Consider the following 72,089-nt stretch of genomic DNA (forward strand, 5'->3'; position numbering starts at 1 on the left):
GTGGTTTTCAGTATCCTTAAGTATTTCATTTTCTCATATTTTTGTTATTGTAAACAGTATTTTTATTTCAATTTCTAGTTGATTATCACCAGCACTGAGAAATATAATTGATTTTTCTGTACTGATCATACCTTATGCAACCTTGCTAAATGCAGCAATTATTTCTAGTAGCTTTTTTGTAGACAGGATTTTCTACATAGAGGAACACGTTGTCTGCAAATAAACACAATTTTACTTCTTTCGTTCCAATCTGAATGCCTTTGCTTTCCTTGCCTATTACATTGCCTAGAACCTTCAGTACAATCAATGTTGAATCAAAGTGGTAAAAGTGAAAGTCCTTGTTTTGTTCCTAATCTTTAAGAGAACATTCAGTGTTCTATCATAAGTATGACTTTGCCTGTAGGATGTTTAAAGATGAAGGTTTCTGTCAATCATTGAAACCTCTCACTATATTTATGAATTTATCTATTTCTCTCTGTAGGTCTATCAGTTTTTACTTTATATAATTTGAAACTCTGTCAGTAAGTGCACCAATACTTAAAATTTTGTATCCTCTTGATTAATTGCCTCCTTTACCATTATGAATTGACCTTTTACATTTTCATTCTTTCCTCTGAAGTTTACTTTTTCTGATATTCATATAGTTATTCCAACTTTTTTCTGATTCATCTTAGCATTGAATGCCTTTTTCTGTTAGTCTACTTTTAACCTGTTTGTGTCTTTATATTAAAAATAGGCTTCTTGTAGGCAAAATATAGGTGGGGCCTGCTTTTTCATTTGTTTGAACATCTCTGTCTTTTAATTAAGGTATTTATACCATTTACATTTGATGTGTTTATTGTTATATTGGGATTTAGTTTCATATTCTTTATTTGTTTTCTGTTTGTCTTATCTATTCTTTGTTCTCTCTTTCTCTCTCTCTGACTTCTTTTGAATAAATTTGGTACTTTTTATGATTTCATTTTATCTCTTTTGGTTTTTTCCTCCTGTTTTTGTAATTGGGGTTTCTTGCACTTCTTCTATTTCTATTTACCATTTTTGTCAAATTAGAAAACATTTTAGCTAGTATTTTTTCTAATATTTTTCTGCCCCCCTTCTTCTTTACAGGAGACTAAAGTTACATATATATTAGCCTCTTTCAACTTTTCTCATTGACTATTGATCTTCCATTTACTTTTTCTCCAGGCTTTGTTCTTTGCATTTTATCTTAATAGTTTCTACTGCTTTGCCTTCAGGTTCACCAAGTTACACTCTTACACATTTGCTAGTGGCTATATTAGTGATTCTATTAAGCATGGTTGACTTAGCTAACTCTAATATAATTGGCATTTTTACAATTCTTTCTAGACAATGCGGTTATCTTGAAACATTTTAACTCTATCATTTCTACAACTAATGTGGCATTATTATCGTGTATCTTAATACTATATATAGTTTAATATTCACAGGAGAGTATTATTATTTTAATCAATCAATATTGGATATATCCTCACATTTGCTCATCTTTTTAAAAATCCTTTTATTTCTCACCAAATTCCTGACCTTTACTCTAGAATCATTTCTATCTTCTTGGAAAATAATCTTTAGTGTATGCATACTACTGTTCTACTGATGATGAATTATCTCTGTTTTTGTCTGAAAATACGTTTCATTCCTGAAGGATATTTTCACTGGGTATAGATGTTTGCATTGCCAGTTATTTTTCATTTTTCCCCAGAATTTTAAATATGTTATTCTATTGTTTCCTGATTTATTTTCCTATTGAGAACTCAGTAGCCAGTCTAACAGTTATTCCTTTAAAAGCAATTTGTTTCCCACCCCCACCCCCTCGGCTGCAGTGTGTGATTTCTAAGGGTGATTTTCTTATTAATTATTGGAATTTTTAGGGCTTCTTGAATCTGCAACATGATCTTTCTTTTCTCAGCTATATCTTATCCACTATTTAATCGAAATATAATTTTCTATTAAAATCATATATGATAACTCTCTAGAGTTTTTATTTTAATTCTTGTCACACTTTCCAGTTCTCTAACAAAGTTCTCAATTATCTTTCACCTCTTTAAACATAAAAAGTAGACCTACTTTAAGGTCTGTATTTGAATATTCCAATATCTGGAGTTCTTATAGGTGTATTTTTGTGATCTGATACTTCTGCTGGTTTTCCTTCATGTTGTTTTGACTTTTCATGTTCAAATTATTCTAGAAATAATTTAAGACCAAAATCAATGTTATCTTTCTTGAGAAGGGATCTATTTGGTTGAGTCTGAAAGGGACCTGGAAGTAGTAATACCCCAGGAAACTCTAAACCTAATATTATGGATTGAGATGGTATAAAGCTGGGCTTTTCTGTTTATAGGACCTATTCCTGATTCATCCATATTCCCAGGATGCAGCCCTCAGGATCTTAACTAGAGTTAGAGTTGTTTACAAATGTTCATAGCTTGAGTCTTGTTCTTCACTACCTCTTACTTAGCTCTGCAAGACTGTGAAAAATGGAACTTACTCTTTCCACAATTAGGAGAGAAAGAAGGAAAAAAAGGAGGGTTAAAAACAGCCCCAAATATTGAGGTTATTACCGTAAGCCTGCATCTTCTCCCAAATCCTGGTTCCATTACTTATCCCTTATTTGTCTTCTCTCCAGTGCATTTAAATAGACTTTTAAAACTTTTCTTTTTCCAACTAGTCTATTTTTTCTCAGCAGGGAAGCTGGTTTGAAATATTTAATTTATCATTATCAGAAGAAGTAACTATTTTTCCATTTGCCTTTGTTTTGTTTTGTTTTGTTTTCAATTGTTACTATGGCAGTGGGGGATATTGGCAAACTAAATTGTGCCTGGTGGTGAACAATTGTAGGAATATAAGTGTCATTTATAATTTGAGTGCATGCTGTTATGTAATCTTCCTAAATAAATGAGGCCATAGGTGCTTCTTGCTTCATCCTTAATTTAAATAAAGTAGATAAATCCAATCTGAACATTGCTCTCTGAACTCCCAGTAACTCTCCTCTGAGAGACTTATTTGGTCCTTACTTAAACTACTTCATTATAAGTTAATTGTTTTGTGTCTGTTAAGTCTTCATTCTCTGAGTAGTTTGCAAGGTACTTTAGGAGTAAGATTTTATCCTAAATTTTTTTTCTATCTCCTTCTGATACTTAAGGCCATCCACATTATTAAAATGATGGGTACTCGAGAAAAAAAAATAGCTGAATGAGGTTCAGATGCCCTCAGTTGCACTCAAGAAGAATCCCAAGGTTATTTTGTTGCCATTCAGGATCTTCATGGTCTGCCACTGCCATACTCCCCAGCCGTATATTACAATCCTGCTTCCCCAATGCCTAGACTCAGAAAGTCAATGCTCTAATCCCACTGCTTACATGCCATACATCCCCACACTCACTGCATTCTGAGAGTGTAACCTGTAAATTTTAGTACTTCTGCCCAGACTCCCTTCCTCTCTGCTGTACTCTAACACCTACTAACTCCTGCTTAGCTGTGAGAACTAAGTTTAGACATCACCTCCTCCAGGAAGCTTTCCTGATTTATTGCAGTAAATGCTGATTATAGGCGTTCCATCTTAACCCCATTCCAATGCCTTCAGGACTATATTATAATCATCTCTTTATCTGTATGTCTTCTGCACTTGATTATAAATTTCTCAAGAGGCTTATGAATTCATTGTCTATATACCTATTGCTTTTTCAAATCCTAGATTCTTAATAAATACTGAATAAGTGACTAAATACAGAGCTGAATTAATAGTCAATTGCTGAAAATTACACAAATGATGGGTTGAAATAATACGCAAATGAATGTTTTGGATTATGTCATCAGACCTCCAGGAGCTATGCTACAAAAAATTAAACATGTCAAGGAAAATCCTTAAAGAAGGAAAAAAGGTAACTGTAGAGTCCATCTTTAAAAGAAGGAAAAAAGAAATATTGGTCAGCCCAAAACACAGTGCCTGGGAAGTTACTAAGATAAATCATCAAAATGATCAATTTGCAATCACCTAGAAGAGCGTAACAGCCTGGGTAGCAACCAACATGGCTTTTAGAGAAACAAATCATGCCAGACCAATTTAATTTCCTTCTATGATAGAGTGACAGGCCTTGTAGATAAAAAGGATGCAATAGATGTAATCTCTCTAGACTTCTGTAAGCCTTTGATTCTGTCCTACCTGACATTCTCATCAACAAACTGGGGAGATCTAATCTAAACCACACAGCTATTCAGTGGGTGCACAGCTGACTGGGCAGAGGCATCCAGAAAGCAGTTGTCAATGGTTTAACATCAACCCAGGAGAACAGAATTGGCAAGAAGCCTTGTGGTGGGGCCTAGGATCATTTGAAATTTTTACAGTTAAAATGAAAGGTAAAATTATTTTTTTTAAAAAGGACACATATGTAATAAAGGATATGTTTACACAGGAACTGCTGCAAATATATTTGGAATCAAAAGAGTGTCTCTGCTTGGGATTACTTGGCATAAGACAAATGAATCAGCAAGCACATAAATACTTTGTGAGTGACCTCTCTTCATATTAAAGAGATTGTGTTACGTATGAAAGTGCCAAGTCTATAGGGGTACCCCCAGAAGGGTTATCACTTCCATCCCTACCACCACTGCCTAGATTGTCTTCCCGAGTGAAATCTCTGCTAATCAATACCCTCACATCTGCTTCTATCATCTGTTTGTTCTGTGTCGTTGTGGACTGCCAGCTCCATCCTTGCTATTTCCTTGTCCCAGCTTCCTCAGCTGGCGACACAAACATTTCAACCCAAACTTCTTTCTTCTTATTCTGTCTCATGAAATCTCCTTGCACTCACAGTACCGGCCCACCTGTTCTCACCCATGTTTTCTCCCCTTGCTCAATATCTGGAAGGTGCAGGCGAATGAGATAGATTGAATGTAAACTCGAAGTAATAAAGAAGTTTGGGAACAACATTTAGAGATAAGCTGATCATCAGGACCATGTAAGATTTTTTTTTTAAAAAAAAAAGGACAATTTCAGGGGTGCCTGGATGGCTCAGTTGGTTAAACATCTGACTCTTGACTTTAGCTCAGGTCATGATCTCAGGGTCCCGGGATCAAGCCTCATGTTGGGCTCTGTACTCAGCACTCAGTGTGGAGTCTGCTGGAGATTCTCTCTCTCTCTCCCTCTGCCCCTTCCCCTGTGCATGCTCTCTCTCTCAAATAAATAAATAAATAAATATTTTTTAAAAAATAAATAAAAGGACAATTTCAGTAGGTTTGGAGGTAGGGCCTGGAAAGTAAAAGATGGGAGAGATTGTTTGATGGAGTGGGCAACTAAAAAGAATGAGATATCAGAGAATGACGTTAGAAATCAGGTTTGGGATTCAGATGAGAACTGGCCATCAACCATCACCAAAAAGACAAGAGATAACAAACGTTGGTGTTGATGTGGAGAACAGAGAAAGTTAGGCACTGTTGGTGGGAACATGAGCTGGGACAGTCACTGTGGAAAAGAGTATGGAGGTTCCTAAAAAATTAAACATAGAGCTACCCTATGATCCAGCAATTCCCCTTCTGGGTATTTACCCCAAGAAAATGAAAAGCCTAACTCTAAAAAAATATCTGCACCCCCGTGTTTATAGCAGCATTATTTACAATAACCAAGACACAGAAATAACCTGTATCTATCAATGGATTAACAGATAAAGAAGTTGCAGTACATATATAATTCAGCCATGAAAAAGGGAAATCCCACCATTTGTGACAACATTGATAGACCTTGAAGGCATTATGCTAAGTGAAATAAATCAGACAGAGAAAGATAAATACTGTATGATCTCAGTTATATAGGGAATCCAAAAAAGAACATCATCTCCAAACTCATAGAAAGAAAGGACAGACTTGTGGTTACAAAAAATGGGGGTTGAAGGAAGGTGGTCAAAAGGTACAGACTTCCAGTTATAAGATAAATGAGTCCTGGGGATGGAATATACAGCATGGCGACTACAGCTAATATTGTGTGAAATACAGGGAAGGCATGAACAGAGTAGATCCTAAGTGTTCTCATCACAAGGAGAACATTTTTTTTCTTCTTTTCTTTTTCTTTTTATTATCTCTTTAGGAGATGATGGATGTTAACTAAAGTTATCGTGGTAATCATTCACAATCTATCTAAGTCAAGCCTTCATGCTGTATGCCTTAAACTTATACAGTGCTGTGTGTCAATTATTTCTCAATAAAACTGGAAAAAAAATTGGCAGTTGAGACAATGGCCCAAACATAAGGTACAAGAGTCCAGAACAGCAGAGTGGTAGGAAAAGTACTTAATTTGAAATCATAAGATCTACCACATATTAACTCTTTGACATTCAGAAAGTTACTCAGATTTTCCAAGTCTGATCTGTCAACTGTAAAATAAGGTTATTACCTAACCAATCAACACAAGAAAATCAAACCAAATAATATACATGAAAGAACAGAAGAGTATAAAGCAGTATACAACAGTAAAATTATTAGTAGTAGTAGTAATAGTATACCATATACCAATATACCAGATGATACCTGCTGGTTATATAAGCTTTACACCAAGGAGGTCACTTCTAAAAGAAGGACAGGAATTTTTATTAAATGTCAGGAATACCTTTAAGACTCAATGGAACATCTTTGTGTAAAAGGAGATGAAGAGTCTTCTCTTTGGCTGGTAACCTTGGAAATACACAACTGAATGCCTTACTTATTTTTTTAAGATTTATTTCTTTGAGAGAGAGAGAGCGTGCAGATGAGTTGGGAGAGGGGCAGAAGGAGAGAATCTCCATCAGACTCCTCACTGTGTGTGGAGCAGACATGGGACTTGAAATCATGACCTGAGCCAAAATCAAGGGTTAGATGCTTAACCAACTGAGCCACCCAGATGCCCCTGAATTCCTTAATTAAGTATCCCTCCTCAGTGGTCATTTATGTTACCAAACTCAGCAGTGAAAGTCTAAGAACTCAAGTCACTATCTAGAAACATAATGTCAACCAGAATAATAACAGTAACATGAAAATCACCTTACCTCCCTCATCTAGGTATTTCAGGTGAAATGTTTTGGGGGACAGTATGATTCATATAATTGCTTTAATACCCCAATCTGCATATATGGGCAGGATAAAAGGAGCCCAGGAGGAAGTGATGCATTCAATACCATGAATTACACTCATCATCCTTTAAATTTCTCAGTTCTTCCTGGCTGGGAAGATTGTCCATCTTCTCAAACCAGCTGTACTTATTTCCACCTTTTCTGTTGATTAGCGTGAGGTCACCTGTCCCCAAATGCACGTTCAGTGAATATAAATTAAAATTATCTTGTCAAAACTGATTTTACTGAATTCAATGAGTCTTGTCCTCTCTACTTCCCTACCACCCTCCTTAAAAAAAAAAATTGCTTAAGCAAAAAACATGACTTTTACACCTTCTCATGGCTGATGTAACTATCTAGTTTGTCTCCAATACCCATCATAAGAATACGTTTTTAAAAAGTGAAGCAGGAACATAGCTAAGATCCTTCCTGTCCTGGTACAAGACTCTCTGGGATCAAAGTTTCCAAAATCTTGGATATCAACAGATTTCCTGAGTATCGAGTTTCCACTGCATGTCCCCTGGTGGTCTTTCTGTCTGGATGAGAGACTCTATGCCAACACTCAGACAGAGATGGCTATCCTTCAGGGGTGCACGTGAAAAGCCACCCCAGCAGCTGGACTGCTGCTATTTTTATGCAAACTTGTGTTCTAGAGATAACGAGAGGTCTGCTCTGCTCTCTGGGGAGGAATCTTAACTCTAAAATGGCCAATTAGATTAAATGTCCCTTCTGGAAAGAACAAACTAACAACCAAATGGAATTTGTATTATGTAAAGATGGGTGAGTTAGATTTTGTTTGAGATAACCTTGGAATTCACTTATAGGACTCTCTCTTCGCAGGAACAATTAAGCAAGAATCCAGCAGTAACGATCTCAGGAACATTCAAATCTTGTTCATTTGCTTGCTATATTCAGATTACAGCAGGGCATCCCAGTAATACTTATCATGGGCTTACAGATTTGTGGGTTGGGGGAGTCCCCCAACACATATATACACACACATTTATGTTCTTGGATTGTCATACTATCTGGGTAAAGTTATTGGAAGCAATATCATTCTCCCCATTTCACAGGTGAGGGGACTGGAACACAAGCTCTCGTAATTGGATATTGGTTGAACTGTACCTAAACCAAGACCTTTGCTTCCCAAGAGAGAACCCTGCTACCTCATAATTTTTTTATAGATACTGATGTATTTTGAATATAAGTTGTCAGTGAAGGTTGTAAGTATCCCTCTCACGAGGCTGCTTGTCAATTTTAACTGTTCATTTGTAATAGATTTGATCATTTATGTTCTTTATAATACAAATTTGCAGGTGTGGGAAAAGTGGCTCCCCGTCATTCAATTAGGTGACTCGACAAGCCCGTCGTGGTAAAGTCTGAGCAGATGAGGCCTTGGGGGTGGTGAGGAGGTGAGGCAAGGATGGAGCCAGAGGAGATCCCCAATTAAAGCCAGTGATCTGGAATAAAGCTGTGAATTAGGCTCCTTTGGAGGCAGAATTACGTTTCGAGTTGTAAAATATGGTAACGGTTTTACTCAAAGTAGCTTTTTTACGTAGTCCACATGAGTCTAATGTACTTTACAGATCTGAATTAATTCATTTTAATCACATTCCACAACAAAGTGTTATTGTACCATTTTACTAGGAAAACTGAGTAAGTAGCCTAAAATAGAGTGTAATGGTTGCATTTTTTAATTTGTTACTTTATGAATTGTTGATTAGAACAGTATTTAAGAGACAGAAATAAACTTAACTCTTGGCTTAAATCTTGGTTAAATACATAAAGAAATGTCAACCTCAAAATATAATTCAGGAAATTATCTAATAAGGTTTCCTTTTTTTCTTTTTCACTTTATAAATGGAGGAGGGGACTTAACTTGAAGAAGAGAAAGAAATTGCAGATATGATGAGGAAAGAGGTGGTGAACCAATGTGAGTGGTCACCATTGTATTTCATGCATCCAAAAGTGAACAGAAAATCTGTTAAAGGCAGGAAGCCAAATACCTACCATCATCTACGAATGTACTTGGATATTTTGAATTCCTTCTCCTGCACCCAATTTCCATCCTTTGCATCCTCGCTAGTGCTTTCCTGGAATGCTGGCCACACTAGTGAAGCTCAGAGGCACTTACTGATCACAAAGTCATGTCCTTGTTTGGACCCAAAGAGAAAACAGAATGGTGGAAGGTGCCAGAAAAGTGTGCTATAAAGATACAGGTGGAATTCCCTGACAGCAGGCAGAAGGTGGAGGGGAGGGAGGGAAACAGTGAAAGGAAAAAGTGAACAGAGCTTGGGTCTAGATAGAAAGGAGAAAAAAACGTTAAGCATGATACCGCATGCAGAATATTATTGATATGTGAAGATTAAAGAAAAATAAACATTAAGGGTGCAAATTTGCAACTAGTAGGTAAGTTCTGAAGATCCAGGGTACGGCAATATAATACTGTATCATAAACTTCAGAGTTGCTAAGCAAGTAGATCCTAATTATTCTCACCACAAAGAGATATGCGATGTGATAGCGGTGTTAGCTAATGCTATGGTAGTGATCATATTGCAATATGTAAATGTATTCAATCAATACATTGTGCAATTTACACTTGCACAATGCTCTATGTCAAAGATCTCACAAAAATAAGAAGAAACATCATTATTTCCTCAAGAATCACTGAAGATGCAGGAATGGGGGAGGCCTTCCGTAATAGCACTCATAATCCTCGACGAGAGTTGACTCCGTGTCCAGGGCCATGCTGAGCCTTTTCCATGCTCTACTTCAATTCATCTTTACCGCCTTCCTCTATCATCACTGTTTCAGTGATGAAGGAAAAGGGGTCCAGAGAGATCAAATAGCTATCCCAAAGGCACACAGCCACTGAAAAGAAAGTCCTTTCTGAAGAAAAAGGAGTAAAAATTAAGCAGAGCCAACATTTATCGAATGCTACTCTGTGCCAAGCATTGTTCTAAGCCTTTCACATGTATTGTCTCATTTAGTACAACATCTGAGGCAGCCGCTATTTTATCAATGAGGAAACTGACGCACAGAGGGCTTCAATTGTCCATGGCATCCCAGCTAATACATGGCCAAACCAGGATCCAAACCCCAACCGAAGAATCCTGGCCCTTAAAATAGTGTTAACAGTTATGCCAACCTCACTAAGTTGTTCTATCAAATGAGTTGACATCTGTAAAAGGCTTAGAACTGCGCCTTGTACATAATAATAAGCATTTAAGAAATATTATTTAATTGTATTATTACTAATAAGATCATAGCCCACTGCTTCTCAAAATGTAGACCATGAAGCTACTGAAAAGTAAAACTGGAAAGATCGACATTCTAGGGCAAATTTATTACAAGAGAATGAGCAGCATCTATAAAAACAGGGGTTTTTCAAGGATAGCTCAACTTGAATTTGAACACCAGAGTTTTAATGCTCAGGGGAAATACATCCAGGATACTGGGCATGAAGTTAAGGAGAATGACTGGCCGGGAGGAACCTGAACCAAAAGTTGGCCTGGGATAGAGCCTGTAGCTGGAAATCCAACACAGAAGGAAAATCAGCTTATCCCAGCAGGTTGTGTTTTTTGAGGAAAAGAAAGTAGTGTAACACATTTCTAGAGCTCCATCTCCATCATGGCCCAGGGTCCTTACCTTGTCTTCAAGTGCCCAGAAAAGAGAGAAACAACTTTTTTTTTACCCTATTACTATCAATGAGGAAAAATTCATGCCACAGGGACAGAGAACCAAGACGATGGACGGGAGGGTCAAATCTGTGCGTGCACTTCCAGCTGGTCTTTTGTTCAAGTTCATGCTAATAAATGTGGGGCAACGATTTATCCTTCCTTTTGAATAATCAGGTTGTATTCCTGGTTTGGACTTCTGCAAGATGAAGGATAGTTGGTCTCTCAGCCTGAGTCAAAGAGCAGAGAATTTCTGTTTGATCTTTTGACCTTGCTTTGTTGTCTAAGATGAAATTGTGTTGACAGCAAAGCCAGTTTCATGGGCCAGCAACCTGTGCAATCAGCCCAGACCGTGTGCTCCGAAGGACCCTGGGCTTGATTTAATGCTCTGCTGTTACTGTCTTGCAACCCTTTAAGAATTTTATCTTTGGACAGATGTTTTGTAAGTGAAATCCAATGAGGCAATGGGGAATATGTGTGAGCAGAGGAAATACTCAGATTGTTCCTCCATTCCCTGTCACCCCCATTCATGTCTAGCATCTGTGATGCCCCATGACCCTGGATGTATGGAACGCACAGAATTTCAAGGAGAGCAAGAAGTAAGCATGTTGCATTGCTAGAAGGTGCATGTATCAAGAAGGGAAATAAAAACAGTTGAGTGCGTTTTCTGCAGCATTTCCACTGTTCTGATGAGAACAAACTACATATGCATATATAAGTGCTGAAATAAGCATTGTGTGATTTCTGTGCATACAAATTAAATGCTCTTAAATTTGCTTTGAAAACTGGCATCCCACACTATAAAGATGAGTGGTACAATCTGTGATAATAGTTTAAATTTTCAGATTTTCTTTACCTACGATGACATTAAATAGCAAATAACAGTATGACTGGTCAAGAGACAGAGAGTCTCTGGAAGAAGAGAAAAAGAGTTTTATATTTTAATGCCTTTGATGGCCCTTTTTTTTCCTGCTTTTTAAGCAAGAGGCCTCCAGTTTTGTTTTGCAGAGTCTGCAAGTGATGTAGCCAGCCCTCGTTGACATGTTCCCTGTGCCCGAGAGCCACGGTGTTTCTGAGGCACCCCTTTCTTGTTTGAATTCGTCCCACATGTCCTGAGTCACGACTTAGCCTAGGAAACTCTTGGTGTATTTGGGGAAGGAAGACAAGTGAAATTCCTACTGCTCTGGAGCAACTGGATCCATCACACCCGTTCCCTCATTCGCTACACCTCCCTTGCCTCAACTGGACTAAATCACCTTCTTCCGTATTCCCGGAGTCCTCAGCAAGCTTCACTAGATCACTTCTTATTCTGCATTGGCTTGGCTTTCATGTTTTTTTCTTCCCTAGTGGACTGTTAAGTAATTCTTGGATGGTGAAGACAAGGAACCTGTGTCATTTCTCTTGTCAAGTCCAGACCTTGAACACCAGTCACTCACAAACATTGTTACACTAAATTACATCTCCTCCCCCCAGTGTGCACCTCCCCAGCCCCCCTCATACGCCTCCTCACACATACATAACAAAACCCTTTCTCCCCTAGTCCCTGATGATAGAGGAGAGAACTGTTTTCTTGTCTTTTCATTATCCCATTGAACTAAATACAGGGGCAAATAGTCTGATTCTCCATAAGAAACACTCCCTAGCGGGGCGCCTGGGTGGCTCAGTCGTTAAGCGTCTGCCTTCAGCTCAGGTCATGGTCCCAGGGTCCTGGGATCGAGCCCCACATTGGGCTCCCTGCTCCGCGGGAAGCCTGCTTCTCCCTCTCCCAGTCCCCCTGCTTGTGTTCCCTCTCTCACTGTCTCTCTCTGTCAAATAAATAAATAAAATCTTAAAAAAAAAAAAAAAAAGAAACACTCCCTAGCAACCGATGACCAATCCCTTCCTCCATCTTGTGGTATCTCTCGGTCTATCATGCCCCCTACCTCAGAGGGAAATGGAAGACATAAATAACCACATCGTGTTCTACTGACCAGAGTTGGACTCCCAGATTGGCTTCTAGCACATGTCTCTGGCCAAACCAGTCAAGTTTTCCGAGCTTCAATTTCCTCATTTTATTAAATAGGTATAATAATAGTGTCCCCAGAGAGGATGGTTGTGATATATGCATGTCATTCCTACAGTATTTGCTGTATATTTTGTAGATCCATACTACATAACTGATGCTAATATTACTATTCCAATCTTCAGGAAGTTTCTATTGTTAGATTTCAAATCCGTGTTACATCCTCTGAATGTTTAGGGAAGAGCAGACAAAGATTGAGAAGGCTATATAGCACCTGTTCCCTGAGGTGGTCAATACATGTATGCACGATGGGACTACGCACCCTGCTTCTTTTATTAAGAAAATTGCGTGGATGAGCTGGAGCCTGAAATAAACAGTTCTGGTCTATGATGATAAGTAAAGAGTAGGCATGCCAGGTTGGGAAAAAAATATAAGCAACGTATGCACATGACTCTGTTCTTATTCCTGGTTATACCAATCTGTGTACACAGAGTAGGCAGGGGGCAAAGGGATGAGTAACCCAAGAACATTTCGGTTTGAATGCTGGGCTAGAATGCTCTAGGCTCCTATTCCATTGAAGTTGTATGAGCCAGTCACTACTAAAGCTTGGCCAGTGAATTCTATTAAATGTGTGTATGTGTCAATCAAGAATGTGGCATATATTACTTAGACCCTGGAGTCTGAATCTGAACATAAGATACTTAGAGATAGGGACTGTATTCCTTTATTTTAGGTCTCCCTTCTTCTAGCAGGCCAAGAGTTGCTTGCTTGATTACAGTAAGAATAATAAGCATCAATGTCCAGAGGCAGCCTCGGACCTCTGATGGCCAGGGGATCCTCTGACTCACCTTCTCAGAAGAAAGTATTTTTTTTTGGAAGAATCTTTTATTTCTTAATATTTAGTGAGCACCTACTTTGAGAACAGGAGATTAACAAGTTGCTTGCCCCGCCCCTAAGAAAACTCACAGTCTTTCACAGAATATCAGAAAAAGGTACCAGTCTATTTCACCAAAGACAGAGTGGACTTCTTAAACTCAACATTTGGACTCGTTGCAAATGGTAAAATTACTATTTAAAGCCACAGGCTGTGTGTGTGTGTGTGTGTGTGTGCGTGCACGCACCACATGACAGCTGACGAGGGAAAAGTAAGCCGAGATTGAGAGATAAGGTGACTATGGCAGTTAATGAGTCAGCAGCTGCTGGTGGCAATGACTTCAAGAACTGGACACAGAAGCAAAAACTATTTATAGGTTCTACTTTCTGCTCCTGCCAACTCTTTGCAGAAGAGCGTAGATCTTCTTTACAAATTGTGGGCCTCCTTTTCTGTACTTTTCTCATTCTTACCTGTAAGTAATCTTTAGAACAACAAATACGTTAAGACCCATCTCGAGATTTTTTCCAGGATCTGACTTGACCGCGATTGGTCTCGCTCACAAACAAAAGAAAACTTCTTAATTCACTAGTCCTTTATTCGGTTTCTGTCTTAGTCCTCTCTGGAATGGCTCTAACAAGGACGGCGTCTTCTCGAAGGCCCTTTTTGGACACAGGGAGAGAAACTTCTCCACAGACTCTGTTCTGTGTACGCTCACCATTCCTATAATGGAATGCCAGCAATGTTGCCTCAAGCAACCTGACACACACAACAATATGTGTATTCATTGGAATATTAAACAGTGAAACAATTCTACAGCGCAGGCTTTGTGATCCGTTGATCGCCAACCCTTAGATTCTCGCTTTGTCCTTCTGCACACATCACCCTGTGCCCCCAGAACACGCATTTTATTGCACATTTTGTGGCAAGATTTATGACAATTATCCCCCAAATCCATAATTAGCAAGTGGTAACAGATAGGCAGATAGATCCACTTAAGAGTGACATCTCTGACAGATTGATACCCCCCCCCCTTAAAAATACCTGCAAGGCTTCTCATATGAAATGTGGCTATACTCAAACACAATATTGGCAAGCCTAGTCTCGTGCTCACGGAGGGGGAGGGGGCTATAAAAGCAACATGTTCCCACAAGCATGGCAGAGCCCATGCATAAACCATTTGGCTTTGCAATTAAAAACAGGTTTGGCTTCCCTCTGCAACAGTTAGACAACGTCAAAGCAACATTCATCCCGAAAATTTTCCCTTGTGAATTCAAATGAACTGTGAGTCTTGGGTTTCTCTTTGTTTGCATGTGCATGCCTTGAGAGTGAATTTTTGGAAGGGGTCTGCGTTTTTCTTTCCGGGGTAATGCATTGATATGTATGTTTTGAATCACTGCTACCAGCTTGGTCTCTGTGACACTCTCCATTCTGTATTCCTTGGATACATGGTTAGCATTTTGGATTCGTTCCGTCAGGCTTATGACTACAGGTAAATTAACCCTCCGAGTCTGATCCTTTTGCCCTAGGAAATGAGCACTCATTCTAAAGATCTGCCTGAGCAATTGACTCGCACAGACTAGAACTGAGTTTCAAAGATACTGAAAAACATAAATGCATTGGCTCCTAGGAAGTAGAGTAAACTTGCCTACAATGATGGCTAATCGTATCTTTACCATTTTCATTCTTGGATGGTGCACTCAACTATTAGATCCCATAATATTTGGAGAAATCACTCCTTCCCCTTGCCTTACAATGAAGAGCCTAGAAGATACACCGCATAAGCCAATCCCAGTTCCAGTGAAATCACCTATTTTGTACAAGGTAGTTCGCTTCCGTGTTTTTTCTCTTCTTCTTTTTCCCATTCGATTAAGCAGAAAGAAACCAAAGAGATATTGCCCTTGACTGTTTACTGTTAAATGACAGGTTTGGAAGTTCTGCCACAGAAGAAATTGCAAAGTAGCAAAACCTAAGCCAAGATTCAAAAACTGTCAGAGCACAGCCACCCGGCCTTGTGAAGAGGTCTCAGCAATAGAACAGGCCACCAGCACTCAGGGCCATTCACTGATGTGCAGAGAAAGTTCTGTGAAAAGACAATATATTAGGAATGTACATTTTTCAATAACAATAGTGATGATCAACATTAATTAAAAGAGAGAGACAGACAAAAAAGAGCAATTAATCTCAGTGCCATATACTTGATCTAAAAGTTAACCTGGACCGGGGCGCCTGGGTGGCTCAGTTGGTTGAGCGACTGCCTTCGGCTCAGGTCATGATCCTGGAGTCCCAGGATTGAGTCCCGCATCGGGCTCCCTGCTCGGCGGGGAGTCTGCTTCTCCCTCTGACCCTCCCCCCATCTCGTGCTCTCTCTCTTTCATTCTCTCTCTCTCAAATAAATAAATAAAATCTTTAAAAAAATAAATAAATAAATAAAAGTTAACCTGGACCGACTCGGCCCCTATTTAATTTGCAAGTCTCACCAAACCCCACTTAAGAAATTTTAGTCTATTCAATGTTTCTTTGGGTGAAATTATCTTATCTCACACTACTCCTCCAAAAGTTGTTCAATAGAATAATTGTTAACATATAGATTGCCTTTTTGTTGCATCATTTGGAAATGCATAATTTGAGACAAATATAAAACATTTTTATAATGTATGAAGTAAAAACATTAGCAGAAGAAAGTAAATAAAAATATGCGAATACACATAGTAGTATGTGTAGTTGCACTGAAAAACTTAAAAATTGTTTAACCTATTTTGTCATACATTTTACCTTTCAGTGCTTGCACATAATTTCATATTTCTCAAAAATATATGTTTTACCTGTTCTAAGTCTGTGGATTCACAGTGAATAGAAAAAGAGAAAATAAATTTTCCTAAATACAAATTCTTATTTTTGTCTTCATAAAGGAAATCAATTCCCTCAATTAACAAAGTATTAACTATAAAGAAGTATTTTCCATTTTCATTAATTCCACATATCGGAGATTTTTCATTAATTTGGGTTCCCATTTAGTGGACTGTGTGTTTTATAACCTTGTACATAAAAGGTAAAGCGTAAGAAGCAACTTTAATTATAGTCCCGCTAAGGCAGAGAGATAAATTCAGCTTTTAGTATCATGAAAATCACATTATAACTTTGTAAAGAAAATTATGTACATAAAATAAAATAGAAACACATCTGTATGAAAATAAAATAATTTCACAAATCTTTATGTAGCTTAAGTCTCCCCTCCATTTGTCAAAATATTGCTTATTATTGGAACATTTTTTAATGAGCAAGGAACTGCTATCAATTCATTTCAGTATCAACAAGAGGGAAGAGAAAAACTATGCTTTTTATAAGCTTATAAGTTTTACTAGAGAAGTTACTTTACGTGAGCATAGTCTTTATTAATTCAGTGCTAACAGGTTCATTTCCTCCCGGTTATAGATCTGAAGTGTAGTAGGAGGAAAAAAGGAATAAAGGGGGTTATTAGGTCTTTAAGCTCACGTTTTCAAACCTAATAAATGACGTGATTAAGCGATTAGAGAAAGTTATTGAGCTAGAGAAGGGTTAAATAAAGGAATGTTCAGAAGTCATTTGGAATTGTGATAATTAACTTTTTTGCGAGAGCTCCAGCAGCCCAAGTGTAAAGGGCTGCTTCCAAGAGCGGGCTGGAGAATCGGGAAGTTATTAAAGAAAATTCCTAGATCTTAATCACGAGCTTACATTTCTGTAAATTAAACGCCCTCCCTGGAAAAGAAAAGGTGTACACGTGTCATTATATCATTATACTAAACGTGTCACACATCTGAACTGAAAAGTCCCATTGCCAAAGTGATTCTCGGCAACTAGAGTGACCGAGCAGTGTTTAAAAAGCGTGTGGGTGTTCTAGTTCTGTTTTTAAGCCACGCATCCAACCTTACAAGCTGGAGACTTTGCTTTCCCAAACTGACCATAAGTCCTATTTCTGAGGAGGCTTTCTTGATGGAAACGAAATGAAATGAAAGCACCTGTAAGTTGGAACCACATCACTTATAATATATGATGCTGAACATGAATTGAATCGCAAGTCCTCCCTTTTCCCCTGTGGTTGAGAACCAGGGACGAAGCTTAAAAGTGAACTTCTGCCTCTCTTCTTTTTTATTTTTGGTCACACACATCCTGTAAAAACATGGCTGAAGCACCAACTTACCACACAGGTGTGTTTTGGAAGTCGCTAGTAAAAAATGATCTTAAAACATTCAGAAACTGCCAGGCTCTGAGAAAATGCTTATTAAAGACTCATAAACTTGTGAAAACTGAGGAGAAAACATCCAGTAAACTTTTTTGTGTGTGTGCGCGCGCTTTAAGGAAGTTGGTGTAGTCTCCACACACGTGGGCTTGGCTTGTGAACTTGGGCAAGAAAAACAAGCTTGGCCATTATTTCTCAATAGAGCACTACGGAGAGTGAAAAAGAGCAGCTCAGACTGCACGAGGTCAGCCCGGAAGGCAGGGTCAATTCTGGTCTTGGCTATTATAATTCTGCACTTTCCGGAGTGAGCAAAACTCCCGCATGCATCCCTGAGCACTCCCAGAGAGGGCCCATGCTCTCGATGGTAAACCAAGTATGAACATTGTCCCATGAAATGGACGGTGGTCACTGAGTCTGTTTCTGCCAGAGACCTGGAGCGGGAGGTGGGTGACTGAGTGAACCGGTGGGTGCTTTTCACAACGGGTCTGGGATTCTTTCATTGATGGGTGACTGTAATGAGAATCAGATTCACATGGTCTCAAAGCTCCCGACGCCGTCCATTGACAATCTTCTAAGAACTTAGGGTTTCGTGAAGACCAGAGGGAAGGAATTTATTTCTCCAATTTTATGACACATGTAGAATGTTTATTTTTTCATTTAAAAATTATTTTAAGCGTAAAAAGTAAAAATAAATAAAAATAAAAATTATTTTAAGCGAAAAAAATTTTTATTTCAAGCTAACTCAATCGACTAAATTCTACATGGCTACTTCATTTCTGAGAATGTAGTGACTCTGGTCTTTATTCAGCAGCACGATTTTCAAACCTGCTTAAGCCTAAGAATCTCCTAGGATGCTTGCTAAAAATACACATTCCTGACCACTGTCTTAGACCCAAGGAATCAAAATCTCCAAAAAAAAGAGTCCTGAACATAAGAAATTTTTTAAGCGGGGCGCCTGGGTGGCTCAGTCGTTAAGCGTCTGCCTTCGGCTCAGGTCATGATCTCAGGGTCCTGGGATCAAGCCCCGCATCAGGCTCCCTGCTCAGCGGGAAGCCTGCTTCTCCCTCTCCCACTCCCCCTTACTTGTGCTCCGTCTCTTGCTGTGTCTCTCTCTCTCTCTGTCAAAAATTAAATAAAATCTTTAAAAAAAAAAAAAGAAATTTTTTAAGCATTTTAAGTATTGCTTATGATCAAGCAAGTTTGGGAAATCCAGTTTAATTTGAATAGATTCCATGTTGGAAATAACTAAATGTCCAAGAAGAAGAGAAAGAGAGCAGTCTCTATTATATAGCTCCAAGAAGCATGGTGATCTCTTTCCTTGGAGACTTTCTGAGGTCTGCTATATAGATTGAGAGATAGCACGATCCACCAGTAGTTGGTGTTCACTTCCAACATGCATAAACACGCATACAGAAATATTTTTTAAACGCTGTCTCACAAGCTTTAGGGAAGTATATAGGGTAAAAATTATAAGTAAAGAATCTCAAACATAATGGTCAAAAAATTGTTAAATAATGTTAAATGAAACAGAAAACTATCCAGCCACGTAATAATATCTAATTATCCAGTAGCTACTTGGCATCTCATGAGATTCTATTCCAACGTAGTGAATTTAATAAATCATACAGATGTGAGCCTAAGCCGTGGGTGCATCTGTGTAGAGATTCGCATAGACCTCCAAGAACACAGCTTCCAAAGATGAAAGCTGGTAACAGTATATTGCTTTGACTGAGATGGAATAGCACAATCACAAAAAAATATATAGTGCTTTCTTTTCAGTATCATTACTTCTGTACTGAAAATAATATTCATTGCAAAGCCAAGAAATGCCAATAAATACGTCATTTGAAAATTATTATTTTTGTTTCACCTTTTGGTTAACAAAACTGTAGCCAGCTACACCAGACTACAATGGTTAATAACTCTGATTTTTTTTTTTAATAGAGAATACAAAGCTATCCAGACTGCCTAATGTAGGAGTTTACATAACAAACAAGTAAAAAAGAAAAAAAAATATGGTTTCAGTTGGGCCAATTCATACTCAGTGTAATACAATCTCCTCTAAAGTAATACCTCTTATAGGTCAAATATCTCTTCCTACCCGCCCCCGCTCCGTCTTCCCCCAAAACACACAAAGTTCAAGTGCTGGGGTGTAGATAAACACTCTTTCCTCTCATCGTTGCAATTCATATTCTAGGTATTTTTCCCAGAGAATTCTTCTGAATAAATTGCTCCTGCCGCAGATCGTAGTAATACTCTGTTTTTGTGTATCAGAAACATAGTAACAGTTAGCAAACCAATAGCAAACCTTATTACAAAGACAGAAACTGAGGTACAGTTGGCTGACTTGCCTGTGCTCACAGGGGTTGGAAGGGGCTTTTAGATCAGCGAGGCTGGTCAATATCCCAGAAAGATCCGGGCAGCAAGCAGGGAGTGAACGTAATTACTGTCATCATTAGTGTTATCTGTATATCCAATTAAATAATTGTCATTTCCCTAAAACTTCACAAGGGAAAAACCGTAAAGAATAATTTAATGCAAAAGTAACAAAATGAAATTTCCACCTCCAGAAATGGTAGTGACAGGCCACAGTGGCAAATCTGTGCCACAGATCATCGCTTGCCCTTTCGCTTAGCTTAAATGCCTCCAGGGGATCCTAATAGCTAGATGATATGTTTGCTTTGGAATCAGATACCTGGAACGGTTAGCAGATGACCTGAACACTCAGTGATAAATTCGGCCTTGTCTGTTTGCTTATTTGTTACCTGTATGTTGTGATTGAACATTCCCACTCAAAGATTGGCTTTAAAATTAAAAGCAAGAGTCTGGAAAATTGTTCAGATGATATTCGTAGGCTGAGGTCAACGGCAGTACCTTAAGTCTATTTCCAAATGGAGATAAAAAGGAGATGTACCTGCCTCTCCATTTTTTTTTCCTTTACCTCTAGACAGAGAGCACACTTTGCAACCTCCAGAGAACCCCATCCATTGTGAAAATAAAGTTTAACCTCCAAGCTATGCCTGGATTTGGCTGCAGGAAAGGTGGGAAGTGAGACTGGACAGCGACCCAAGGAGCCTCTTCATCTGTTCTCATCTCTCTATCCCCACCCTCACCAGGCCACCAGTGGGAGCAAAGCAATGTTGTAAATCCAGGGAGAGTTTATAGGCAAACACGTAATGTCTCCTGGACTCCCAAGTAGAACAAACTTGGAATTGCTCCAGCTGTAAATAGTCCTATGGGTGGGGACATCAAATATTAAGAGAGGGGAGAGTTGAACCAGAGGACCCAGCATCTCGTGCTCCTCTTGTGGACAGAAAAATCCTGTCAATGGCAACCACACAGCCCCCGGAAAAGAGACATCCAGCTTGCTGTTCCTGCATACAAACCCACATGCAAAAGAGGACCTAAGCATATTATCACTCGGGCATCCAATATCTATTGAGAACCTACTCTTTATTATGTGTAAGAGACTACCACAAGGATACAAATCAGCCTAAGATATGGTGCAGCCCTCCAGGAGTTTATCCGTGAGCAGAGGAGATTTAAACATGAGGACCCCTTTGCCAATAAAGTGACACATGAAAGGTATACAACTTAAGTATTACTATAGCAATAAATACATCTTATGGGATTTCCAAAAAAGTGAGATCACAGGCTCCTAACGTGTCCAGGAAAGGAAGAAATGACAAGAGTTTGGGCAGTTGCAGATCTAAGGGAGTCTCGAGGTAGGACAATAATTATTTCTGATGTTCAGGATTTACCTGAACATGTCGTTGTTCCTGATTGAAGACACTCTTACAGAGGAAGTGGCCACAGAAACAAATGTTAAAAAGTGCTTTTCCTTTGGGTAGGTTTTCAGTTTGTTTGATTTTATTTATTCCTTCCCTGTAGAAGTGTTTGAGGCTGGATTCGCTGAGTTCTATCGGAAGGACAAGGCAGGGGTGTTGAAGAAAGCTCTGCACACACTGAATAATTATGCTCTGTTTTTCTTTTGTATGCCCTTCTGATATCACAGTCATGGCAGCTCTAGCAAGTCAGAGCAGATTCGCGAAAACAAAGTTAATGAAGAAGTGAGGACTACATTCAGCTCATCGTATTTTTTTTAAGTACCTTTGTTATGTCTAGCCATTCTAGCCCAAACTTTCTCCACAATTCCATACTTGTTTCTAACACTGACTTAATGCGTTCAGACAATTTCTCCACCATACATTTTTCACAACTCAGTGCTGACGGGAACGTCTCTTGAGCCCTGTGGCAAATAGAAACCTCCACTTTCGCTGCTGCCCACAGTGCATGTGGGTTACCAAGGTCATTTTAATGACTATCGCGAATGTGGAAGCGTTGAGTCTCCATTATAAAAATAAAAATAAAGGAAGGAGGGAGAAAGGAAGGGAAGTATGGGAAGAGAGAGATTGAGAGGGAGAAGGAAGGGAAGAAAGAAAAGAGAAGAAAAGAAAAGAGAAAAGAAAGGGGAAAAATGGAAAGAGAAAGAACAGAACCGTGAGCATGCATGGCTTCAGAGCCCTGTCTTGGCTTGTCACAGATATTTCCCTTGACTGAAATAATAGTGCAATAAAGTTAGAGCATCAGTTACTTCAACAGCAAGCCTCCCAGCCACACAATCCTGCCATTCAAATGTCTTGCTCGTTTTTCTTGTTACATTATTATGATCAGTCTCTTAGTCAAGTCTCAGTTTGACTAACCTATTGCTATAGGTATACCCCGTCGACCTTCATCCCATTTAACAAAAGCAAGGTGGTGGCCCAGAACACTCCTGCTGTCTCCACTACTCTCAAGGCTCCAACCAGATGATCTGGCTCATCAGCTGTGTCTGAGACGGGGAGCTTTAGGACCACAGACTCTTTTTCTTTAGTCCTTCCTTTTATAACGAAGGTGTTGCTTGGGGTCAGTTCTCAACTCAGCGTTCAATCCATCGAGACAAGTATTAAGGAATATGTCTTTTGCCCTTCTTCACATTTACCTGTGGAGGAGGGACATTCCAGTAACGTGTAAGGAAAAGAGGAACCAAAACTGTGACTAGAAATAAAAATGATAGTAATCATTGACACTGACATGTTGTTTCTCAGGTGCCAAGCAGTTCTGAGAAGTTTACCCAGGCCTACTCGTGTACTCCTCATCACAGTTCAGGGACGTGGGTGCTGTGATAACCCTCATGTTAGAGACTAGAACCCTGAGATGCAGAAAACGGATTGTTTTGCCCAGGGCCACACAGTTGGTAAAAGGTACAGTCAGAACTGAAATCCAGGCAGCTCGATTCCAGATGTACACTCTTACCTCCTCCTGGTCCTCTGAAAACAATTCAGGAGCATTGCTTAGTAGAGTTTTTTGGCAGTCAGCACACTTATCAAATCTGATCCAGGTCAAAATTCTACATATGAAAAAGTCATGAGAAAAAATGGCATATGGGGTTGAGAGGTGATTTCCCCACATCAATCGTTAAATCCCGAGACTCTGAATTCACGTATTGAATTTTCTCTGTCTCAAGCCACATATGGATAAATATGTTTTGTATCCAAGAAGCACTGAGCCAGGCTTCCTCATCCTTGTAATGGAAGTAACACTACTCAACCTTGTAAGGTTGTTGTGGGGATAAAGGTAATGCAAGCAGAGCCCCAGGCATAGTGGACGATACATGGTAGATGATCAATACGCGGTAGTTACTATTTATAACTATTTATTGGATTTCTTCCCTGTCGTTCTCGCTATCAGATCTACCTTGCACTTAGGTGTCTATTCTCACTTCAGAAAGCAAATAAATGTTCCCACTCACCCAACAAAACAAACCGCAATGCTATGAAATGATATCCTCGACAGAACCCCTATTGGGAAATAGTGAATACACAAGCCAGTATTTCCTGGACTTCATAATCGGCTTTCAAAAGGAACACTTACATATGATGGTGAAAGTTGTTTTAGAAAGATCTATTAGAGCAGATACAACTATGGGAACTTGGATAGATGTGCTAACTGAAGGAAGAAAGTTACGGCCATGTAGTTATAATTAGATAAGGTGCATCCAAATACAGTTATGATCTGGTAATGGAGCTCCGTGTGTTTGGGGAGCCATCAGAGCATCTTTCTACTGTACCTTCGTCTCTGCCTTTCCCTCCCCATCAGAGAAGGAGAGCAGGTGTCAAATTACGTGAAGGAGCGTGGCTCCTTTTGCCCCATTGTCCTGCCCATGGCTTTCTCGTTCTGCTTCAGAAACAGAATTGGAGTCTTCCTTCCAGTGGTCACAGAGGCACTGGGTTCCAGGAGCAACCCAAGAGGGTGTTTCTCATACCTTGATACAGAGAAGGTAAAGTTAATTGTTGCGCAAATGCTCGAGGCTGGGACCTAACCTAATTCATATATCCTGACTTCTGGCTAGGACTTACATGTCCCACGCTGAGAGAGATCAAACTTTCATGCAAGTAGATATGACCAACTTAGGTTTCATAGGGAGGGCAGAGACATGCATGTATCTTTGCCTTTATTTGTATATTTGTGTGCCTGAATTTGTATGTGTCTGTGTAGGCATGTGTCCTAATATACGTGTGTCCATCCATGTGTCTGTGTGTGTCTTTGGGTGTATCTGCCTATATGCATATGTCTGTGCATTTCTGTGTATCTTTCTATCAGTTGTGTCTGTATGATGTGCCTTGGGGTCTGTAGGTCGGTGTGTTTGTAGGCTGTGCATATCTACACATGTGTCTGGATGCACATGCACGTGTGTGGGGAATGCACAGCATTTATGCAGAGAGAAACGCAAATGTGTCCTAGAGCACAATGTTCCTGTTTAAGACACCAGCCCCTAATGCACGTTTGATCCACACTTGGCCTGAGCAAGGGGAGAAGAAGAGGGGGAAAAGAATGGTTAGGCCATAACTGCAAGAGCCAAGGACCCATTCTCTAATGCTTTCGTGGCTGTGCCTGATTTCTGTTACTACCAGCCACACTGAATGGATCGCATTCTCACCCAGTTTTGAAATGATGTGTGAGAGTATGTCCCTGGGGCCACAGGAGGTCCCACTTCAGGAGGGCAACACTCAAGGAGGACAGAAGAAAACTTTTTCCTCTCCCCCCCTAGAACACATAGATGAGCCCATGAGCCCAAGAGAGTAACGGTAATCATTAGTTCACTAGGTGATTTCAGAAAAGGTGTCATGACCTTTTCTTCCAAAGCCTGCCTTATTTCCTTAATTGAGCTAGCATTTTCTAATAGAAACATTATCATTCGACATCAGAAATACCAAATACAGGAATCCTGTACACATCCTAACCTTGACCAAAAAAAAAATACTTTACTGGAAATGTTTGCAAAATGACAACACTATTAAATGGAAGATAAAGAAACAGGCATGACCACAGAGAGGAGAAATAAGGGAACACCTCGAGAGACCTCTAATCACGAAGCTCTGGGAAAGACTGGAATGGCTTAATTAGCCACTGATTAATTTCTGGTTAGAGATATCCTCTTTAAAAATATTTTAATTCACTAGCTTGATAAAAAAAACTTTTACACACCAATTGTGGTCTCTCGTTATGAAGCTAATACCCAGGATGATTTCTCCAGATGCTTTTCTTCTCGAACATTCACTGATCATTATCCTTAGGATAATTCTGCAAAAGAGCAGAATTCTAAACAGCCCAAATCCCCATCCCTACACTTGTATTAAAAATTATTTTGGGGTGGTGTGAAGAGGGGATGAGGAAAAAGAACAAAGTTGAACTGAAAAACAACTTTGGAAAATTTGTAAGCCAGAATGACGTGTGTGTGTGTGTGTGTGTGTGTAAGTACAGGAATTGATATCCGGGCACATTTTTTTACAATGTCCTGAGCTGATAATCAGAAGACCTGAATTCTAATCTTTACCCTTCACTGATTTCTTGATTGACCTTTGTCAAGTCACTTCAAACCGCCCTGTAGTGGTTTCAAGGGCCCCTCCTGGCCAAGTTGTGTTGACTCAAATTCTTTCTCAACCACTTAATAGTTGCATAACTTTAGGCAAGTTACTTAACCTCGTTTGCCTCTCTATTCTTATAAGAGTTGGAAGATAATTGCTTCCAGTTCATAGAGTGGTGGTGAAGGGCAAATGAGATAGTAGGTATAAAACACTGTCTGGGGGCACCTGGGTAGCTCAGTCAGTTTAGGGTCTGCCTTTGGCTCAGGTCATGATCCCAGGGTCCTAGGATCGAGCCCTGCATCAGGATCCCTGATCAGGGAAGAGTCTGCTTCTCCCTCTGCGCGCTGCTCCCCCTGCCTGTGCATGCTCTTATTCTCTCTCTCTCTCTCTCTCTTTCTCTCAAATAAATAAATAAAATCTTTTAAAATTAATTAATTAATTAAAAAAATAAAATACTATCTGGAGCATCAAAAGTTCTCAATAAATATTAGTCATTGTTATTAGCTCTGAATCAGTGTCCTCAGGTAGAGCAGGAGAGGGCCAGAGTAGATGACCTAATGAATTCTTTCAGTCTTCAGGAAAACCATCATAGAGAATACAGCTAATAACCCAGAACCCCCAGTCCCTGTGGCCACAAGGAGCCCTCCTCAGATCTTATTTATCAGAGGTCATGTTCATGTTGTCGATCGGTCACACAGGCCCTATTGATTCATCTTCTACATGCAGTTCTGATGACCATGTTCATCTGATTTCTCAGACTACAGCAAATTAGAAGCTGAGGAAGGAGAAAGGATGTTGGAAGAAAAACACCTTGGAGGCAAGAATGATTGCAGATGACCTGATGTTAACAGAGTAAACAGTGGTGATCACAGAATGAAGTATTGTGCATCACCATGACTTCAAGTCATTAAAAAATTCTTGGGCAGCTCTTAACTCTCAAACTATTTCTATTAAAAATTATTAAAAATTATTCACATTTTATAGGCTAGGGATTATCAGCTTCTGATAATTCCCTTTACTGGCAAGATGTAACTGGTTATTGTTTAAACCTCTTCCCAGTTTTGCTGGCCCTCTTTCATCTCTCCTGGCTCGGCATCTCTAGCACCATGATGCAGGTGGTAGCACTGTCCAGATCTTCTTTTGTCTCCCAGTGGGGAGATGGATAGAACATGAGAGAATATCAGGTGAGGTAATCAGCACCGACTACACCAAAGCCTCCCTATATAAGCCTGATTCATCTTCTAGCACCATTCGAATATCTGTTATGATATTTTCAGCACAGATAATAGAAAGCCCCATCACAAAATGGCTTCGATAACAAAAACATTATTGTTTCACATAATTGCAAGACCAGAGAGTGAAAGAAAGTTTCCAGGCAAAGTCTGATCACCAGCACAAGAATGTCAACAACGTCTATGTTTTTTTCTCTTTCCTCCCTGCCGCCCTCAATACCAACTTCATCTTAAGGGTGGCCCTAGACTCATCAGATAGTGTCAGTGAAATTGGAGCTGTGCGCTCCCTTGTTCATGTCTAGCAAGACGAAGAGACAAGGCTCTACCTCAGGCACTGAGTATAGGTCCTTCCCTCCGTTTGTTGGGTGGACTCCAATTACAGACCTACCCCTGGCTCAGTAAGAGAAGCCAGAGGAATGCCCACACTTATCGCCCCAGATCAGGCATGATCTACTCCTACAGTAGAGAATGAAGTCGTCTGCTCCTTTGTCATCGGAGGGAGGGGTAAACACATACATAATTAGGATCTTTATGAAGGAATACAGGGGAATAGGTGTTGGGTGGGTAACCAAGAGTTTCCACTCCACAAAGTAATAATAAACTTCACTGTTGAATTATTAAAATGGCATTTCCATGTTTAATCTACCTGGACTCCCTTTAATCAAAGCATTCATGTCAGGTGATTATTAGAATAAAAATTGTGAAGACAGTAGGCAAAGACGTTTTCCCATAATTGTTTTTATTTCTCTTAGGACTGCATTATTTTAATTTAAAATCAACACCAAGATCTTTCAACTTTTTATACAAAACATATGAAAGATGATAGGAGTTCCCACAAAACCTAGTTTTATTAAGAGAAAGCAATTTAGAACATGGACGTATTTCATTCTCCTAAGAGGAAAAAAAAAAATTTAATGTAGTAGATTCATCTGATAGGGAAGAAATATATAGAATAAAATTGAGAGCATGATACAGTGGGAAAAGGCTCAAGCTAGAAATTGACCCACCCAACCACTAAAATACTGTGTCTGTGTAAGTCACTTAAGAATATAAATGACTTGAAGGCTGCAGATTAGCATCCCACAAGCCAAATCTGGCCCTATGGTGAATTTTTTGAGGGAGAAGTGGATAGCATCCACTGTCTAGCCGTATCTGACATAATCCTACTGTTGGGAGCATAGTAACAGAGCTCCCAAGAGTAAGCACAACCAATCACCAAATTTCAGGAATTATATACAATTGTTCAGAGTCATATACAATGAAAATATGCTTAGAAGTTATCCCCAGAGCCTATAAAGATCCATTATATTATTAACATATCAAAAAATACATGTCTTCATTCAGAATTATTGTTTGCCAGGAATAGTTGCAAGATAGTTTATATAACTCAAGTCAAAAATCTTCTTATTATCCTATATTATATGACCCAGAGGGTAGTGTTTTAAAAGGACAATCCCTCAAAATGGTTACTGTCATGTTTTAATTTCACAAAGTCCATCCATCTTTTCTTTTTTTAAAGATTTATTTATTTATTTGAGAGAGAGAGAGCACAAGTGGGAGGGGCAGGGGGAGAGGGAGAGAGAGAATCTCAAGCAGACTCTGCACTGAGCAAAGAGCCCAATGTGGGGCTCAGTCCCACCACCCTGAGATTACAACCTGAGCTGAAACCAAGAGTTCGATGCTTCACTGACTGAGACACCCAGGTGCCCCCAAAGTCCATCCTCTTAAGAATCTACATATGTTCTAGAAGTGGAAATTACCTCTTCCATGGAATCGGAAGGATTGGCCATTTATACACATAGATGCCACTTTAACTCAGTTTACTTGCAAAATAGCACCCGCTTCAGTTTCATTGAGTGGCAGTGAAACCTTTGTCTAGCTGGAAAGCGTTGTCCTTTCAAAAAAGTGCTCCCACCAGAGAGCTCCCCTTGGCCCATGAAATGTCCTTCCTGATGCATGTGTCAGAGCCTATGCAAAAGTGCACAGAACGCATTTCCTATTCACCACTCAGAACTCATTCATCAGCATTAAAAGTTTTTGGCACATGCTGAACATTACATAATCATATGTCAGTACAGAAGCTTTAGCATTTGTCACTGTTCATGGTGAGCCATCCTCAACGTTGTAATATCATTGATATCTCCAGAAGATAACCCAAAGGTGTCTACTGGCTATATAATTTGTCAGACATTAATAAAGATTGGAACCATCAGAAAACATACAGTATTGATCCTGATAGCGGTTTTGATAAAATTTAAAAGTAGCCTCAGGTGTAGCTCCCTTAGATACGGGTGCTTGTTTGCTTGCTTGCTTGTTTGTTTGTTTTGGACAAGTGACTGAAACTGCCCCACGTGCTCATCTTTTTTAACTATATGCCAAAGACTTGTTAAACTTTCTGACTTCATGGCCAGCTTCTGACAGTTGCTTTCTCTTGTTGGAAAAACTTACTGTCTTCAGTGTGTTAATCCTTGATCCCAGTGAGGGTAACAAAAAACCTCAAGGAAATTTTCAGGAAAGTCCCGAGAAAACTTTGAAGAGTGTGTCTCCATTAGCAGATAACAGTGTCCGAAGATCCTCAGTCAATTGGTTTCTGAAGACCCTGGCAACTTAATTAAAAAACAGCGAAGAAATCCTGCATTAAACTTTTGTTACTTAAATGCAGTTGCTCCCTGCCAGAGCCTGAGGGTTTTCCCAAACAATGATTAGGAAAGTGAACAAAAGTGATCCTTTTGACCACATTAATTGATCTGTAGAGTGGAATTTCAGAAATCTTTTACTGAGCTAATTATCTAATTTTAAAACTAATCTGATGAAATAATTCAGGGAAAACCCCACAACTTTACTGGGTCCTTCAGATTAATATTTCAAAGCTCTCAAACATCTGGCTTACTTGCCCTTTACAGGATTTTCAACACGGCATTGTTGCGTAATGCATCCCTTCCAGCCAACTGGGTCTACCATCAGCCACATGTATCCTCACCTTCCCTTCTCTTCACCTTTGTCCACCATGTGTCTTGGCCTGACATGCTTTCATTTTTCTCCATGCTCTTCTTGGCTAAACTCAAGTCATGCTTCACCTTCCCCCATGAAGTTTTGGCAAATAACTTCCTCTCTGAACCCCTGTTGTTCTTATCATCCATTCCCCACATCGTACAATCTCTTAGATTATTGCTAGCACTTCATATATCTATTCCTCTTCTTTAATTGACCTCACATAGATTTTCCATGCCCAGACATGTTGTGTTATTTGTCTTTATGTCTGTCTAGAGCCTTATGAAATGCCTGGTGTGTGGCCGATGTCAATTATACCAATCTGAAGGGTTGAGCTGATGTAGTTAAATCATTTAATCTGAATACAAAGATAGAAAAATGGACTGTCAGGTAATAGTTGTAAGATAAGTAATGCATATCTGGGGTCCAGGAACCTAAAATAGATTTCTAAATCTGACACTAAGGAGACAGTGACTTATATTGGACAAGTCATTTCATCTACCCAGCTTCATGTTTCTCATCTGTCAAATTGGAAGAATAATAATGACTCTCAGATAAAAAGCTTCTGCACAGCAAAGAAAACAATCAACAAAAGTAAAAGGCAACCTTCGGAATAGGAGAAGATACTTGCAAATGACATATCTGATAAAGGGTTAGTATCTACAATATATAAAGAACTGATACAACTCAGCACCTAAAAAACAAATAATCCAATTAAAAAATAGGCAGAAGATATGAACACACATTTCTCCAAAGAAGACATCCAGATGTCCAACAGACACATGAAAAGATGTTCATCATCGCTTACCATCAGGAAAATGCAAATCAGAACTACAATGAGATATCACTCACACCTGTCAGAATGGCTAAAATCAACAACACAAGAAACAAGAGGTGTTGGCGAGAATGTGGAGAAAGGGAAACCTTCGTGCACTGTTGGTGGGAATGCAAACTGGTGCAGCCACTGTGGAAAACAGAGCTTCCTCAAAAAGTTAAAAATAGAACCCAACAATCCAGCAATTGCACTACTGGGCATTTACACCCAAAATATAAAACACTAATTCCAAGGGATACACCCACCCTTATGTTTATAGCAGCATTATTTACAACAGTTAAGATATGAAAGCAACTCAAGTGTCCATCAATAGATGAATGGGTAAAGAAGATGTGAGATATATAGATCTAATGGAATATTATTCAGCCATTAAAAAGAATGAAATCTTGCCATTTGCAATGACATGGGTGGAACTAGAGTATAATTCTAAGTGAAATAAGTCAGAGAAAGATAAATATCATATGATTTCACTCATATGTGGAATTTAAGAAAAAAAAAAACAAATAAGCAAAGAGGAAAGAGAGAGAGACAAACCAAGAAAGATCCTTAATTATAGGGAACAAACCGAGAGGAAAAGTATGGTGGGGGGGGGTGAAATAGGTGATGGGGATTAAGGAGTGTACTTGTTGTGATGAGCACCAGGGGATTAAAATAAAAACTTAAAAAAAATGCCTTCCTTACCTATTTCATTAGATCACTGTGAGAGTCAAATGATAGAATGTTTTTAAAAGTATACAAAGTTAATTACCTTACAAATATGAATGTTCATTGTTAGGCAAAAGAAACACTACCTTTAGAAATCCCATATCAAATGTAGTGAAGAGCTCCTAAAATTATCGACGCTGCTGTTAGTTTTAAGGTATATTATGATCAACTTTACATAGTGCTGTAGATCAGGTTGTTCTTCTTATTTTACAAATGAAAGTTTGAAGTTTTCTAGAAGCTAGTGATTGATGTAAAATGAATGACAGCACCAAAATGAGATACCTTCCTTGTTCTAGTCAGTTGCTTTGAGCCCAGTGGCCACCATGACTTCTTTCTAAATTTTTCCTGAAGCACTATTAAAGGTCTGATTCTTAGGGATATATATAAAGCAACACTCTGAAAAGACCAATCTCTCCTCTCTAAAGTTCCTAGCACCCTACATCAGTATACATAACGTCCTTGGATCCATGATTGGGCTCCATAACTCTTCTGTCTTCTGGCTTTCTTCTCTGGACTTTTTTTTTTTAAGGATTTTTATTTATTTATTTTGACAGAGAAAGAGAGCAGGAGATCACAGGCAGGGTGAGCAGCAGAGGGAGAAGGAGAAGAAGCAGGCCCCCTGCTGAGCAGGGAGCCTGATGTGGGGCTCGATCCCAGGACCCTGGGATCATGACCTGAGCCGAAGGCAGTCGCTTAACCCAACTGAGTCAGGTTGAGCCACCCAGGCACCCCGTCTGGCCTTTTTCTAAAGTCCAGATACTTATCATTTCTTAATCACTAACTTCCTCTGAGACAGTTCCATTTGGATATCCCACAAGAATGTCACACTGAAGAAAACCAAACCTGACTTGCCATCTCTTCCCTCTCACCCTTCCCATCCTGAAAATGGCAACTCTTTCTATGTTGTCTATCTCGGACATGTACAACCATCCACACGGTGGCCAAACCCAAAAACTGAGAAGTCATCCTTGGCCTCACTCTTACTGAAGACTTACTAATTCCTGCTCATTCTGTCTTCTTCCCATCTCATCATGGATCTGCATGTCCAAGAGCTGGGGTTCTCTGTCCATTGCTTTAGATTACCACCATAGTCTTCTAACTCATCGTCCATTCTATGACCAGAAAAATCCCTTTAAGATACAAACCAAATCCTATCAATCCCTTTCGACCCAGTGACAATTTCATTGTGCCTCCATTTCCATCCAGCAGGGGGATGAAGATGAACCATGTGTCCAACTCCTTCATATGCACGCAGGGCCTCCCTCACCCAGATCATATTCCTTCTTCCTTCAAGTTTCACCATAGATGCCAATGTCCCCTGGAAGATCTCCCTATTAACTCTCTTCTGAAAATGGACTGGGGAGTACCCTACACTTAACACAACTGAGCATTCTCCCACTGCCTTATAATCACCTTCTATTTGCCTGCACAACCCAGTAGCTTAAAACCTCCTTCAGAGCAGGACCAATCTTTCACCAAGTTGTTTCAGTTACTCTTATCCCCAGAGCCTATCCATGGTATCTTGTGTATAACACGCTTTCAATAAAGAAGAAGACAAACAAACAAACAACAACAAAAACAAGTTACTCTCCCTTCCTCTCTGCTTACTTTTCTTCAACAAACAAACAACAACAAAAACAAGTTACTCTCCCTTCCTCTCTGCTTACTTTTCTTCATCCTGAAATATTCTACCTCTTCTGCTCTGTTGGATATTATGAATCAAGTTTATTTCAGGACATCTTCTTAAGTGAATCTGCTCTTGTCAGTCCTTACTCTACATCCCTTCTCAGTGTGTCTATTAAATGAACGTGTGTCGTGTTTCTACTTTTTGGAACGTTGTAGATAAATTGTGAGGTTGAAGCTCCTGTATATAGCGTCTCCCAGCATCAACTTTGAACTCCTTGGGTAAGCACTGCTGTTCTTAAATCTTCAGTTCCTTGTGACTTCCTATGTTCACCAGCACTCAGTTGCTGCTCATTAAGGACTGTGTGGATGCGCCATCTTCCCATCCAGTCTTCACAACCCAAGCTCCTGTCATTCCTGCATCACTGTGCATTTTTCTGCATTAATTCTCTCACAACCTTGACAGACTCTTTGTTATGTTTCCATCTAACAAGGAACTGGAGCGTTCACTGACAGGGAGGCAGAGTGTAATGTGCCCAACTAAGAGCCAAGCAGGACTTAAAGATCAAAGACGTCCTTTCTCCCTAATCCAGGGCTCCCCCTTTTAGGTTGGACAAACCATTTTCAATACTTTAGGTTTTTCACCTATTAGGAGAAGGATTTGTAAGATTCCTACTAGCTCTATACAAGGGTATATTACAAAAGTAATAATAACCCAAACAAATGACAGATCTGATAACCAATGATAGTCAAAACTGACTATACCCTCATAGATAAAAATCTCTTTAAGATGTTTGCAACACGTTTTGAAAGAAGGAGGGTAAAAAGGATAGAGCTAGATCATCAAGTATTTCAGTTTTACATTAGCATGATTTTCTTAAGTCATGTCATTCCAGTGCTGCCCATGTAGGAGAAATTTGAAAGGCACTCACTGAACTAGCAGTCTTCCAAGGAGGAAGAACTAGAATCAAATAGAAAACAAATATTTAAACAAACCTCAAACCTTTCAAAGAAGGTATACTACATTGATCCCATTTTCCTATTTGTTTATTTTTTATGAAAATGCCTATTTAATTTGGTTAAACTATGCTAGGCAAAATGCCCAGTAACTGAGGTAGACACGTACATGAGAAAAGGGGTAGTAAGCAGATAAGGAGGCTGACCTGAAAAATCCGTGAAGTTAACTCTATTTTTTTTTTTATTTTTTATAGTCACTGACTTCACCACAAAATCAGATGGTGCGGTTTGTGCTCCAAAGGTTCTTTTGTTCCAACATAGCTATCTACATTAACATCAGAATTATCACTGCCACAAGGAGATTTTTTTTTATCTTACTTTAGTAATAATATTTCAGTGAGAATGCAGCTGGTAAAAATGTGTGTGTGCATATGTGTATATGAGTATATATATGTATATATATATATATATATATATGAATATAAAAATATGTTTTAAACTACAAGATGAAGGGGCGCCTGGGTGGCTCAGTCGGTTCAGCGTCTGCCTTTGGCTCAGGTCATGATCCCAGGGTCCTGGGGTGGAGCCTCACATCGGGCTCCCTGCTCAGCGGGGATCCTGCTTCTCCCTCTGCCACTCCCCCTGCTTGTGCTCTCTCTCTTTGTCAAGTAAATAAATAAAATCTTAAAAAAAATACTAAAATAAGATAAATCACAAGATGAAGTATTTAGCTACTTAAAAAATTACTAAAGCTTATTAATCCTAAATCATATTGATTTCCCTTATTTTCATATGTGGGGCTATAACAATGGTCATATTATTTTCATTTTTAATCTACATAGTATTCATTTATGCTATATTATTGTCATTAGCTTACATATTTCCTAATTTGGAGACGTTTTGGTAGTTTAAAATATGAGGGTCTTATAGATAGTGCTGCTGTGAGTATCTTTACTCAAATTTCTCTTTTGTATACATGCCTCACAGTTGAATGATTGGCTCTAGGTCTAGAAAAATAGGGGCGCCTGGGTGCCTCAGTCGGTTAAGCGGCTGCCTTTGGCTCAGGTCATGATCCTGGGGTCCTGGGATCGAGCCCCACGTCCAGCTCCCTGCTCAGTGGAGAGCCTGCTTCTCCCTCTCCCTCTGCCTGCCACTGTGCCTACTTGTGCTCTCTCTCTCTCCGTCAAATAAATAAACAAAATCTTTAAAAAAAAATAGAAAAATACATAGCTCTTATTACATCATTCTGGGTTTGTGATCAGCAAGATTGAACCAATTTATAAATGCCACCAATATATGAAGATAGATTCCCAATAGTCCAGCCCTCAGTAATTTTTTTAAATAGGTCCCTTTGTTTTATTAGGTCAAGTGGCATATCAAGATACCTAAAATCTGCATAATTTTCATTTACTTTACTGTTGATGACAATACATATGTCACCATGATCCTTTACTACTGCATCTACACAATGGAAATCTATGGACCACAGCTGTGGGCCAAGCACTGAGTCAAGACCGAAGACCGTAAAGAGGAACAGGAACAGCAAACAATGCTGTCCATCCACACAATGGAATACTACGTGACAACAGAAAGCAATGAATTGACACATTAACAAAGTAGAAGAATTTCAAAGGCATGATGCCAAGCGAAGGAAGGCAGTGAGAAAGCCATAGAGTGTATGACCCCATTTACATGATTTTCTGGAAAAGGCCGAAGCATATGAACAGGAAACAGATCGGTGGCCACCTGGAAATGGTCACCAGTGCTGGATGATAGAAGCATTCTGTATCTTGACTATGGTGGGGATTGCAGGGCCACCTTACACCTGTACCCCTAAAAGGCTGAGTTATACTAAATATAAATGATATTTCAACATGCCTGACTCTAAGAAGTGCCAATTGCCACCATGTAGAGTATTTTGTAAGAGTGAAGATTCTTCAGCCAGGCTTCTGGAACTCATATTTCTTCCATATCCCTTCCTGACTCAGTCATCCTGCCCTGCATACTTACTTAACCTCTCCGTGCTTCACCTTGCCAATCTTTAAGTTGGGTGTAATATGTCATGGGGTCATTAGGAAAGAAAATCAATGCAAAGCATCTAGGATACTGTAAGAGATTGATAGATTTCCTTTTCTTATTTGAGTGTTGCAATAGACTAGTAGATCCTGTCCAGTGGGAAACAGGCAAGTGGCCAGAAAAGCCCATTTTGGAAAGAAGTAACTCAAATACCCATAGTTTTTGCCTAATTATGAGCCAGAGAGATAAATATTAAACACAAATATCACTTTTGCTTACAAAATACGCAGTTTTTCTTTTTCTAACTTTATTATTATTATTATTAAAGAATGAGACCCAGAGTGCATCAGAGCTATTGAGACGAATACTCTTGTATTCCTCGTAGATGTGTAACTAGATCTACCTTTACAGAAAACAACGTGGCATCGGGACCGAGGGTCTGAAAATATTAAAACTCTTCAACTTAAGGGTGCCTGGGTGGCTCAGATGGTTAAGCGTCTGCCTTTGGCTCAGGTCATGATCCCAGGGTCCTGGGATCGAGCCCCACACCGGGCTCCTGGCTCAGTGGGGAGTCTGCTTCTCCCTCTCCCTCTGCCTCTCTCCCTGCCCATGCAGTCTCTCTCTCTGTATTCTGTGTCTCAGATGAATAAATAAAAATCTTAAAAAAAAAAAAACTCTTCAACTTAGTCATTTTGCTTTTATTTTTTTTAAAGATTGTATTTATTTGTTTATTTGAGAGAGAGAGAAAGAGAGCATGAGCAGGGAGAGAGGCAGAGGAAGAAGCAGACTCCCCACTGAGCAGGGACCCCCGATGTGCTTCTCAACCCCAGGACCCTGGATCATGACCTGAGCTGAAGGCAGCCCCTTAACTGACTGAGCCATCCAGGCATTCCTAGTGGTTTTGCTTTTAAAATGTTTCCTACAAAAGCATCAATAAAGCCCAGAGAGATTTATGTGCAAGATCAACTATTGTGATTACTTATAAAAGAAAAAAGAAGGGCCACTCCCTAAGTATTAGAGAAATTATTTTTGATATCTGCATACTGCTGCATAAGTACACGCATGAGCATTCATGCGCGCACGCACACACACGCGCGCACACACACACACGCAGATACGTTTGAGGAAATTAGTAAATGGGCACAGGAAGAAATGCAGCCCAAACATGAACTTTTTTGGAAGGCTCAAGATCTGGCTCCTGAAGGAAAACTGAAGTTTCTTACGTGGGAAAAATTGAGAATTATACTTTGTGCCAAAAGGCCAAAAGCCTAAGGATACTTACGGTGTCCTGGGAAGGCCAAACCTCCTAGAGTAATTAGAGTATGGAGTTCACAGGAAGAAGTGATATGATACAAAATAAAGAATTAGCCTCAGGAGTTGTTGTTTTTTTTTTTTAAGATTTTATTTATTTATTTGACAGAGAGAGACACAGCGAGAGAGGAAACACAAGCAGGGGGAGTTGGAGAGGCAGAAGCAGGTTTCCCGCCGAGCAGGGAGCCCAATGCAGGGCTCGATCACAGAACCCTGCGATCATGACCTGAGCCGAAGGCAGACGCTTAACTACTGAGCCACCCAGGCGCCCCCAGCTTCGGGAGTTTCTAAAAGATCAGTACGTCATGCTCACAAGCCCAAACTGTAGTTTGCAAATGCAAACCATTAGAGCTTTTTTTTTTAATATTTTATTTATTTATTTATTTGAGAGAGAGAGCAAGAGAGCACAGCAGGGGCAGTGGCCGAGGGAGAGGGAGAAGCAGGCTCCCCGCTGAGCAGGGAGCCCCATGTGGGGCTCAATCCCTGGGATCATGACCCGAGCCCAAGGCAGACGCCTAACGGACTGAGCCGCCCAGGTGCCCCCCATTAGAGCTCCTTAAGATAAGGCTTAATACAATTGTTTGACTTTAGAAAGACACCCCTGGTGAGCAGGGTCATCCCATTTTCCTCCTTTGGATATTTACCAAATAGAATTAGATATTAAAAAAAAAAAAGCTTAAAAATTAATAGCAAGAGATAGCTCCCAAGTTGAGCACACCAGATAAGGGATTACAAAGTGCAACAAGATTCATGGTGATTTAAAACATCTCATTATGGACTCACAAATGTTTGTTGAATCCATTACTTTCATAGGAAGGCAAGCCCATTATTGCCATCACCTGTTTTTTGTTGTTTGGGTTGGATGATTTTCTAACGAAGGCTTGTTTCCTCAACTTTGATCTTTTTTTTTTTTCCTACCTTCTGGGCTGTTTTGCCCCACTTTTAGAACACAGTTTAGCTCCTGGGTATTTTGCAAACTCTATTTTTTTCTTCTTGATAGGTTCATCAACTAATGCTTGTGCTGTTTGGAATCCTAAATCAGCAATCCAGTGAAGGTGAGTTATTCCCCCTTTGCTTCTCCATCTCTGAGTCATCCTTTGCAAAATGGCAGGCACTGCTTCCAAAGAGCAGTCAAGGCTTGGAGTGGTTACACCCTGAACAAAACACCATCTCCTTGCCCAAACTTTTATCAGAAAGCGTTGCAGAAACTCATTAAGTCACTTGAGTCAAAGATCCAGGTGAGTCATTCTGAACCTCCACCCAGTTCAACTTTTCCCTCTGGTAACAATTAATTATATTTTTCCCTTTTCCTACTCCCACCTCCACCAACATTCAATCACCTGTTCCACATGGTCACACACACTCACTCTGAGTTTATAAGCTCATATAAGGTTCACTCGCTTGGCACTCACAGGAGAGAGATAAGAAATAAAATGTCTCTAGCTTTTCTACTGAGTGCCTGGCAGTAGGGAAAAAAAAAAAATTAAAAACTTAGTCCTAAAAGTCATGTAACTTAATCTTAAAGAGCATTTGCTTTTTGACTTCACGTTTTAACTTCTTGATGAAAGAATGTAAGGCAAACACTCTACATGAAAATATTCCAGTGAAAGCGTGCTATCTTATTAATTATTCAAGTAATTTAACATAGCTTGCCTGGTGAGACCCAGTCTGGGTGGAGGATACGTGAATCTCAGATGTGCGAAAGAGTACTCATAGAAAGTGCATGGGCTCGGGGCACCTGGGTGGCTCAGTTGGTTAGGCGTCTGACTTCGGCTCAGGTCATGATCCTGGGGTCCTGGGATCGAGTCCCGCATCGGGCTCGCTGCTCAGCGGAGAGTCTGCTTCTCCCTCTCCCTCTGCCTCTCCCCCTGCTTGTGCTCGCTCTCTCTCTCAAATACATAAATAAATAGAATCTTTTAAAAAAGGAAAAGAAAGAAAGTGCGTGGGCTCTGCAGTTAATCGAACTGGGTTTGAACATCAGCTCTCTCATTTCCCACCCTATGACTTTAAACAAGTCTTTCCACCTCACAGAGCCATGATTTCATCTATTAGACTAACACCTATCTCAGATGGTTGCCATGGGGACTTACTATAACAACATATTTAATGCTAAGCAGAATGGCTATTCTTTGGGAAGTAATAATGCAACAATAATAAACAATAATAATAAACACTCTGCTAAGCATTCTATCTAAATTAACTCAATCCTCTCAACAACCTCATGAGGGAGATACAGTTGTCCCTTCAATAATGCAGGTTTAGGGGTGCTGACCCCCGGTAGAGTCAAAAATCCATGCATAACTTTTGACTCCCCCCCCAAACTTAATAGCCCCTTATTGATCAGGGCCCTTATGGACAACATAAACAGTTGAGTAACACATATTTTGTATGTTGTATGTATTAGATACTGTAGTCATCCAATAAAGTAAGGGAGAGAAAAAATATTATTGAGAAAAATCGTAAGGAAGAGAAAATACACAGCAGTGCTGTACTGTATTAATGAAAAACAAAACTATGTAAGGGGATCTGTGTAGTTCAGACCCATGTTGTTCCAGGGTCAACCATACTACCACTATGCCATTTTACAGAAGGGGAAAGGGAACCACAGAAAAGTGAATTTCGTTATTGAAGATCATAAAGACATGAACTGCATAAAGCAGATTCGAATCCGGAATCCATGCATTAAACCATAATGCCTCTGGATGCATTCCCTTCTCTCCTTAAAGATTACGAAGAGGGTTAGCTGGCAATCTCAAAAGTTCTGTCATCTTGAGGGTTAGTAATTGAGTTGGAAGCCAGGACCTTTCAACCTAAGTCTCCAATTCCTTTCTTGTATATTTCCCTAAGAAACAAAACAAAGATAAACAAAAGACATAATAAAGCATTGGATAAGGGTGGATGGTGGGTTTCGAATAAGAAACTAGAATGTTGCACTACTGCCTTATGATAATGAGGAGCCCAGGTAGAGCAACTAATTAGTTGGTAATGACCTGTTCTGAAATAGCCATGTCAGGTCCTTACACTGCTTAAGAGTCAGATCCATGAGGCTCTGGAAAATTCTAAGGAGGAAACCATCATTGCAGCTAGCACTCGGGTCCACCTTCTCCTCTTCTCATGCTAACATCTTACTTAGCGGCATCCAGCCCCCACAACACCGTAAAGAAGGCAAAGCTGGATTTTGGTTCTGTGTCCCTCTCTTTCTCCCTAGTGTTTCTTCCTCCTACTCACCAACCCCCTCCCGTCCACCCTCTGTGGGTGAAGCAACAAATACCTCAAGTAAAATGACTGTCAAGAGAGTTGACATGCTCTAGCTGGTAATGGAGCCCCCAGAAGTCACTTGGTGGAAACAAACAGCAGCCCACCCTCTCACCCACAAGACAGCCCATTTCCTTCAGGAGTATCTGTAGACCCATCATAGCCTTCTAAGCCTCCTACCCTTCTGGGGTCATGAACACACTCAGCAAGCCATGCATCATGCTTCCATATCTAAATCCACAGGTATTTTCCCACACCCACCCAAACAGCTACCCTGGCCTTGCAGTTCAAGGCCAACAGCCGTGAGGACAGAGCCAGCTGTAATTGAGGAGATGGGAGGTGTGGATTTGTTACCTGGGCCCCACCTGCTTCTGACCCGAGGCAAGAGGAGCCCTGGAAACCATTCCAACTCTAATAAGGAAAGAGGCACTGTAGGTCAGGGAGACGTAATGGAAAGAGACTCCCTTTCCTTAACTGATTGAATCAGTGATGGGGCTACGTACGAGGTGTTAGGAGAGCGATTACTTTCGATCACAGGGAAAACTTCAGTAGCATGACGATGACAATTATAGTTCACATTGTTGGAGCACTTACCATGCCAGGCATTCTTCAAAACTCCTTCATGGAGTACCTCGTTTAATATCCTGACTACAATCCTTTGAGGTTGGCACTGTCACCCCCATTGTAGAGATGAGAACACAGGTAGAGAACGGTTAAGCAATCCTTCTCAACTCATGGCAAGTGAGGAAGACGGGATAGAAACCCGGCAGGCAACCATCCGAGCCCTTGTTCCCAACTCCTTCTCCACGACTAACCAAAGCTGGGACTGGCAAACTTTGCCTGGGATGACCCAGGTAGTAACTGTTCTAGGCTATGCATTCGGCCCTAATGAACTCAAAGCCGCCATCGACTAATTTAAACCAGGGGGCTTTGCAGCATTTCAATAAAACTTTATTTATGAACAAGGAAATTTGAATTTCATACCATTCCCCGTGTCATGAAATATTCTTCTTTTGACTTTTTTCCCCCAACCGATTTAATAGGTATAAACCATTCTTGGCTCACAGGCCCTATGAAAACAAGCAGCAGGCCACATTTGGCCCACAGGCCATGGTTTACAGATTCCTGATCAAAAAGATTGAAAAAAAAATTAAAACAAAGACAATTGGAGAGAAATGTGAATCACGTTCTTTTTTTTTCCCTGCCATTTTCACCTTGTATTTATTTCCACAAGGTTATTTCCATCATCCCTTTTCCTATCATCTGAACCCACGCAGTCCAACTGCGGAATCGGCTGGTATCTCCACGTTAATAAGCCGCGTGGCCTTGAGCAGTTAACGTGACTCTTATGTCATGGCTTCCTTGTTTTACTGACAGTAGTTGTGTCACGGGTTTGGTAGTTGTAGGTATTCAATTACATCATGCATGCTAAGCAACCATCCAGGTCCTCAGCACATTGTAAACTCTCAATAAATAAATGTTAACTCTTACGACTACTAGAATCATTATCATTACTGCTACTATTATCAACACCATCGTCACCCCAGCTGAGAAAATGAACATAGCACCTCTCCCGCAGTTCACCTCTGCAACTCTCTGTTGACTGATGTTCTACCTTGGAGGTGAGTTAAAAAAAAGTCCTGTAGGGGTGCCTGGGTTGTGATCCCAGAGTCTTGGGATGGAGCCAAGAATCCGGTCTGGGCTCCCTCCTCAGCAGGGAGCCTGCTTCTCCTCCCTCTGCCCCTCCCCCCTGCTTGTGCTCTCTCATGCACGCTTTCTCTCTCAAGTAAATAAATAAAATCTTTGAGGAAAAAAAAAAAGAAAGTCCTCTAAATATCCTCCCCATTCTCCTCACAGTATCACACCCCAAACCCAGCCCCTACAGGAAAAAAAAAAAAAATACACTTCTGTATTGCTCCATATTCTCAACATTCTAGGGGTGGGGGGGAAATCTCATCTACATGGAATTCTAGCTGTTTGTCTTGGGCTCACTCCCCGGCAGCATCCAGCCACTTTCTAATCTGTACTAATTACCAACCTTTCGCTTGCCTTTGACTCTTTGGTGCTTGTTTGCAATGCTCCTGGGTCACGAGAAGAACGAGGAGATACAAAACCTTCCTAATGAACCTCTGTGAGTTAGAACAAGCATAATTTTTTTCTCATTTAAGTGGGCCATATGTGTGCAGAAGGCGACTCCGGGATGGTAGGGAAGGCAACTCATTGACTGAAGCGTGTTGCTTCAACCTCCGAGAACAGCTATCTGCACTGTGAGCCTCATTCTCTGATACTTATTGAATATTTGCTGTGTCTCCCAGCTATGTGAAGCTCCCGAATCATTTCTGTGATAGCGACAGGTGAAATGCACGACTAGGATGCTAATGAAGACATGGAAGTTACCACTCTCGATGTGTGGGCCAAGGAACACTGACTCCGCTGTGAGTCCTGTTGCCTCATTAGCTCACACTCCCTGCTTTCCTCTCAAAAGACTTGTGGACAGGTAGCGCCAGTGAAGTTCATCACTTATCGGCTGGCAAATCAGCTGAGCATGACTCGGTTATCTGATTCCCTCTTTCAGAGGACTGATGGGTTATGTTCTCAGAAGGGCATGACAATCATCAGGAAAAAGAGCCAGCTCTGGTTCCCAGAAAATGCCTTACTCGTCATTTTGAGGTTTCCATATCACTGGAGCCAAATGTTAGCACCGGTGGGCTTGAAGAGCAAGAAGGATCCCGGCCGTTTTTTGAGAAAGGAATAGGCTCTTTGGAACTTTTAAAGTGCATTGGTGTGAAATCACATAATCATAGCTAAGATAATTTTAGCAGTTGGAAGTGTGTGCGGCAAGGGCAGAGTCTCCAGCGGGCATAGCGGACAGACGCCCAGCTTCCTTCGTAGGGCTGGCCCCATCTCTTCCAAAGGCTTTGCTACATTTTGTTTAGTCATTAGTTTGGTGAGAGCTTCTCCTGCTTCCCAAACCAGCTAGCAGTCTATGTGGACCAACTCTGTTGATTCAAAGTTTTATTTTATTTCTTTCTGGAATCACAAAACTACTCAATGTATTGAAAACCTGATGGTGAACCTACTGGCCCAACTAGTTTCTTGATTTGGTTGTAAATTCAAGAACTCTAAGCAGTGAATAGAGAGATCATTGGGCACAAGAATTCTGCCTCTTCTTTTTCCCAGGAAATCAATCTCAGACGAAAATGTGAAGTAGGCAGTTTACCTCCATGCGCGGTCACCTCTGAGCCCACCTCCTCACTGCTACTTCCTTGCAAGTACCTCCCTGGGGCCCAATCCCTCTTAGTTAACACCAAGAAGGTGATGCTGGAGTATTCACTCTCGCTTCCAGTATGATGTGATATTTTATTTTTTAAAAATTACAATAATGCTAATGCAAAGCAATAAATATCCCATAGCAGCATCTCCCACATTTATAATAAGACCCCATTCTCCTCACAGTATCACACCCCAAACCTTCCTAGGATAAAGCTTCCTAGTAGAACCCTTCCAGGGACCTCTCCTCTCATACCAACAGACGAACAGCCCATCTTCACTTCCTCCACCAACATGTATATGGCCATTTTGCTGTAAGTTCACAATCTGTTACCCAATTTGGGGGGCATAATAAAAGAGATTAACGCCTGTTGTGAACAAAGGTTTATAAAATCTTTTTTTTTTAAGATTTTATTTATTTATTTGAGAGAAAGCATGAGCTGTGGGGAGGGGAAGAGGGAGAGGGAGAAGCAGGCTCCCCGCTGAGCAGGGAGCCCCATGTGGGGCTCGATCCCAGGACCCTGAGATCATGACCTGAGCCGAAGGCAGACACTTCACTGACTGAGCCACCCAGGTGCCCCAAGTTTATAAAATCTCACCAGGAATTAACAGATAGTAGTAGTAATGCAACTCCCCATTCCTTGTCAGAAGATACAGGGGATCTTTGACAACATCTCCTCTCTCTCTCTCCACCCTTCACCTCCCCACACACGTGCAGAGACTTGATGAAAGCGTAATGGGGGTAGAGAATCCTGGTGTAGAAAGGCAGCAAATGCATCTTTGTTCAGAAACGTCCTTGTCTCTTACTTCATTATCAAGAACGTTACCTAAAGAGTAGCTGACATATAGTAGTCACTCAATTACTATTTCTTAAATGACCAAAAATGTGACTAATTTATCAAGTTTTTGGAAGCAATATGAAGACACACTTTTTTTTTTTTTAATTCTGGGGGCCTTGTGAGTTAAAACCTAAAGAAATTCTTACTCAAAAAGTTTAAGTATCAGGAGCCAATAAATGGTTCTCCTGTACATTGCTTCGAGTGCTTATATCCATTCTTATTTTCCTATCTGAAAAAAAAATGAAGTATAACTAGCAAAAGAAATGAAAACTTATACCCACACAAAAACTTGTACACAAATGTTTATAGTGGCTTTATTTGTAGTCACCAAAAACTAGGAACCATCTAAAGGTCCTTCATATGCAGAATGACACCTACACTGACTGTGGTACATCCATGCAGTGAACATTACTGATAGGAAGGAGCACACTACTAATACACACAACAACACACATGAACTCAAAAGCATTACACTAAGTCAGGAAGAAGCCAGAGTTAAAAGGCTGCACATTATGATTCAATTTATATGACATTTTTGTTGAGACAAAACTACAGAAACCATCATTGTCAGTGGTTGGGGAGGAGGGATTGACTGAAAAGTGGTAGAGGGCATCAGTGGGCACGATGGACTTGCTTTACATCTGATTGTGATGGTGGTTAGTCAACTGAACACACTTGTGAAACCTCATGCAGAGGTGAGCCCTAAAAAGGAGGAATCATACTATATATAAATTACACCTTAACTTATAAAAATGAAAGTAAAGTATAACAATGCTCCACAGCTCAGTAAGATGGACAGATTTTTGCAGGTATTCAGTTTTGGTCCTGCTAAAATGTACCCCCATCCCCTTTTTTGAGCTTTAAATTTGGAACCAACAAAGGCAGCATCTGTTTTGGGAGAGGAATACTCTGGAGATTTGGTTACCCTTGAAGGGATTTTATGTTTGGAGGCATTATTGAGGGGACCAAGGATGTAATATTGTAAGGACTATGGATCCCCTAATATTCTGATCCACCATGATTGTACTTTTTACCTGGCTAGAGTGTAGTAAGGATAAATTAGTTAATGGGTGCAAAGGATTTTGAAGATGAAAAGCACCTGATGAGTTCTAGAAGCACCATTGTTAATGCTGAGACGGGACTGGAGGCAAAAGCATTTTCTTTTTTTTTTTTTTTTAAAGATTTTATTTATTTATTTGCGAGAGAGAATGAGAGACAGAGAGCACGAGAGGGAGGAGGGTCAGAGGGAGAAGCAGACTCCCCGCTGAGCAGGGAGCCCGATGCGGGACTCGATCCCGGGACTCCAGGATCATGACCCGAGCCGAAGGCAGTCGCTTAACCGACTGAGCCACCCAGGCGCCCGCAAAAGCATTTTCAAAGGCAGAACCTGGGCAAGTTTTTCTATCACTTTGTGTCAATTTTCTAACCGGCTCTCACACAGCAATTACACAGCTTTGTACCTTTGTGCTGAAGCATAGACCACTTGAAAGAAGAAAGGCTCTGTACAAATGCTACAGAAACAATAGTGAGCTTGGTCAACTGGACAAGTCAAAACCAAGAGCAAAGGTGAGAAAGTAAATACCTTAGAAGTAAATAGAGCAAAACATATTATGAATTGCAGAACATCCCACCTTATTGAACAGATGCATGTTCCAAAGTCCAATGCCTATAGAGAATTATTCTACTAAAAGTTTATTAGGGAGAAATAAAGAATCTCTTTATAAGTAATCCGATTTGAAAGAATGTTATGCTGAAGTTCAGAATTTTATAGATTAAATTTCTTACAAAAGGCCAAGGTCTTCACTGGACAGGTCTGCCACCTGAAGATTGATGCGTCCAGATTCAGCGTTCATATCTTTTCCCTCAAACACAGTGAGCACAGTGAACACAGCTAAGTGTCATCCGCAGATGATCCCAACCCTCACACCACAATTTTTCTCCCAAATGGTTGCACTTATTGTCTTAATTTTTCTCTCTTTTTATTTCCCCTGCCTCTTCTCTGATTGAAGTACAAAGTAATAGCAAAGACCTGGCCAAAAGCCAATGAGTCTGAGGGAGAAGGAGGAGAAAAGAGGTTTGGTGAAGCATCCTGTGAGATAGATATCCTGGCCTTAAGTCATTAGACTTTCCACCATAAAAGCACAACAAATGAGCCTGCAGGTATTCCTGCTTAACTGAAAGAGCAGAACAAAGGAACAGCCCTCATTTTTTTACCTAAATGTTGAATGAAATCATTGGAAGGATGGGTGTCTACACAATTCTGATGGACAACATGGCAGAGTGAAAAATTTTATGGGTCCATGTATTATGAAATCTGAATTCTGCCATTAAATAGCTGGTGGACATTGTGCAAGGCTTGTGGTCTCTCTGGACCTCAATTTCTTCATCTGTGAAATTAGAGTATTTCATGAGATAACCTCTAGGATCCCTTTTCAGTTCTAAAGTCCAGATTCTATTTGTTCCCCTTTAAGGTAAAATAGCGATTTGTGAACCTAGAAATAACTCCAAGATTTGTCTTTCTTCATTCCCCAATTTTTGAAACAAGCTAACAAGAAACAGCACCATTATTGATACTGCAATTGTTAGTTCCTTTATTTTTATATAGAATGGGAATCCCATATTGAGCCTTAACTACACCCACCATTCAAAGACATGCCTGGGTGCACTTACAGAACGAATAGCATAAAAAAACAAACAAACAAACAAACAACAACAAAAAAACATTATTTGCATGCAGGCCAAGGAGACTCCTGTTAGAAGATTATTCCGTATAGTCGGCAATTGTGCAAAGTAGACCCAATTAGAAAGCGTTACATTTAGAAGAGCAAGTGATTCTGACAGCCTGGTGTCTGACACTTGGATCTGTCTACCAGCCGAGCCCCCATGAGACTCTTAGTCAAGCTACCCAATGTAATGCCTGAAGAGAAGAGTGACATTCTTTAGCATTATGTAGCGTAAGCTCCTTGAGAACACCAAAGGATCTGTAGAGGAGGAGAAATGGCAGTATTTCCTGGCTGAACTGACTGCCTGGAAGCCACAACCATGTAGCCAACTGTCACAGTAGGACCCATCCCAGCAATGCACAACAGGAGTGGCGGGGACGCCAGCGGTCAGGGGTTTCCAGTTAGGAACAAGCTGAAGCTGGATCAACGTTACTAGTTCCCCATCCCAAGGGAAGGCACACAGATGGGGGTTTTTTGGGGTTTTTTTGCGGGAGGGGGAGGATTGGTGAGTAGATATGAAATGTCCCTGCCAACATCCAGTTAAAGGGTGTGGGAGGGATGGGAAGTAATTGGTCCAGAGGGCTAAAAAGGAAACAGGAGTGTGACCCAATAAAACTCAGGTTGTAGCTGTGTCTTTAATTCACCAGGTTGCCATAATACTATTATTTTCACAGAGGAGATCATAGGAGAGGAGCTACCATTATTAATCCAATTCACTATGTAAGTATTGGAGAGGAGATATACTTCAGTAATCTTAAGTAAATACTGAAAGAAAATCACAGAATTCCTTCTATGCTCTCAGTTGAATGCTAGGGGTTTCCTGATGTCTATTGGGAACTGGGAGACCCTCCGGAGCCTCACCTTTCCCTTCCCCCAATTTTTCATTCCCTAATTTGGCTTCTGTGTGTCTGTATCATCCGATGTTACAATACTACCTTGAAAAGTTTTTTTTTTGTGAAAAGAGCCATCCCATTCAATTAGAGGTTTAGAGGATTGAGGATTTTGATAAACTTAGTCCCTATCTTCAAAAATGTTTTAAGTCAGGGGCACCTGGTGGCTAAGTCGTTTAAGCACCGACTCTTGGTTTTGGCTCAGGTCATGGTCTTAGGATCCTGAGATGGAGCCCGACTCAGGCTCTGCACTCAAGGTGGAATCTGCTTGAGATTCTCTCTCTCCCTCTGCCCCTTCCCTCATATGCTCTCTCTCTCTCTCTCTCAAATAAATAAATAAATCTTTAAAAAAAATCTCTCTCCCTCTGCCCTCCTCCCACCCCACCCTCGAGCTCACTCTGGCTCTCTCTCTCTCTCTTTCTCCTTCTCTCTGAAAAAATAAATAAATCTTTAAAAATATAATTTAAGTCAATTTTATACTTCAGGGGATCTTACCAAGAAGAAATTTGATGCCTGCAAAATATAATTGCAGACCTACGCATTATAACAGAGCAAAGATTCATAGAAAAGATACTGAACTTGTTTACAAGAAAAATCAAATCATGAAATTAGGATTAGCTTCCACACAGTTGGCATTATGTTGTTTTAGAACTATAATTTCTCTCTCCCTCCTCCCTTACCCCTCTGTCTCCACTCCTCTCTTTCCTTATCTCTAGGAAAACCTTTCCATAATATCATCTGACATAAGGCTCTAGGTCTTATCCACACTAGTGATGACTCCCATAGATTCTGAGGCATTTAAGTGGTCCAGATATAACTGGCATCCTTCCATTCCAGTCAACAGGCTGCTGGAACTCGGGAACTGGGGTGAAAGTGCAGGTCAGATGTTCTTGCCCCTGTGTGATCCCCCAACCAGGTAGGTCACTCATCCCTTCCTTCATTCATTTCATTTTTATTTTTTCCATTCAATCTTTGTTTCAACAAATGGTTTTGAGTCCAACTATTCATGAGATGAAATGCAAGGCACCTTGTGATTTACTTGTGACTTTTATCATGTTCTATTTTATTATCTTAGCTGTCCTTTATTAAGGCATTACTATGTGCCAGGAACTAGACGGGGCACTTCATAGGCATCCATTCATTTAATCTTGAAAGCAAATCTGTGAAGCCTGGGTACCTTCCAAATTTGATAGATAAGGAAAGAGGCTCAGAGGATTCAGTGGCACCATGGGTAGATAGAAGAGATTTGTCTTCCTGATTCCAATGGCTATTATTTTTCTAGAACATAAACTAAGTAACTAAGTAACTAAGTAACATAAACTAAGCTACTCTGATGGAAGCAGAGTTCAGGGATTCAGAGACCCCTCAGCTCATGTCCCCGACTCCAATCTGAAAACCACTGCCCTCCATAACCCCTTTAACCTTAACTGCATAATTTAAAATCTTCAGGGTTCCCCAATCTGAAGATCTTCAGGGTTCCCCAATCTGAAAACCACCTTCCATAACCCCTTTAACCTTAACTGCATAATTTAAAATCTCCTCAAAGATGAGATTAGTAGCTTATTAATTGTATTAATTTCCATAGCATCTTTCTCTGGGCCATGAACGTGGAGGGTGCTCAGTAGAGAGGGGCTGAATTCTTCAACTCTCCACTGTACAGAACGTTGTGCCAGAGAATGACTATCATCCTTTATGAATTTCCACAGCCATTGGGTTTGATCACTGCTATCCATGAAAATGAGCAAATTCACTTGAAGGTAAGACTTTGGGACATAGTTTCTAGGAACAGGACTTGATAGCATCAGAAATTTCCAGAAAGTGGGTCTCTTTGGGGTTTTTTTTGTGTGTGATATCTCTAAGTAGAGTTTACAAAGAACTAGAGTAGAAATATCTAATTTCAACGGCTGTTTTTGCAAAGTATCAGGTAGACCAGTAGAGCTCATGACTACCTCTTCAGGAAGAGCAAACTGGCATTAGGAAACCAGTCATCAGGATAGAGAGATATGAAAAATTTTACTCTGGTGGCTTCTGAAGATTGGGAGAATGGTCTGAATAAGGCAAGCTGTGTAGGGCAGACATCTAGCTTCGCCCAGGGCATAATCCAGCTGTTGGCATGCAGAATGGCAGGTAAACAATTTCAGAGAGAAATGTTGCCCAGCTGCATTCCAAGGAGCCCTGGTGTCCCAAGATGGTAAGAGGCCTAAACACAAAAAAGATTCTATGGACGAACGGTTTGGGGAAATATTACCACCTCCAACTACTCTTAGACACTCTTGATGCATTTGAAAAACTAAAAGTCTCCGGAAGACTTGCTCACGTTTACCAAACTTACTTAGCCTTAGAAACATTTTTCAAGGACTACCAATTACCATCTTGCAGAATACTAGCTTTCATTATACTCATTTTTGCTACTTGTATGTAACAGAATGCTATTCTTCAGTTATTGCTACCCGTAGGCATTGGTCTTGATCTAGGAAAGCAGAAATAGCTGCAGGCCTGCTTGAAGTTTGATGATAGACCAGAGGAGACTAAGACAGGGGTTGGTAAACTAGGGCCAGAGGGCCAAACCCCCGCTGTCTCATGTCATTATAAATAAAGTTTTATTGGAACTCGGCCACAGCCTTTCATTTGCAAATGGTCTTTGTCAGCTACAATGGCAGAGTTGAGTCATTGTGACAGCAATCATGTGGGCTACAAAGCCTAAAACCTTCTAGTCCTTTGCAGAAAATGTTTGCCTATCCCTGGTCAAGAACATCTCATTTCTACTTAAACCATCTTCACAAAAACTTCAATTTTGAAAACAATTACATCAACATTTCTACCTTTAATTTCTCTCTTAACTCCAAACTCCTGTGCATATTTATTTCCTGGGGTGCCTTGCCATATTTCCAACGTGAGAAACAATTCCCAAGAACTGTGGAAATAATCCTGGTTTGTACAGCCCATGAGTTCAGCCTGAATGAATGAACCGATTCTTAATTGTTTTTTTTCTCCTTTCCTATTTCTACTTTTGTTCAGCTCTTTCTTCCCTTCAGTGACACTTCCTACTCTTACCTTCCAAGGCTTTCCAGCTCAAAGAAATATTCTAAAGGACCCTAGCAATTGCCACTAGTTCTGACTCAAATAACACCTTCACAGTACCCTCCACAAACATGACATACAAAGTGCAGTCTCTCACTCCACGTGGAGGGTGGCAGGTTTGTGTCACCACCCAATTCGGGCTCTATTTGCCAAGCTCAGTCGACCCTCTATTTAAATGTGCTAAATGTGACAACACTTTAGCAATGTAAATAAAAGTTGAATCCCAATGCAGTTTGTCAATGAAATCCCTTGGGAGCATCTTTCTGCAGAAGAAAGTCCCAGACCTGTTCCTTTAAGGAAACATGTGGATTGTGCTCTTTGCTTCTTCCTATATTCAAAATTAAGCCCCTCCAAATGGCTTACACACTGAAGTTTATAACCTCAGCCTACACAAGTCCAGTGCAAAAAGATCTACAGCCTGCAGGCAGAGTGAGGAAGCTCTTTAAAGATGAATCATTTTCATAAATGAGTGCAGAGGGAGGTCAGGCCAGGGGACAAGGAAGGTTCCATGTGTGCCTGAGATAAGGCCCCATCCATCCTCCTCTTGCTGTCGGGTCTTGATGGGTGAACATTGCCTTGAGCTCCCATAAAACATGTTGTTTGCAGAAAACTTGCAGGTGGTTCATAAAAAAGTCCAAACTGTTACCATGAAATTTATCTCCCACTGCGGGATCTGTTTATAATAGAAACGAAGGATCTCAAATAGAAATTAAGTATCTCAGACTGACTTATATTGGCTGGGAGGATTGAAAAATTCAACCTGCTTCCCAATGGTTGCACTAAAAACGTCAAAGTATTTGTATTGATGACATCTTGACAAGATACAAGTATGTTCAAAAGAAAAATAATGTGCATTGTGGGCACAACCCTTTATCCCTAGGGTAAGAATAAGCTAGGTGAGATTTTATTGGGAGAATTTAATCAGACGACTGAACTCTTCATCACATTTTATTTCTGAAGAGTGTCAAGGATCTGTTATTTACAATTTTCCCATCTGTATGGTCAAAGTGAAAAGGGCATCTCAATTTTTTTTTCAGTTGTTAGGAGATGTTTATTATCTTGAAGCCAAAAAGAGATTGGGGGCAATAGTAATGTTGGCCATAATTTGAGTTATCTCCATACAGAAATTGAAGAGAAATGCTGGGACAATCCATGCAGACAATTCAGACCCTAAAACCTCTGGTACTTGAAACAAAGAGATAAGTGAGGGAGGGGTGCTAAATTTTGTTTGTGTTTGTAATTGACTCAATTTATCACATCACATATACCTGCATGGTGGTTTCAAGTTACTAGAAATAGTTGTCGTCATAAATTTTGAATTGATGAACTTAGCATATCTACATGGCAGAATAGAATGCTGAGGATAGTTTACAGAATCCAAGGATGTCAGAGCTGGAGGGGATCTTGGTGCTTATGCAGCCCAGGATTTCAACCTCTGAGCACAGACATGGAAAGTAAATGTCTGCAAAAATATGGCTTGCATGTTCCCTCTACCTTATCGGTAGCTGTGCTCCGGGTCCTCAGCCCACCACCCGCACACCCAAACCTCTCCCCATTCCTTCACCTAGGGTCCTCAGGCGAAGTGGGCTGAGCAGCACCATACCTAGTACCACACCTTTATTTGACATATGTGTGTCATGAGACCAGCTTTTAGCTATATCAAGAAACCAGCAGTGTTCCTCCAACACCTTCCCAGTGCTGTTGTGTCTCACTTCTTTTTTTTTTTTGAAGATTTTATTTATTTATTTGACAGACAGAGAGACAGTGAGAGAGGGAACACAAGCAGGGTGAGGGGCAGAGGGAGAGAGAGAAGCAGGCTCCCCGCTCAGCAAGGAGCCCAATGCAGGGCTCGATCCCAGGACCCTGGAATCACGTGTTGTGTCTCGTTTCTACCTGCCTCCAACCCCACACTCTGGCCATCCTAGCCACACTGAATCACTGTAGCCCGAGGGGTCCTGTGCTCTCTACCCAGATACTCCGCACTCCTCCTAATTTCATGCAAAATTAGCATTTTGTCCATGCCCCATTTTATCACTCACTGTCAAGAAAACATGTCTAAGGGCTTAATAGTTCTAGGACTTGGGCGCCTGGGTGGCTCAGTTGTTAAGCGTCTGCCTTCGGCTCAGGTCATGATCCCAGGGTCCTGGGATCGAGTCCCACATCGGGCTCCCTGCTCAGCAGGAAGCCTGCTTGTCCCTCTCCCTCTCCCACTCCCCCTGCTCGTGTTCCTGCTCTCGCTGTCTCTGTCTCTGTCAAATAAATAAATAAAATCTTAAAAAAAAAATAGTTCTAGGACTTAAGGTTTCCCTCTTTGTAATAGTAACACGTTGAAAGGGGATAGATGATTCTGATAATTCTGATCAAATGTGTTACCCCAAAAGAATGGATTTATAATTATGGAGTTTCAGGCCTTATGGTAACCAGAAGAGGAACATATTTGGAAATAAGGGGTCTTCGCAGGACTTTAAGTGACCACTTATATATATTTTTATAATTTCAAATGTTTAAAATGTTAAGTTGCAGGAATCTACCAAGTCATGTCCTCAATGGCCTTTAATTTGTATTCTCCAAAGCAGATAACTTGGGGATGAATAATATGCTGGAAGGCAGTATTGTCTGCATTGTTGAATGATTGATATTTGTGATTTTAAAATTGTCAAATAGATATGACTTCATCAGCCTGCTAGTCTTATTGCTTCAAGCAGGATTCTATTTCAGATGACACAAATGAGTTACTTTCCTAATCCTAAAGACCTCAATGAAAACATTTCTCCTCAATCTCTCTCTTATTTTAGTGTTCAATAGCACACACTATCATGGAACTCTTTCCAACCTAAGCCCCTCCCATGAGAAAGAATGAGACAAGTTTGAGACTCATTCATTTCCTGAACAAATATACTTTGAGCTCATCCAACATGCAAATAAAGTGTTTCATGTAGTCTAAAATCAAGCAAGAAAAAAAAAGAAAACTTAAATATTTTTGTCAGTTGTGCTATATAATAATAACAAATAATAATAAGTTAGAACTTATATAGTGCTTACTAACATAACAAAAAGTACTATGTTAAGGATTTAATTAAAAAGAATTTACTCCTACAGCAAAACTATGGAGTGCTATTGTTTCCATTTTATAGAAGAGAAAATTGAGGCTTAGGTGAAGTTATTTGCTCAAGGTCATCTAGCTAGGAATTGGCAGAGCTGGGAGTTATCAAATGAAATTTCAAGCTTTCTAAAATATTTTCAGTATTTCCCACTTCCATGATCTCAAGGAAACCCACTAATAATTTTTATCTAGAAGAAAAATAAACCTACTCTACATTTCAATGTGCCACACAAATATCTCCATTTGTTTTCAAGCTGTCTTGGTCTTAGCTCAACTTCTGAAATGGTAGTTCTCAAAGGATAAGTTTATGAAGGACACTAAACTGGACTATAATACCACTATACTAATCATGTTGATGTTTTGCCAATTGAGGCTTAGTGTTGAATTGCTAATATAGTAATCTGCATTGATCCAAAAGAAAACCATCAAAAAACAAAAACAAAACAAAACACAGGACCCTATTCTCCCATGCCCAACCCAAAGGAACATAGTTGTATTTCTTCCCACCAGACAGGCACCAGATAAACATTCCTGAATTTTTTGGTCATTTAGAATGGTTTTGATAAAATTGACTTAAGTGAGTCATTGTCCTAATTTACTCACCCATTCTCCAAGTTTTTATTGAACACCTATGATTAAAGCACAAAACACATCAGGAAATAGAAAGATGAGCCTAATGCCAACCCTGTCCTCAAACTGTCTTATAGTCAATGAGGGAGGTAAGATAGGAACATCAATAAAAATAATAAAATAGAGGCAAAGGTGGCCGGACGTGTATTGCCAAGGATATGTGCAGATCAATATTAAAACTCTGCAGTGAGAAAGGACAATATTTGGGGAATGAGGAAGAGAAACACTTGCAAAACAATTGGTTCATTATTCAAAAGAATTATTTTGCTCTAGCAAGTTGCAATCATTCTTTTCATGAAAACCAACCAAAAAAAAGGAAAAAAGATAGAAACAATGAAGAAGATTACGTAATTGGATTTCGTTCTAGGTTGAGTCATATTTTTGAGGAGAAACATGGGAAATATAGTTTCAAATCAAGCTAATCCAGCCAAGATGGAATAATGGCAACCAAATTTCCCTCCTGTCTGAAACAACCAAAAACAAACAAAAAATGGATAAAAACATATGTAAGAATGGTCTATAAGATCATGTATATCAGACAGTGAAGAGCAGTCATCCTCGAAAGATGAGAGGCAAACAGGATGAGCTCTCCAGGAGTCCCTGCTTTCTGCCATGAGAGTTTCCAGACCACAGTGCAGGAAGGGGCAACTCAGGTGGAGCTTGGCGTACTCCATGAGTTATGGAGATGGAGGTGCAGCTCTGGGAAAAGCAAGGTGGTCCTGTTCTAAGGACACAGTATCAAAGAAGAGAGAGCTGCTGAGAAAGAGACATTTGCAGGGGATCCCCTCTGATACTGAACTGAGTATTGATCATCTCATGCATGTGATGAAGCAACCCAATGCAGGGAAAGAACCATCTAAAAGAATTTAGAAGAGGTAACAGAGCCTGGCACTCTGATAGTGTTGGAGATTGTTCCCATGAGCCGGACTGGAAAGCTTAAAGATTCACAGGGCATTGAGTAGAGTAATAAATGGGTCTCTCCTCAGTAGTGGGGTATAATTATTTCTAGAATGAGCACTGCTCCAATCCACCTAACAAATCTTAACAGCAACCGCCAGAGAATCAAACTGTTTCTAAGTAACTTGACTGCAACCTAGAACAAAGTTAAAGAATGCTTATAGAAATAAAAGAAATATCCAGCACCCAACAATATAAATTTCACAATGTCTGGCATCTAATCAAAAAGCACCAGGCAAGCAAAGGAGACAGAAAATATGATCCATGCTGAAGGGAAAAGTCCATCAATCAAAACACACCCAGAACAGACACAGATGTTAGAATTAACAGACAAGGACATTAAAACCATTATTATAAATACATTCCATTTGTTCAAAAGTTAAGTAGAAAGATGGAAAATATTAAAAAGACCAGGATCCAAGTTCTAGAGATGAAAACATCAATGTGTGAAATGGAAAACTCACTGGATGGGATTAATGACCAATAAGATGTTCTAGGAGAAAAATTAATAAACTCAAAGACATATAATAAAACCTATTCAAAATGAAACACAGAGAAAAGAGAATTTAAAAACAAAAAGAAGAGCATATCACTGAGCTATGGGAAAATTTCAATCAACCAGATACATGTGTCATTGGAGTCTCCAAAAGAGAGGAGGGGGGAAGAAAATTATCTGGAAAAAAAAAATTAATGGCTGAAATTATTGAAAATTTCACAAAAACTGTAAACCCTTAGATCCAGGAAGTTCAACAAATCCCAAGCACCAGACACATGAAGAAAATCAGACCAAGGCACATTATAAGCAAATTGTTCAAAACCAGTAATACAGAGAAAATCTTAAAAGCAGTCAGAGGAAAAGTTACATCTCATACCTCAATATATTAAGAATGATCAAAGATGAAGATGACAGCAGATTTCTGTCCAGAAACAATCCAGTGAAGAGAAAAAGATCAACTTTTTAAAGAAAAAGAGAGAAATCCATATGAAGACAACCATACATTAATAACATTTATTCGGCAAAGAAAACAAAAACCAAAACAAAAAAACCCTAAATCCTTTAATTACAAAAGGATGGTGTTGGATGGTGAACAGACTAGAAATCCCTTAGACTCCTCAGCTGCATAACAAAAGGTTTGAATAAATAATCTCTACTTTTTCGTTCAGTTCTAACTTTTATGACTTTGCTTATTTCTTTGACTTCCACACACTTCTACACACCCCTATTAAAATCATAATAACCTCTACAACTTGGCATGATCTATACAGAATAAAAAGTACCAGATTCCCAGATTTGGAAATATCTAAAAATTTACTTTAAATATTTTTTGGATCTAGACACCTCTAAGTAAATAATGACGAACAAAACAAAGCCACACAGTGAGTACGGTTAAAGACCTAACTATGCCTGGGAAGCTAAAACTACACAGAGGTGACCCATGAGCTGTGTTAAGGTTGAGGAGATCCCTCCACACTGGCAAGGGTGCTGACAGGGATGAAGTCCAGTGTGTGCAAAGGCGCAGGAGTGACAGAGAATATTCTTGTCACTAAAGTGAGCGCAAATGTCAAGAGTCCCAGTACATCTTGCCGACAGGCATCCAAGGAAGCTTGACTTCCTAACAGAGACACCTGTTTAGTCATGAAGGAGTTTCCATGTCATGTAAAGAGGCTGGTTTCCAATCTGCGAGTAGTAAGGAATATTGGAAGGATTTACTTTTGGTACAAAAAGAATGTATGCTTTCATAAAAAAAAATATTTTTTTATTATGTTATGTCAGTCGCCATACAGTACATCATTAGTTTTTGATATAGTGTTCCATGATTCATTGTTTGCATATAACACCCAGTGTTCCATGCAGTACATGCCCTCCTTAATACCCATCACTGGGCTAACCCATCCCCCCACCCCCTCTCCCCTCTAAAACCCTCAGTTTGTTTCCTGGAGTCCATAGTCTCTCATGGTTTGTCTCCCCCTCTATTTTCCCCCTTCATTTTTCCCTTCCTTCTCCTAATGTCCTCCATGCTATTCCTTATGTTCCACATATGAGTGAAACCATATGATAATTGACTTTCTCTGCTTGACTTATTTCACTCAGCATAATCCCCTCCAGTCCCACCCATGTTGATGTAAAAGTTGGGTATTCATCTTTTCTGATGGCTGAGTAATATTCCATTGTATATATGGACCACATCTTCTTGATCCATTCGTCTGTTGAAGGGCATCTCGGCTCCTTCCACAGTTTGGCTACTACACTACTGGGTATTTACCCCAAAGACACAGATGTAGTGAAAAGAAGGGCCACATGCATCCCAACGTTCATAGCAGCAATGTCCGCAATAGTAAAAAGAAAATATTAAGGCTGATGCAATGGCTTCCCCTCACTGAACCACCCAAGCTCACGCCTCTCACGGCATGATTTTAGGTCAAAGACTAACAGGTAAATGGTCATATCAGCATTCCAAACATAAAAGATGGGAGATAAGGACTATGTTTCAATATCACAGAAAAGAAGAAAAGACATAATCCCCTAAACTAAAGCAATGGCAGTGGGCACCGAGGGGGGGGATCCAAGAGATGCCGGAACTGGAATATCGAGAGGATCCCTCATTGCGACAGAATGACAACCAACTGGGGGATATAGGGCCTATCTCAGGTCACTTCTTTTGGGGGAAATCAAAGATTTTTTTTTCATATCAGAAATGGCATTCAAGATGGGCTCAAATGCTGAGATGGGGAAGAGCATTTCAGTTAGAAAGACTAGCGCGAGAAATGGGACAGAACAAGGAAGATGTTTTATAGTATCTCAAAATAGCAACCATGCCAGGGGGCCTGAGGCAAAGGGTCCTGACTGGGACATCAATGACAAAGGAGCTGGGCAGGACCTTCGAGGAAATCCACAAAGGGCCTCCAGCAGCAGGCTAAGCTTTTGGGAATTATTGGCAGTGTCTGAACAGGAGATAGGGAGTGTGGTTTGGGATGGATTAGAAGGGTCGGCGCGGGGAACCTGGTTACAAAACTGTGAGAATAGTCCAGTCGCTGGTTAGTCAAGAGCTGAGCTGGCATGGAGAGACAAATGCAAGAGACATCACAGAAGCAACCTGTTGGGGGCGGGGGTGGGGGGTTGGTGAGGAGGAGTTGCAGGATTTCTGGAAAGCTAGAAAGCCTCAGGCTCAAAACTTATTCAGGCCCTTCTCGAGTTTCCTCTTGTTTATCCGTGAACTCCAGACTGGAGTTAGTAATCTGGACCTATCCGTGCCAGCATGTTCCATAAAGATATAAAGGGAGATACACAAGTTCGCAAATAGACACATACATAGATATAAAGATACACAGATAGACTGATACCAAGGGTACATCGACTTACCCATTCAGGTACAGCATATAATTGGAAGGATACCTGCTTGTTATTCCAGAACTCAAATGTGTATTACAAGGAGGAGAAAAAAATGTTTCAAACTTTAGTTCCAGACGTTTCTAAAAAAAAAACTGGGTGATAGGTCAGAGCGTGAGTGGGATGAACAGGAGCACTAACGTTTCCAAACCAGTTCTTCCATTCTCTCCACTACCTGACATTACCAGTATAACAGGCTTCCCCGCTGATTGAACATAAGGACGCTCGTACTTCACCCCCAAATGCCCCGAGTCCATTGAGGTGCACACAGAAATTCAGTTTGCAGCTCTCTTTCTAAATACACTGTGATCCAAACTGGATCCAAACTGGATCCAAACTGATCCTGTGAGTGACCTTACATTGCGGAGTCAACCACGCGGGGGCTTGGAGCCTATGTGAAGTTCCAGGTGTCTCAGAACCTCAGGCTCAGGACACCTTTTATGAGAGCTATAATCCCCAGTGGAAGGCAAACAGCAACAGTCTGAAGGGTTACGACAGTGATGAAGGCAGTTCGTACATTTCATAAATGCTGATTGGGCTTTTAAGTCACCACTGTCTTTGTTGCGTAACAGCTCCTGAATTACTAGGTAGCTTAGTTGGGTTTATTAGTTAATGCTATATGATACGTAGTAATCACAATTAATTCTATCACATTCAAAAGGAAGTAGCATAAGGATCCTACACTGTGGCTTAGAAAGCAAAGGTAATTATAGCTCTACCCTGTAATTGTATGGTTTATCTCTTTCTCTAAGCATGCCGCTGGATGGTAACAATGGAGATGTTGTGCAATGTTCATTGAGAAACCGGGGAGCCATGTGCAATGGCCAAGGGATTTAGCCATAAAAATCTGAACTTTTGCTGGAAACACAAGGTTAAGATCTTATCCACAGCTATTTTTACGAGAGAGATAAAAGGATTTAAAAGGGTGAAGATTAACACAACGAGGAATGGGAGTTCCTTTATGAATCAAACTCTTTGTTTTTCCCAATTGATTTCAAATTGAGGGAGCAGCATCTTGTCTAAGATATCCTGTAGAGGAAGGTGGAGAAATACAACTTGTTCTGGTGGGCTCAGGCTGGGTCTGTGGCTCTAGTGGGTAGGTGGCTGTCTGTCACAATAACTCTTCCTCCTCTGTTTTGCTGTCCTCACACACTAATGAAAGACATTACACCCCATCAACCTCAAATTTCTCATGTACAGGTTGGGACTGATAACTAACTTAGATGATTGTGGAGATAGCTAGTAAAAATGCTTCACAAACTCTAAATACTGAAAAAAAAAATTCTACCATATATTTGTTGCCTGATGCACTACGATCATAGGAATACAACGAATTGTCTGAAAAACACTCAAATGTGTTTAATTAGAAGTTTATGAAATGAAAACTACAATGCATTACTTCCTAAACCATCATATTTTAAATTTCAGGGGGATATTAATACAGGTGCTGTTTCGCAAGGCCATATGAAGAAATAGTCACATAGCGAAGTACAAAAATATTATGTAGTCAACCACGGTTACTGCTTAGATGATGAAGCAAACTATGACTGAGCCTAATTGAAAATACCTCTAGCACTGTGTTCTCTAATAACCTTTCACATCCAGGGAGAGGAGGTTGGACAGGATTCCATCACGTCTCAAAACCTTCGTCTGTCAGATCGGAATATCTGTAATGAAGTGTGGAATGTCATTTCCTGTTGTAAAGAAACAAAGCTAGTTAAGTCTTGATATCCATTTCCCCCTAAGATCTGACCAAAAAAAAAAAAAAATCTGACCAAAAAAAAAAATTTTTTACGTTTATTAAAGGGGACATGAAGGAGCTCTTGGGTGGCTCGGTCAGTTGAATGTCCAGCTCTTGGTTTTGGCTCAGGTCATGATCTCAGGGCTGTGGGATCGAGCCCCAAGTCTGGCTCTGCGCTGAGCACGGAGTCTGCTTGAGATTCTCTTTCTCCCTCTCTCTCTGCCCCTCCTCCTGCTCTCCCTCTCTCAAATCAATAAATAAATCTTTAAAAAAAATAAAGGGACATGGAAGTAAAAACTGGCAACAAAGAAAACAGTAAAAGAGATCTGGGGTTAAGACTCTAGAAATTTTCTTAGGGCTTTGGAAACAGTACCAGTGTCTGCTCAAACCTGACACCAAACTTAGCCTCTCCCACTCCCAAGCCAGTCTGGATGAAAACCAGCTTTACTTGAGACTCAACTATCTAAGAACCCACATTGTCATTCCCAGGCCTGTTTAAGCCCTTTTAATAGATCAAGTCAGGGTGGTATCCTCATAATTTCGTGTTGTGAATAGGACAAATAAAGCCTTCAATGACATCTAATCAGAGTATTTTCTTTTCTCTTCCCTTAGACCATTATTCCATAGGGGTCCAGATTTCCCCAGCCTGTCAGTCATTGTGACCACAAGCTGCCCGAGCACATTTGAAAGCCATAAAGTAGCTAATTTGCCAAGATAGATTTAAAAGACATGAGACAGCTTCTGGTTGTGGTCTCTCTGGCTCCTGCCACACAAAGCAGAGTTCTGAAGCTCACGGGGGATTTCTTTGGCTGCTGGTGAGCTATTGTTTAAACATCGATTGGCTCTTTTTTTTTTCTATCATTCACATCCCCCCCCCACCCACCCACATGCTGCCACCAGCAGTCTCAGACTTCATTCATAGCCCATCACCTGAAAGTTGCGTGCTCAACATGCTTACAAAAAATGAGCCATTTACAGGTCAGAGCTAAGGGAGAAAATAGCACGCATAGATACTAACTAAGCCTTGAGTGAATTTTTCGTATCTACTCAAAAGACTTACATGCTGTTTTTGCCAATGAACTCTGGGATATACAAGACAAAATGAAGTAATTCATGTTAAAGTAATTTCATGACCAAAAAAAAAGACTATACAAATGCAAGATATTTGAGAAACCTGTGGCGTATCTCATGAGGAAATAAAAAGATCCTGGACAATTTTTCCCAGCCTACGTTGCACAGAGCAGGTACAAGGTGATTAGCGGTCCAAGGGAGGGACACAGATTTCAGAACCAGAGGGGGTTGCGAATCCTGAGTTGGTCTCTCATTGGCGATCATGAACAACATATTTCTTCTCTTTGGGCTTCAATTCCTTATTTGAAAAATGGAGATGATATCATCTATCTCATAGGGTTGTTGGATGTAATAATGAACTAATTTGCATAAAATGTTAAACGATCTCTGGCTCAGAGTGAATAAATAGTGGCCATTATTATTTATTATTACTATTGCTTTGTGTTTTGTGATGATCAGAGGCAGAGTATTTTTTTTAATTTTTTATTTATTTATTTGACAGAGAGAGACACAGTGGGGAACACAAGTGGGGGGAGTGGGAGAGGGAGAAGCAGGCTTCCAGCCAAGCAGGGAGCCTGATGCGGGACTTGATCATCTTGACCTGAACTGAAGGCAGACGCTTAACGACTGAGCCACCCAGGCGCCCCGAGGCAGAGTATTTTTTTCATGAAACATAACACAGAAAGAGTAATAATATAATTAAACACATATATAGTACCAACTACGTGCCATGCCTCATTGTCTAAAGAAATTGAGGCCCACAGAAATAAAGCAATCTGCTGAAATTCACATGGCTAATAAGTAGTGAGCCTGGATTTGAACCTGAGCAGGCTGGCTGCTGAGACCGTGCTGCTAATGATGCCACTCTAAAATAAACATATTCTGAATGCAGTTGTCTTTTGGCTGTAAAAACCAGAAGCACACCGAGGTGAACGTGAGTAAGAGTTCTACTGTAAGCTTCCCAGTGGCTCTTGAGGACATGAAGGTCAAGTTCCCAGTCCCAGCTCATAGAAGCTGGGGCCAGAGAGCAGTTCTGAGTTCAGGGCAGTCCTGGGGCCAGAATGGCCCACACTCTGCACAGCTGCTGTTCCCGTGCTCCAGTGGAAGTGTCTACCACCCCATGAAATCTTCCAATTCTGTTCCCCCACAGCTCAATTCCTCCAGTCCAACTAGAGATTCCAAGGAAAGGAACCGCCATGATGCATTTTAGGGGTGGTGCCCATCTCTGAACCAGTCAGATCTGTTGAAGAGTCCAAGTCCCTGGACAAACATGGCTGCCTCCATTCACCACGAGCAGAAGCTTTAGGGGAAGAAACTATTGGCAATTCCAAGTAGACCTTTCCCATCATGCCCTTGCTGTCCTCTTATCCTCCTCCTCACAGGAGGCTGAGGAACAAAGAAGTTGAGGCCAGTCTCTGAAATCAGTGAGTCCCAAAACTAAACTCCATCTCCACCATCCTTGGCCATGTAAGATCAGACAAGTTACCAAATCTCTCTGGGACTGTCTCCAGAGGTGTAAAATGGGGATGATGATAATAAGAACTGCCTTATAGCTGTACTTCGAGTATTAAATATATATAAAACACCTTGGCATAAATCTTGGCACATAATAAGACTTCAGTAAATGTTACCTATATTTTTATCACTATTCCCATCTGAAGAGGCTTCATAAATTTACTTTGGCCTCGGGGCATCTGGGTGGCTCAGTCGGTTCAGCGTCTGCCTTCCACTCAGGTCATGATCCCAGGGTCCTGGGATCGAGCCCCGCATTGGGCTCCCTGCTCAACGGGAAGACTGCTTCTCCCTCTCCCTCTTCCTGCCGCTCTCCTTGCTTGTGCTCTCTCTGTGTCAAATACGTAAATAAAATCTTAAAAAAAAAAAAAATTTACTTTGGCCTTTTGAGTGTTGAGCCCTGCAAGCTCCTTTGTCCTCTTCCCTTCCAAATATTTATTTTTTCAATATCCAAATATTCAAGTGATCCTAGGGACCAGAAAGGGCTAAGAATAGGTGCAAGACTCGGCAAAGTAAGGCAGTGCGCAGATAAGTGTCTGTGTCATAGATACTGCTGATTGTCACCTATTTTATCTTAGCTTAGTAAATTTTATTTATTTTGACATGGTACCCAGATAGCATTGCATTTCCAGCCTCCTTTGCACCTAGATATGGCCTTGGGACTAATGTCTGACCAACAAGATATAAAGCAGAGTTTTGGAGTTTCCAGGATGCTGTTTAAAGCAACCTGACTCGATGCATCCTTTGGCCCACCTGTCTTTCTCCTTATCCAGCCTACAACATAAACCTGTTGGTCATATTCCAGGAGCCATATTAGGAAATGCATCTGTTAGGGATGATAAGAGAGGGGAAGAGAGAGAGAACAAGCCCGAGTCCCAGAAATCTATCAAGGCTCCATACCAACTCTGGACTACCCACCTCCAGATTCCTATTTTGTGAGATAGAAACTTGAACCTGAGCCATTGTTAATTTGGGTTATTAGCATTAGTTTAGGTTATTGGTATCAAAATAGAATATAATTCTAATACAATAAATCTTGAAGTCTTCAATTATTATCTAATCATTGAAATGCTATAGATACGTTAATCAGAAGAGAATGGATAAGTGGAAAGGGGAAGATAAAAGAAGATGGATAGTACACTTGCAATCAGAAATTATCTTCCTCAAAAGAAAAACCACATCCTATAGTAGAGTCTTTCTTAGTTTGCCTAATGGGATTAGCCTAAAGAGAAATTATCAGGAGCTGATACTCCACACTCCAATACACATGTAGGTACTTAGATACCTACCAGATCCACTCATTTGCTGAATGTAGTGAGTAAATGTCTTGAACTTATCTTGAGTCCTCTTTTTTATTTTTTTTTTATTTTTTTTTTTAAAGATTTTATTTATTTATTTCACAGAGAGAGAGAGAGCGCAGGAACACAAACGCGGCGTGGGAGAGGGAGAAGCAGGCTTCCCACTGAGCAGGGAGCCCGATGTCGGGCTCCCAGGACCCTGGGATCATGACCTGAGCCAAAGGCAGATGCTTAACGACTGAGCCACCCAGGAGCCCCGAGTCCTCTTTTTTAAGTGGACATGATAAGCCTTACCTTACCGAGATAATCTGAACATCATTTATTTAGGACATCACCCAAAATACTCACGAACATCCTCACACATTTTCTTGCACTCCTTGCCAACAAATTCTTCTTAGCCAAAACTATCATCTCTCATGTTCTGACTCAGGTGAAACATTGGCTCAACCCCCGACACAAAGACCCATCAGAACAACACGCAGAAGAACACAAGGGCCCCAAAATGTCTGTAGGGTCCAGGCCTCCATATCTTGTGATCCATACTTATTTGACTGATGGAAGTATGTTGTACCTATAAAATCCTTATTCAGTTTCAAAATTATTTAGCTTCTTCGGGCCTATGTTTTCTCATGAGTAAAATGTTGCTTCCCCCCCCGCCCGCCAAAGTGTCTTCCAAAATCTATAGGACGTTCATTCATTCATTCATTCATTCAGTATTTATTAGGCACTTAAAACCTTCTAGTCCAGAAATAAACAAAATTCCTGTCCTTATGGGGCTTATTCTTTAGAAGGGGACACAGAGAAGAGATTTGGAGGAAACTGTTCATTAAGTTATGGTCACTCTGATGGTGGGGCTGGGACTATGTGGTCGCCATGTTGGCTTGGCCAGCATCTCTGTGAGGTTCTGCCAACAGAGGGTGCTGGAGGGAGACTGCAATGGTTGGGGAGGAAGAAGGCACCTGCTTCTTCCCATTTGCCTCTTGTCTTCTGTCAACTGCACCCCAACAACTGCTCAACACCTGTCAACAACCATTGATTCCAGAAGCTGCAGGTGATTCCAACTTTCTGTTTTCCACACTGCAAGAACTAGCCTCACTGAACCCCCTCAGAGATCTCCATCCCAGACAGGCAGTGCCCTTCTTCAGAGGCAAGAATTTCAGCTCATAAAGCCCCTCCTACAAGCCTTTGAATTTTAAAAATTCTGGCCTCTTCCTGTTGTTTCCCCAGCCTGCATTAGTCCATCAGGGCTGCAGTAACAAATACCACCTGCCAGACGCCTTAAACAGAAGACATTTATTTTCCCAGCTCTCAAGGCTGGAAGTCAGAGATCAAGATGAAGACAGGGCTGTTTCTTCTGAGGCCACTCTCCTTGGCTCGTGCTGGCCAACTTCTCCCTGGGTCTTCACATGGTCTTCCCTCTGTTTCTGTGTCCTAATCACCTCTTGTTATCAGGACACCGGTCATATGGGATTAGGGCCCACCCCAATGACCTCATTGTAACTTAATTATCTCTTTAAAGGCCCTATCTCCAAATATGACCACATTTTGAAGTCCTAGGGTTCAGGACTTTAATCTATGAATTTGGGGGAAGACATAATTCTCCCAAACATGGCCCTAGGTTCTTACTACAGTTACCACTTCTGTGAAACCTTTTTTTTTTGGGGGGGGGGGGCTTTTCAGTTCTCTAATACTTGATTAAGACTCTTTTATATTAAATTCTGTTAGTTGAATTATGTGGTGTCTGAACCTTGCATGGATCCTGGCTGATACAGTATGTCAGATGGTAATGGTTCTAGGGAGAAAAAACAAAAACCAAAATGGAGAAAAGGAGGAAGAAGAGCTGAGGTAAAGATAGGATGGTTAAGAAAGAGTTCTCCAGAGGTGACATTTGAACAACAAGCTGGAGGAGGTGAAGGAGCAAACCAGGAGGCTTTCTTGGGGCAAAACCATCTTCTGGCATAATAGGTAGCGTGGAGTAAAAGCACTAATATTCCTAGTGAAACTTGCACAACGCTCCTTGAGACAAGTCACGGCAGAGCCCAGAGCTTTTCAATAATCCTCACTCTGAGGGACTGTCTGTCCATCCCATGCACAGCAGCAATTGCTGGTGGGGAGCTGGGAAGTACTCAACGTTATTCTCATGGTAGAAAATAACAATCAAGAATTTTAGAGCTGGCGAGGACCTTGTCATTCATGAATCCACGTTTCCGATTTTGTAGACCTAGACCCAGAGAGATGAGTTTTCTTGCCCAGGTCCACTCAGATGATTGTGGAACTTGGACGAGTCCCTTGCTTCTTATGGGTCAGAAGTCTGTCTACAGCACCACTGTGTGCATTCCTCATCAAGAATTGCAACAAGTGTTGAGTTGAACGGACGCAGATAATTAGGGACCTACCTCCACCAGGAAAGTCCAATTCTCAGGTCAGAATATAAATGCTGACGTCCTGGAGTGTGCTAACAAATCTTGGACACATAGGCATAAGGCATGGGCACTCGTTCACAGCTTAATAAAGAAGCAAAGATAATGCCATTGTGTTCAGGGTTTCCTGGCACATAATGCAGGTAGAAGCCTTTAGATTCTCTTCTAGGTCTGGACCTAATCTCAGCTGCTTCTCTGCCCTCTCCAAACTTGTCAGGAGTGGTCCCTGCAGAGGTCCCCTTCCAACCCTTGGAAGAGTAAGATCTTCCGTGTTCCTTCATTCTCACGAGGCCGCAAGAACACCCGAAGCAACATTACAAGCCCGTAGAAACTGAAAGCCTGGCCCCTGAGAGAATTCTGATGACAAGGATAATAGCATGAGGAAAAGCAAGGCACAGGCCATTCTGTGAGCAGTGTTCAGATGCTCATCCTGCAAAGCTCTCGCTAGGCTACATGTGTTGTCATGCCATGAAGATAAAGGCTTTTGTTTTCTTTCTGGAGGAGATGGTAATAGCATGCCTACACTTCTTGGTTCTGCTTTGGGCCCTAAAGCACATTACTACCATTGCACGTCCAGAGAAGTAAGATGATTGCCTTGAGAAATACAGGCAGTACCTCGAAATATCTGATACATTCTGCATGCCTTCCTAGGCCATAGATTTCCATGGTGTGTTTGGCTTAAATGGGAACCTAATATATACTGTGTTTTTCGATATCCATTAAGGGATTCATTTCATGACAAATATCATTAGTATCATGAACAAATAATTATCTGTGTTGACTTCCATACAAGGCCTGGGGTAGGGAGCAATTAATGGCAATTATAAGACATAAAATTCTTAGCCCCTAAGATCATTCTCATATAGCTGAGAACAGCAGAGGTTGAAAAGACTGATTTTCTAATTCATTTTAAAATTGGAGACTCTGAGGCCAAGCTGGTTGAGTTACTCAAATTCACACAAGTGGGGAGTACCATGAATCTAAAGAAATACAAAGATTTTAGAGGAAGAGAAATCATGAGATTATTGTTGCATTGGGTAGCTTTAGTAAGAACACATGTAATTTTAGAGAAATAAATATAACACTGCATTAAAGATAATTTCTGTTTGAGACATATTTTCACATATGTACTAAATACAATATTAGTTTTAAATTCTTCTTCCAAGGGTACCTGGGTGGCTCAGTTGATTAAGCATCTGACTCTTGGTTTTGGCTCAGGTCAGGATCTCGGGGTTGTGAGATCAAGCACCGTGTTGGGAATCTGTTTGAGATTCTTTCTCTTGCTTTCCCTCTGCCCCTCCCCCTGGTCTCTCTCTCTCTAAAATAAATAAAATAAAACCATTAAAAAATTTTGGCTTCCATTATAAATACACTTGAATATAAATTCAATGCCTTTGGGAAGGAAGAGGGCATGGGGAAAAGGTATCTTTTACTCTATACGTGTGATGATACTAAATGGTATTTTTTATCATAAATATTTCTTAATCTTATAATAAAAATTTTTAAATAGATAAACTCAAGGTGACCATCAAAAAGCTCGGCATGCAGAGGGTAAATCAGTCTAAGAATAACCAGAAAAAGAGAAGAGCTGAAAAGCTGGCCAAATATTGTATTATATTACACAAAGACACTGTTCTTGAATAAACAGAAGATCCAACAATTCCCAGTGTCTAGAACTCACTGTGTATTCAGGAAATCGGCCCAGAAAAAAGGCCTACCAGTATAAAGGGCCAAAGGCCAAAGAGGATAGCATAATAGAGGACCAAAAAAGAGGGTTTTCAAGAAGCAAAGCTCTATCAGGACATTAGCCCTCCATCTCCAAGGAAATTTAGTCACTTTTGATTAAATGATGATAAGAACTGAAAAAATGATCCTAGAATTAATGTACCTAGACGTTGGCATATGTGTGTTCATAACATTTAAACCTTGAGTGTCAGTTGCTAATTTATCCAAATCGACGTCTCTGAGATAAATTACCAATATTAACGTTTTATTATTAACATTTGGAGGGGTTTTGTTTTTGCTTGTTTTACTCAATATGTTTTGTTCTTTTTGTTTTTTGTTTTGTTTTGTGCTTGGTTTCGACAGCATCCAATCGCCAAGTGGACAATTTGGACAAGAATATGGGAAAGACAAGCTGTGGTGGGCTGGGGCATCTGGAGAAATTTCAGGAAGGAAGTGAACTCTTGAGCTGAGCTTCAGTATTTCAATAGCTTTCTTTCAGGGCGCCTGGGTGGCTCAGTTGGTTGAGTGACTGCCTTTGGCTCAGGTCATGATCCTGGAGTCCCGGGATCGAGTCCCACATCGGGCTCCCTGCTCAGCAGGGAGTCTGCTTCTCCCGCTCCCCCCTCTTGTGCTCTCTCTCTCTCTCATTCTCTCTCTCAAATAAATAAATAAAATCTTTAGAAAAAAAATTTCTTTCATTGCCAATTGAAAACGGAGCTAAGAAAATTTGGCATCTTGCCCCTCTCCCATACACCCCCCAAAAGCCATTTTTTTCTTTTTTTTAATGCACTTGTCATGGTAGCTTTAACGAAATACTTAGCTACATTTATCTATAAAATGTTTACCATTGCTTATATTGTTGCTTTTGTTTATTTTAGTCTCCTAACTAGTAAATATAGTTGCACACACTCAGCTTCATAAGACACAGAAAATTCACACTTGTTACATAAATATGGTGTTCCATAGCCATGGAAAAGCATCCAAAACCAGCAGCCAACACCTCACATGGTTCGGTCCATCTGGTTAACATTCTCTCTGATCTGACACCCCTCTGGAACCCATAGATCTCCCCCAGGCCACAAAAAGAGCCAACATAGCAATCGTTCATGGTTTACATTGTTTTTTATTTTTACTTTAGTTTTAAGTAAGCTCTATACCCAACATGGGGCTTGAACTCACGACCCTGAGATCAAGAGTCACATGTTCTACCAATTGAGCCAGCCAGGTGCCCCACCCCCAGCTTGATGTCACAATAAGCTGAAACAGACATCAAGACTGGTAGCAGAGATAGAAATTAGATTGATGGAAAAGAGGTTTACTCTCCATAGCTTGTAAAATTCCAGTACTGTCCCTGATCTGTCTGCTCACTCAGTGGCTGTCCTCAGTTTGGTTCCTCCCTTACCGTGTAATCTCTCCGGCAGTTAAAAGGCTTCCTTACTCTCATAGTTCCCATTTGGGACAGCACTGTTGCAGTTTAGGTCTTGCCTCCCAATGAGCTCCATCCCTGTACTGTTACCCTACTCTGCCATCCTCCTCCTCACTTTGTTCTTAAACGTAATGCCAAGTCCTGATTCTCACTTGCACCTGCGAGGACGAGGCTGCAGGTGTTTATCTGTCTAGAAGTCCACCAGAAGTCAGTGAAAATTGGGGCAGTTCCCCCTAGCAACAACAATTAATATGTAGGAGAGTGCCAGGCTCAGGCAGTCTTTCTTTCCAATTATATGTACTCCCGTTTCGTGAGGTGTTATTTAATTCCCAAGGTTTCATGATAAATTGTACCAATGGCATTCAGTTTCCAAATGCAATTTGTGATTCTGTTATGTGAAAAGACCTTATATTAAATAAAAATTAGTCTTAATATCGGGTCCCTCTGTTCTCTGTGCAAGAAACTCATTGCAGAGCAATTCTCATTTACAGTAATACATCTTTGCTTTGAAAACCATGATAGCAGAAAACTGCGTAAAAGAGAAGGAAACGGAGCTTCAAAATGTCAAACAACATCTGTTTCCCATTTCTGAGAATTACAGAGCTTTCTCCAGCCCCGTAACCCCTTAGCCCACATTGTATCTGTCCCTTCATAGTTTATGAGCTTTATCTTCAGAAGCCTTTCAGTAAATGAAACCCGATACAGAAAGTGAATCTCTGCTTTAGGTTCTCTCCAAGGATTAGGGACGAGATTTATTAGAACAACACCGTTCATGCTGTGATACTTTAAGGTTGTGTCAACATTTCAATTATAAACCCATGCTTCCAGGGGTGTGTACACCCTGGAAAAGAAAATAATTCTTCAGCTTCAAATTTGGAAAGTGGGATAGTCATTTGAGGTCCATGTTTAGTTTATTCGAATTTTAAAAAGCTGCAGGTGATTGACCTTTCTAAGTGTAGAAAATTACATCCCACTGACTTTTGTTATTTTATACTTCAAGACTATCCCACAGTCAAAGCAAAAATACAATGCCGAGATGATAAGTTAAATAATTAGAGCAAAAAAACCTAAATAGGATCATTCTGGGAAACTGCAAAATGAGTCAGTCTTTTAACATTTATTTTAAGAACAAGGCAGAGGTGATCTTGTCACATGCAGTAATAGGTCTGTCACATTATTCTTCCAGCTGTAGCTTTAGGTCAACCAGGCAGCAGTGGTTTCTGCTGAGTGACCTACAACCCATCCCTCTCCCCTCTGGAAGAGCAATGGCTCAGAGGTCTGACAGAAAGGTGTTGGGGGAGGAGATTCAAGGTCAACCTAAA

General features: G+C 40.4%; 1 long non-coding RNA gene across 1 annotated transcript; it reads left to right on the forward strand.

Annotated features, from left to right (window-relative positions):
* The first annotated feature begins 14,894 nt into the window (after positions 1 to 14,894).
* On the forward strand, positions 14,895 to 49,265 carry LOC110586561. The gene is made up of 3 exons (XR_002480704.1): positions 14,895 to 14,926; positions 38,439 to 38,493; positions 49,253 to 49,265. It is a non-coding gene; the product is annotated as an uncharacterized LOC110586561 (long non-coding RNA).
* Positions 49,266 to 72,089: the final 22,824 nt, after the last annotated feature.

The sequence above is a fragment of the Neomonachus schauinslandi genome, chromosome 5, assembly GCF_002201575.2.
Source record: "Neomonachus schauinslandi chromosome 5, ASM220157v2, whole genome shotgun sequence".
NCBI lineage: Eukaryota > Metazoa > Chordata > Mammalia > Carnivora > Phocidae > Neomonachus > Neomonachus schauinslandi.